Source organism: Erithacus rubecula, assembly GCF_903797595.1.
Source record: "Erithacus rubecula genome assembly, chromosome: 3".
In the NCBI taxonomy this organism is placed as follows: Eukaryota; Metazoa; Chordata; class Aves; order Passeriformes; family Muscicapidae; genus Erithacus; species Erithacus rubecula.
The window spans coordinates 67,635,104-67,707,192 of NC_136689.1; the positions used below are offsets into that span (position 1 = coordinate 67,635,104).

Genomic DNA, 72,089 nt, shown 5'->3' on the forward strand with positions numbered 1-72,089 from the left:
GGCTTGTCTGCTGTCCACAGATTTCCAGGCAGGACACACTTACATCCCTGCAGGATTTAGCTCTTATGCATGCTGTCTTGTGCATTCCTGCTTTGAATTTTGCCCTCTGTTTTTCAAACGCAATCTTAATTTTGGGTTTCTGAGCTGACTAATATTTGGATGTTTTGAGAAAGTTTCAGTGCCCTTAAAATTATTTTTTATTTCCCTGAAGGAAAATTTTTTCCTGTCTTTTTAACTAAACCTATGAAAGAAAAAAAAAAAAACAAAAAAAAAAACCTGCAAAGGAGTAAGTCCCCATTTATGCTATGCTTGTTTAATCTAATGTTTATAAAAATAAACAAACAAATAAATAAATAAAAGTGTGTGTGTGTGTGTGTGTGTGTGTGTGTGTGTGTGTGTGTGTGTGTGTGAATGATATCCGTAGACCAGCCATATGCAGAGTAAATTGGGTCCCAACTTCTTTTGAGGTGTCACAACTGTGGAAAAGACTATTAGTGCAAACAAAAAACAGGCTGTAACAACCAAATTCTTGGGTACTAATTCAGTCTTTGGCAAAAGTCTCCCATTGCCTTCACTGGGAATTTCCATAGATGGGAGCAGAGTGGATACTATATTCCAGTTTACATAACCTTTGTGCATGCTCGTGGTCGCTTGTGGAGATGCTTAGTCACACTGGGATGAATGGGATGAGGGACTGCTCACCTATCCTGCTGTAGGCCTGAGGAAAACCCACAAAGACCTTTAACTCAAAAATAACATTTCCGTGACTGGGGATGCTCAAGGCTTCCCTGAGAAATTTGGTCCTCTATACATAGCTACAGCAGAGCTCTGATTATAGCTGTGTTTGTGTAACTCCTGCAACTAAAATTCACTGAGTCCAAAGTGTCAGTATTATGCTGGCATACCACATGTTAACCCTGTGCTGCAGAGACTCACAGACCCACCAGTGCTAAATAATCACTCCCTTTCCCTCCTTAGACTCCAGTAGAGATGCCTTAGCCAGCACTGAACTCTGCAGGGGAGCAGGAGCCTCAATACCAACATTTGTTTCTGACAGACCTCAGCCAATGCACCTCTCTTTTTCCATCAGGAGGGAAAAAACATACTTTAATGTTTCTAGTTCTGCTCCCTGCTATGCTGCCTTATGAGGTCTTTGCCTGGCCTGTATATTATGTAGCTATCATCCTTATGTAATGGCTCTAATGAAACCAGGGTCAGACGAAGCTAATCCAGGGATTTAGGTTCATTATGGTATGGGATCACCTGGAGCCACTCCTTTCACTTGCAGCAGAGATGGCCAGAAACCTCCCTCACTTCAGTAAAGGTGGGCATCATAGCCAGAGCAACAGCCCTTCTCCAAATGCACACCAAGCACAAAGAGCCTTGCCCATTTGGATCTTGGCCAGTCCAACTGGATTGGTGCAACAGAAAACACAGCCAGGGAAGGTGATGCCCCCTCACCAATTTACCCCAGGGTCTGAAAGGTTAAAGCACTCACTGAGGAGACCTAGGAGACCCTGGTTCAGATCTTTCCTCTGTCTGCAGTAATTTGAACCTGCATAAATAGCCAGTGTGCCAGAAGGAAAGTGAGTGATAGTGTCACAGGCCACACACAAAGCCTCCCCTTGGGATGAATGATGCAGATCTCCGTATTCCCACAAAAATGCTCTGACCTCTAGACTTCACCTTCTCCAGTCTGGTGAAGAGTTATTACCAACAAAGCAAAACAACTTCACTGGTGGGAAAGGCTGGGCCTGGGACACCATGTACAGCCTCCTTGTGACTCAAATACACCTTCATGGGAGGTACATTCAGATCCCCTCAAACAGGAGCAAGAATTAACTTAAGATTTGACACACTCCAGGGTACTCCTCACTCATGACATCTGTACCTCCAGACCATGGCTGGGACACTCATCACAGCTTCTTTTGTCAAGACTGCCCATAGAAGCCCTGGGTTACCAGCCGTTGACTGCCAACATACAGCCACCCTTAGAGATGTAAGAAAATCCTGGCTTAGGCAGCTCTGGTCAGACCTGCAAATCTCAAGCTGAGGAACATGCTTTTCTAGACTGCATGAAACATAAATGTTGCTGTTCTGAACACTATGGCAGGGAAATATTTTTGAAGGACCTTTGGGTGTGCTGAGACCACAAAAGGAAAAGCAATTTCTGGAGGTCCTCATATAGGAGAAGGAGGATGAAGCAAAAAGGTGCAGCCATTTACATTTCTGGTCCTCTTCAAGTTTTCCTCTTTTGTGTGTGTGATCCCAGAGACACTGGTACTCCCATCTGAGTCTTCTGTGCATGCCTATGCACAGGTGCTCACAAAGGTTCATTTTGTGGGAGTATCCAGCTCAGAGGGGCAGATATAAACACAGCTTTAATTTATCTTTATGAGGAAAACCCTGTAGTCAAGTGTGCATAATTGTTTGTGCATAATTTTATGGATGAATGCAAATAACAAATTCCCATGTGAAAAAGGGCAACCTGAGTTAACTTCAACAAACTGAAATGCAAAGGCTTGGGTTTTACTTGGAGTTTTGCTCCTAAAAAATTTTCCTCCTTTTGTGTTTGCTGTTCCTGGTAAGCAAGGTAGCTCTGAGCGAACAGAAAAGGTCCACGGTTTCCCTGAGCAGCTGTGAGTTCCACTCTCAGAATCTTCAATTTTATTCTAATTTAGCTGCAATGACTTCAGAGCAAGAAGACTGCACCAGCAAGTGCAGTCATTTTTAGCCCTTATCTGCTTAGCCACCCTCTAAAGAACCAAATCTTAGGCCAATTCCCTTGGAACATGGTCCCAGAGACTGCAGTCTGTAAAAAACAACAGGATCAAGAAAACACAGAGAACAACCTCCAGAAACAATCCATCAAGTCAGAAGTCACAGATGTATCAGTGACTACATTTGCCCTCTCCAGATGGAAGCTCATTTCTGTGTAACAAGATGTGTGAGCAAGCAAAGGAGCTGGGTCTCATTCCTGGCTTCATACCAGCAGATGATCCTTGAAGACAGTGCCTATGTCAAATATATAGGTAAAACAGCACCCTAATACACAGTTTTGCTGAGGCAGTTCAGAGTCCTGGAAATTAGATTATGGATGAGCAGTAACAGGGTGTTAAACTTCTTGGTCATGGAGAGTTAATCTAATGTCTCTTCAATAATTCATAACTACTTTCTATTCCTGATAATATTCCTGAGACTTCACACACCTTCAGAAGAATGACTTATGGGCCTGACCTATGGGATCTCTTCTGGTTCACCAACAGAATGTCTAGGTTCAGTCAAAAAGATCAAACTGCTCCTCCGTTATTTTTGGAATTGGAGGATGTAACAGAAAACAGAGTGCAGAATTTGATTTTCAGAATCTTTTCTATAAATAGTGTCTCTGACTGTGAGAAACCAGCAAGAATCTACTTTGGTTTTTTTGAATGTAAAGGTGAGGCTAGAGCATATGAACTTCCTATTTGTTCATCAATACACTTACTTCCACATTTATTTCAGTTTTCAGTGTAAAAGCAATGTCTTACTTTTCAGAGTATAATTGTGCAGTCCAAATCCTTAGAAACATGCCTTTTCTTTTACTGTCACCCCAGTGCATTAAGTAACAGTTTTCGGGCAGAGAGCGTGCCATGAAATATAGCATTCTGTTCTGCTAAATATTTTGGTGATTATCTCATATCTAAAAGCAGCTTTAGCTACAGCCTTTGGTTATAGACTGCTCTCTATTGCCTCTGTGTTGTAGAAACATTCGCCCTATTCCCTTGATAAATAGTTTTCTGTAGTTTTGTCCCATTGCATTTTAACATTTGGCTACAGAGTTAGCAGAAATGACTGAGAAAGGAACATTTCTTAATAGCTTCTTATGTGATAGACTTGGAAAATAAGCCTTCATACATTGCCAGGCTAGGAAGGTAAGGAGAGAAAGGGCATGTTTTGGGCAAGCTCCTTCAGCAGGATGGGAATATTTTGTGGTAAACTGTCATTTTAATCTGAGGTATTTTAGGCCAGACAGCTACAGCTGCTGTCAAAGAGAAAAGCTCCTCATTTCTGCTGGTCTTGCAACTTTAGAAAACATGTATTTTCTGCTGCCAGTAAAGCCAAGGGTTCTTCCAGAGGGCACTGCTGATCTGGAGGGCAAAGCTATATATAATATTTTTTTGTATGTCATGATATGTTGGTCCTAAGGGAACCCAAGCATCCAGGAAAGACTGAAGTTAGAAACGTGGGTGGACGCTTTGCAGCCCACAGATATTTCTAAGTCCAAACGACATCCTGAGGAAGTGAGTCTGGAAAGGGGCTTTCTCATGCTGTTCCCTTTCCCAGCTATTAACAGCATTATGTGCTTCACAGTGCCACTCATGCACCAGAAATGCAATCACTTATCAGAGATGAAGGCTATTTAATCTATTAAGGAATGCAGCTTTGGATTAATGCACAGCATGCTGCTGATACTCCTTCTCCAAGTGTAATGTATTGCTGCCATAAATGGTGAAATTGGACAAGACAGATTGTGACTTGCAGCGCAACTCCTGCCAGACGGGTTTGGGGTTTGTGTAGCCACCCACACTGAAAAGACCATCAGATGCTTTAAGTACAGTTGAAGCAGTCAAAACTTGAAAGAAATGGCCTGTTTGCAAGAGGTACTGATCAAATCTGGCACTTAGAATGAGATAGGCAAACGTATACAGAATATGATTTTGTGGTGTCCTGTCCGTGCCATTTATGCACTTGTCTTCTCAGGTTTGACCCAAGCCTATGCTGCTAGAAATTGGGCTGCTCAAAATGCATGTTAACAAGCTGTTTGGAGCAGCAGTCATTTGATTCCTTGGTGGAAATTTCTTTGGGAATCTCTTTCTTTAGTCAACTCCAGTCTGTCCAAATGACAACATCTCTGTCATTGTTCCAGATATCTTAAAAATGGGGCCATTTACAGGTTTTGTATGCTAGTGTCTCATGTCTCTGCTCACCAGGGGGATGAATGAATAGTTGAAAGCAACAAAATGAGGGAAAATGTAAAAATAGCATTTGCAGCAGAACGAGTGGTGAAACACACTCTCGCCCTTTTATTAAAATCACTGTGTTGAGAGGGGTTTTGTAGCTATGCAGCTGGAGTCTGAAGAGGAGTGAAGCTGTCACTATGAGAAAAACATGGAAGACCTGGAATTATTTCAGGTTAAGAGATCCAGAGCCAGTAAACCTGGTGAACTGGGGACAGGTTAGAAGAAAAGGGTTGGGTCTGAGTACCTTACCAGCAACTGTGGTAAGGTGCTCAGACATCTACAAAACTGAGTCCTTTTGGAGCCTAGATAACACCTGTCATAATTAACTGCTGACAGCCTCATTAGAAAGGGGAAGGACTTAAGAAAAATGGAAAATAAACTATCCCTTCTCCATTTTAAAGATCTCCAAAACTGAGATGAAGCCTCTTGGAAGGACAGATGTTTCTAATTCCATGTGTGTTTTAAGATTTTTTCAGTACTTACATTTTTCACAACAGGGATGTATCTTTAAAGAAAGGATCACCAACTATCTGCAAATGACTTAGTAAAAAATTAGCACTTCAGAAACTTACAGGAATAGCACAGATTTTCCTGATATCACAAAGAGAAACTGCATCAGAACAATGTCTTGCCATTACAGACACTGTGTGACAAGTAGCTCACTTGGCTGCTGCAGATTTCAAAAATGTTCTGGCCATTTATTGTCTATCTTTTCAAAGGTTATCCAGCTGGTGCATTAACCCTTTACATTCCTTTGGCTTCACTATTCTCCTGCCTATTGTGGTTATTCTCCATCCTCCTGTTATGCTGTGGTAACATCTGCTGGTGGGAAAGTCTCTACTACAGTAAATGATTCTCAAATACCAAGCAACCACTGAGCAAATTCTAGAGTCAATTTAGCAAGCTACTTTAAAAAATAGTTCTACTAAATGCTTTTAGGTAGTGTAGATTTCAAACAAAAAATTAGTTCAGATCATACAAATAAACAACAGGGTAGGAAGGTCAGTATGTTCCAGCAGAGGAACAGAATTAATTTCCCCAGCTTCAGAGTTACAATAATATTCAGAGTTCCAAAGATTTTTTCTTATCAAATACTAAAACTCTCCTCTCTACAAAGCCTTTTTTTCTTTTTTCTTTTTTCTTTTTTCTTTTTTCTTTTTTCTTTTTTCTTTTTTCTTTTTTCTTTTTTCTTTTTTCTTTTTTCTTTTTTTTAATATGTACAGGAGCAAGGCCAGAGACTTGGGAAGAAAGGAGAGTGCTGCAGTTGGCTGGTTAGGAAGTTTTTATTAGGACACGTGATTTTCTACTTTTTGCAAACTGTTTTAGAAGGCGATGCTCTCAGGAACCACTTTGTGGATATAAGTGCATCAGTATGAAGTCCAGATTTCTTACATCTAAAATTCAGAGATATGTCTGCCTTAAGGCATTAAAGGCTGTGCATTATGGCATGGGGTGGCTGGGCTGCAGACCAGTTTCTCCAACTTGTCTTTGCTCAGGCTTTTCTGGCAGCAAAATTGATGTGACATCAAAGGGTTCCTTCACACATCAGCACCTGCAGCTCTGAATGCAGTGTGGATTATTTCTTTTCCTCCCTCATGGATCAGACCCTCAGTGCCTCTGGTGAATCCCAAAGTCCCCAGGAGATTATTTCCCACTGCCTCCTATAAGTTTTTAATGAGGTGGGAAAAGAAGGAAAGCAGTTTTCTATGTTGCAGAAATGACAAAGGGAGCAGCTCTCACTCGTGCCCAAGGACTTGTATTGCAAAGACTGATTTGGTGCCATCTCCCAGCCACAGGTGTGGGTGGCTTTTTAGCAGAGAGGTGAGGCAGGGGGAACTCAACAAACTCATCTGACTTCCTTTTGTTCCAACATTTCTTGTCAGGACGTACTGAGGGAAAATTAGTATTAAAAGAGCAAAAGCAGGAAAGGGCCATTTGGCTTATCTTGTTCACTTCCTGAAATCCAAACAAACTTTCAAAAAAATCTGTATCACACCCTATCCATTCACCCTGTTTCCCTGCACTGAGGATTGGAGAGTCTAGGCAAATCTGGGCTTTGGAAAACCTTTGCAACTTTTTGGAAAATAGGTTCCAAATGTTTTGTTAAAGGCTGTGAACATGTTGGAAAACACTTGCTGGGGGGTTGAGGGAGGTTTTTTTGGATTATTTATTTGTTTTCACTCCGAGCACCATTGCCAAGAGCACAGGAGAGAGGCTGGGAGGTCTGAGCCGACAAGTGATTACTCACACCAGGCAGTCTCTGTGACTTCCCTGGGACACCATTTGCCAGCAGTGACTCAGACAGTGTCACCAAAACTCAGGAGCCTGCCCCAATTGTTCGTGGTAGCTCTGCTGGCCCTTCCATGTCAGGTGCTTTGCAAGACTCCAATAACTCTCATTCCATTCAGGAGCATGGTGTTCCAGTGTTTACCCACCTGGCTGTGCCCTGTGGCTTCTCATTTACTGTGAAGCTCATCTGTGTGGCTTCACTTTTTTGGCAGGAGATATCTGGTCCCTGGGGTGAGAAGCAGCAGCTCCTATGTCTGGCTTGCACTGCCTGGAAGCCAGGTCTGCAGGTATACACAGGTGCCTCATTTCAAATGAGATTTCTCAAAGCCTGTGTGAACCTGGAATTTACTGTCTGGTGACCCAGGATGCATTGTAATTAGTGGGTGGCAGTTTCTAGACCAGTGAAAGTCCAATTCTTCTTTACAAGTCAGATTAAACAACAACAACAACAACAACAAAAAAAAATGAAAAATAATAAAAGAGCTGTGTCAGAGTTATCCACAGCAATACTGGAGAGGTGAATTTCCTCAGAGTGTATGCCAGGCTCCTCTCCCTGCTCACTCCTCTGGCTCTCTGCTGTGGTTTCCAGCTAATAAATATATTTTCTTGTTCTTGAATACCACCCTTCACAAATATTCTGTTCTTTCTCATGTCCTGAGGGAAGAAATGCTCCAGAATGAGCCAGTCTTGTTGGGTCTCCTGGAAAACTTGTGGCTGCTAACTTTATGCCATAAAATAGAAACAATCAGGACAACAATCACAGACTCTTCAGCGCATGGAGATTTAATTGACAGTTCATGTAGCTTCGTGATGAAAGTTGGGAGTCTTCATCACAGATTTGACGTCTTAATGTCTTAAGCCATTCTATTAAGAGCCAGGGAATAATCATGTTCAATCCTAGCTGGTTTAGGTCCTTTATCTAATCAGTCTTTTTGCTTGAACACAACAAAAGTGAATAGGAGGATTTCAGAGCACTATTATTCCCTGTGTCAACGTTTTAGTTTTATTTTAAACACTTGCAAATTCTTATGCTGTAGAACATTTTTTGACCAGCTCCATAAGGTAATTCACAACTCAAGAAAAACTGTCTTTTTTTTTCCAACAAAAGCTCATGAGGCAATTTATCTGGGAGACCACCAGGATTTAAGAGAAAGTGTCACCAAGAAGGCAGTATGAAGGAAGTTTTGAGTAGCTTCCTGTTAAAATGAAAATCAACAATCATAATGCCACATTGTGAGATCCTGAAGTAGCCCAACTACTTCCTTTTTTTTACATTATTTAGCAGAGGCTAGATGGCTTTGGGGAAAAGTTAGCTTAGGCGTTCCCCTGGAATACTGGCTGGGTTTTGGGAAAGTGTGGGAAACACATGCAAATGTTTTTCACACACCAGCATATTTTACATTTAGAAGTGGAAGAAGAGAGAGTGAAACCACGGTGGGTTTTGCTGGATCTGTACTTCTCAGATATCCAAAACCAAGACATCCTGGGGAACTTACAAGGAATCTCTCTTTCCAATGAAACAAGGCCTAATATCTAGTTTGGCCATACAAAGCAACAATTTTGGCTAATCGCCCAAAAGTTTTGATTAAACTGTTAATAAATTAAGCCCAAAGAGCAGCCAAAAATCACATCTCGCTGCTGAAATTCATATTTGATTGAAAAATCCTGTGGTTTGAAGAGAAAGGAATGTTGTGCCAATTTAATGCTGTTCTTTGGATTGACGCTTAATTGTCTGTTCAGGTGAAGTTCTTCTGAACCTGCCCCTGGCTAGGGCAGAGTGGAAAGGGGCACAGACCTCCCTGTCCTCCCCTCAGCCCCTCACCTGGCTCATGCTCTGCCACTTTGTGCATTAGCAAGCTACAACCCCAAGTGGACTGTGCCTCATTTCAGACAGAAGAAGACAAATCCAAGGCCCTCAGCCAGTTTCTAGGGATTAACAGGCATAAATAGCCCTGGAAATGCCTGAAGCTCAACTGACTCCTAAAAAAGAACGAAAATATGCATTCAGAGCCCCAACCCACCCTGTAAATTGCAGCACTAGCACAGAAATTACTCAAAGTTTCAAATCTGTGGTCCTCGTGTTTAAAAAGAGATCTTCAGCTGAGCAAAAAATATAGGAGATGTTTTTCACATCTTGTAATATATTCTTGACAGGAACAGAGATAGGATTATAGAACAGAGCAGTCCAATACAAACTGTGGTCTTCAAAAAATCAAATCCCCAAACCTTGCAGTGTGGGCCTTTCCTCTTTCCTGGCCAAAATTCCCTTTTGATGGATTAGCTTCTGAATGCCCTTCATCTGGTGACAGAGACTTGGTCAGGTAGAGCTCACTGAATACCACGGAGACAGAGGTGCCTTTTGACAGTTTAAAGAAAGAGAGGGCTGGAGGGGTAAGGGACTAACCCAGTTTTTGAGAGTTGGCAGAGGCAACCTGCCCCCTTCTGCAGACCACCACTTTTCACCTTTGAGCCAATTCTCTTGCACAAATATGACCAACCAAAAAAAGGTCAGGCTGTCAGAGCTTTAACTTTGGGACAAAGGGACACACTGTCGTTATGTTTTGCTGTTTTCTTTGGTTTCTTTTTTGAGAGGGTGGGTTATTTTGTTCCTCCTAGTCTGAGCTCCAGTGATTCATCCATCTCCAAATGTTGACATTTTAACCCGATACAAATCCCCCTGCCTAGCTTTCTGTCTTTTCCATTTTCAGTTCAGATTTCCCTTGTGGACTTGCAATTCACTCTCAGATCATTAATATCCTTTGCTGGCAAATCCCTCTCTACGTACAGAGCAGGAGCTCTTGCTGCCAACTGATCTTCCTTCACCTTTTACTTCCAATGAGGAATGTAACCTCAGCTGCCTTTCAACATTTCCGGCTTCTATTTTTCTACCTATCATTCCTAGTTGCATAATGGCCACTTTACCTCAGTTATCAAGGCTCTTTATTGCTGCTCACTCATTGCTGATGCTTGTCTGTAACCTCACTTTTCTAGAGGGTTGGCAGACAGGAGGCAAGGCAGACTCAGGCCGCTGAGCACAGGCTTTTCTGAGGATCCAGGATGTGGCATAAGCCAAGAAAGCTCCCCCTCCTTCTGAAGAAATACAGACGGAGGAAAAAGAAAAAAAAAATAAAAATGAAGCAGCAAGCAACTCTCAAGACCAATTTAAGCAGAATGAATGGGTCTTTGTTCTCTAGGGCAGGGTTTGCATTTATATTTGCTGTGTTAGCCACGGTTGTGATTTAATTGCACATCTTAATGACTTTTGGTGTTTCCCTTAAAGACCCAGAAGCTGGAATCAAGGGAGTCCATAAGGCCCTTTGCATTCATTCAGAGCAAAAGGTAAACCTTACTTTTACAACAAAGAGGAAGAAAATTCTCCCTAAAAGGCTCCAAAACCCAAAGGAAAATAAAAGGAAATTGACATTTGTTGTTTTTAAGAAGTCTCAGGATCTTTAAGCCACTCTCAGGATTTTGGAAGGCGTGATGCTTTGATGCTCAAAGTTGACAATGCTGCCTTTATATTGAGTGTGCCACCATGCACAAATTTGCTCAGGAAATTAGGAGTAAAGGCTCATTCCATATGCTACACCAGCTCTTTTAAGTTGTTCCTCATTCTCTTGATGCAAGTGGCAGCAGCAAGGAGAAAGGACACTGCCTGTCTCACCTTTGCTGCCTTTGTAAACTTTGCTAGTCAGACTCTCGTGACCTGTCACCCTGTACAAGAGAGCTGATGCAAGCACATGCTGTACAGTGTATTAGTATTTAAATTGAGATGTTTTAGTATTTAAATTGAGATGTTTTAATATTTAAACACATGGCTGAGGTCCATAGGAGAGTGAGGTCAATGGATGATCTTTCACTGTCCCTGGGCGAGGTCCCTCCCTGCAAACCAGTGCAGCCAAAGACCCTAACCCTGTTGAGTCAAATCACTGGTAATGCTGCTGTAACTTCAGTGGTGATCACTGTGGCAGGAAGCAGAGTGTGAGTGGGTGACCTGTGTCCTCCACCTTCTGCATCTAATTTGGCATATTTATAGCTTTCTTCATCCTTTTGTTGTCCTTTACCCATTAATCTTCAACCAGATCCATCCCTGACCCACAGGGTTGGTGGGGCTCACATCCACATTTTCAAGGGAGCTGGCCTCATTTCCTGTCCATGCCACAAACTTATGCTGGTCTGTGTCAGAGTGAGCTGGGTTGGCAGTGACCTACAGCCCAAGATCAGGCTCTGCTCAGAAAAGGCTGTGAAATGCTCACAGTCGTGGTGGAGCAGCACCCCTGGGTGGCAGGGGTTTGTGACAGCATGGATGTGTTGTGGTCACCATCAGGGAATGTAGCTTGTTGAGACAGGACTGGAGAGGAGATGTGTGACCAAATCTGCAAGAGGAGTGGACTCGGGTCAACAACTTTGCACATCTGCTCTCCTGCTGTCTTTGGCTTGTTTGTCTACTTGGACTGCAAACTGTACAGGCAAAGGATTCTGTCTTAGCTATGGCTTGGAAGACCAGAATCAATGACAGCACATGAATTTGGTCTCAGTTCCTTTATGAACTGACTTCTATAAATTCAGCTAAATCCTCAGGACCAATACTATACTGATAGGGTTCTTCACTCATACCCCTTTCAGCATCATGTGTTTCCAGTAAGTTAGATTGCTGACTTTTCTTAAGGCTGAATTATTTCTACATTGTTCCCATACTGCCTGTGGATGCCTACCATCCCTTGACCCTCACAAACAGGGCCTTGCCTGATTTATGACATATTTCCATAAAAAGCCTTCTCTGTTAATACTGATTTTTTTTTTTTTTTTTTTTTTTTTTTTTTTTTTTTTTTTTTTTTTTTTTGTGGATGTGGGTGTGGGTGTGGTGCTGTTGGTTTTTTTCCTTATTTGAACTTTGACTGAAATTTTTTTGGGGACTGAGGTGAAACCTTTGGACTGAGCTGAGACACTGATGTCACACAGGGTCTTCAACTCTTATGTAGAGAGAAGGTAAATGCAAAATGACATTATTTCTGGAGCGTCGTGACTACTACCTGTGTGCCAATGCTGTTAACCAGACACCAAAGAAACACAGGGCCTGATTGTGGGCTGAAAACTTCTGTCCTGGGTAGCAGGGAAAGCCAGGCACTGGTAACCTGCAGGTCATTGCCTAAATTTCGTGACCTAACAACCAGTGAGGCTAATGGTGATCAGGGTATGGGAAGGGACAATTGTTGCTGTTATAGCTGGCACTGAGGTGACAGTTCCTGGTTGGTCATGTTGCATTACAGTGCCTACAGAATAAAAATTGATTTGGAAAACCAGCATATACATAAAAAAAAAAGAGACTTATGAGAACATATTTCATGTTCTGTGGTGAAAGACAGGAAAAGGCAACCCTATATTTTGTAAAGAGAAGGTGGAGTGGAGGCTTGGACAGTCAGTTTAGAAGTACATGGGTGATGTAGCAGGGATCTCTGCAGGAATCCCTGATGCTAGCAGGGATTCGTTCAGTTTGACAAATGTAAAGCAAGAACTAATGGCTAAAAGATGAACAAAATCAGACAAGAAGTAAGATTTTTTTTTTTTTTTTTTTTAATGCACCATAGTGCAATAAGAAATTGATTGGGGGAGGTCTTACATCAGTGAAGATCAGATGAAGCCATCACAAAAATCTCTGACCATGTAATTTCTGGTTCTAATTAATGAATAATCATTCAGTTTCCATATGAGTAAAGAAATTATTACATTATGGAATTTGGGACCTCCATTATTGCTTTCTCAAGACAGAAAGAGGACTTCTGTGCACAGGGGAAAGAAAAAATTAGTGTTTTAGTGTACATAGAACTAACCCTAGTAGTTGCCTAATTCTCTCACACCCCATTCAAGCCAGCAGAGAGGTACCCAAGGTCTCACTTGATGTGTTCAGCTTCTTGCAGGATCTCGTTCTCAACACACAAACCATACCCTATGTAGATTTCTATTTATAGCAGAAGAGTGCAAGTTTCTTCATGTTTTTCTACTCCTGTTAGCTGATTTACAGGCAAATCCTGAATCATATCAATTTTCTGTGTTCTGCAGGTGACCTGAAGCAGCACTATTGCCACAGGGAGAATGATGTCAAATAGCAGCAAGAAGTGAGTACAGCTGCACTGTACATTTGCCCACAGTCTCTCTGGACATCCTCACATGGTGCAAACTCTCCAGCCTTGCTCTGATATCATACCACAGACACTTCCCTGCATCCTTCTGCTTGGTCTGCAGAGGACAGGCTAAGGATGGGGAGAGGTTAAAACCCGTGTTTAGTGCCATTTTTTGCCTGCAAATAAATACTGCTTTATTAGTCAGAGGTACTTTAAAGGTCATGCGCCTCCGCTGGTTGGCACGGGTGGTCCCTAGGTGGGGTTTGGGAGCGCCACTGTGCTGCATGAGGCGGCCGGCGCTGGCAGCCCGGTGTGGAATGTGCCTGCCCAGAGCATCCATCCCCTCCGCAGCCGAGGCAGGGGCTGTGGCACTCCCGAGCAGCAATGCTGGCCTCTGGTGGCCGCGCCTGGTGTCCCCAGCCCCGGCAGGGCTGCGAAGGGAGCAGCACCACACACGCACATCAGCCCTTGAAATGCTGCCCAGCATGGGGACATTGCCCTGCCCCTGGTACCAGCTCCTCCCTGCTGGGACTGACTGACTGACTGACTGACTGACTGACTGACTGACAGACGGACAGCTTTGGCCCCAGCTCAGGAAGGTGTCCATGCTCAGGACAGCAGTCGCTGTTGCTTTTTGCTCTGACTGCAGATGCCTCTGAGACTAAGTCTGACATCTCAGGCCATCTGAGTGGCTCTGGGACAGCACTTTCACAGAGATGAAAAAAAAATCATACTATTAGACCCTGTACTATACAGTATAGTATAAGGATCCATACTATAAGACAGTTTCTCATCTACCAGATCCCAGCCCAGAAGAAAAACTGTAGCAGGAGGAAGGAGTTCCCCTGCCTTTAGTGCCCCGATTCTGCCCCAAAATGTCACACTTGAGCTATAGGTGTATCTGTCTCATGCATCTCCATTTCACCTCTTGGAAACCTGCAGGAAATATTTGAAACCTGCAGCAAAAAAGGATCTCTATCCTTATACTATAATACTACTATTAGAAAGCTTCTTCCAGACCATGGAACATGGGCATCCGCAGGGATTAAGAGCAGAGTAGATGAAAGCTCCTTGCAATGGATATTTTTTAAGTCTGCACAAGTGATCCATAACAAAAAATAAAACTAAAAGCAAAATGAAGGAACTTAGCAAATGCCAGTGCCAGTTAAATATCTCCTTTCAGCAATCAGATGGTTTGACTTCCCTAGTGTTTCCCATGACATGAGCTTTGTCAGGCAGGGATTGGAAGCCCATTATGAACTGCCTGACAAAGCAGATGGGTACAAGTAGCAGGTGACACAGTGATGCAGCAGGAATGCTCAGTTGACACAATGAAACCTTCACATTTTTACAAGGCAAGACCCTGCCACCTGTCTCTAAATTTTCCCTGACCCCTGAGACCACACAGACTGAAGTGGGGTGAACACATTCAAGGTTCAGAGCAGGGGTGTCTTGGTACCCTCTCCATTAATGTATTCATGTTATTAGAGGACTGAAGTCATCCTGAAAGTTTGCCCTGATCTGTTTACATTGGTCAGATGTCACACCTACATAAGTTATGGAGATAGACAAAGGTGAGAGTTCATGAAACAGCAACTGGGCACCTAAAGCAAAGAGGGGATGTGCATGTAGAATTACCTGGTGAGGAGTGGACAGCTCTGGAAAAGAATGGCTCCCACCCTCCCTTCCTCATCTCTGCCCCAGTCACGAGTTTGTGTTCCCAGCAGTATGCTGAGCCCCAGGGACAGATGCTCACCATGCACCCACTGAAGATGGGCACACGGTGGAAGCCTGGGGTGGGCACAGCCCACCCAGCACAGGAGAGGCACTGCTGGGGGTGGTGGCCCTGCTGCTGCACCCAGAAGAGCCTGCACCCCAAACACAAGGTGGCTCAGCTCCTGCATGAATTCCTACTTGCATGCAAGAGATGTGAGTCACCAGATGAAGTGATTTCCCCCTGCCCACTTCTTTATGGATGAGGAGGCTTCAGGAGAGGAATTTTGAAATATCCAGTCCCTTTTCCAAAAGCTTTCATTAAAACAGCCCATAAAGTTTCTCTGGAAAGTTTAGGAGGCCCTTAAAGAAAAAAAAATTAAAATTAAAATTCAGTTTTATTGAATGAATGGGCAGCACTGAAAATATTCAGAAAATTAAAATTAATTTGAAAATAATTAAAAATAAGAGAAGCTTAGTGTATGTTTCCAGGTTCTGGGTAATATTAAAATAGCATTAAAAAACTGCAAAGGAAATTTACTGTGAGCAGGTGTTTGAAATAATTGGGGGAGAAAAAGGGTTGACTATTAATTAATGAAGAATTATGAATGTCCCTTGTTGGATTTTTTCCCTGTAGTCAACATATTTTTAACCACATGAACTTAGGGAACACATTTTAACAGTGTGGAGTTGCTTTACAGACACATACAGGGAGCTGAGCATTATTTTAGCCCCATTTATTTTATTTTTGCCAGCAGCATGCATTTAGCAGGAGCTGTTGAGAGGACCAAGATACTACAGCAAAGCCTCCCTCATCAGTTATAAGGCACAGAAGTTAATATTTTCTGGACAAAACCTCCTACACCAGGGTCAAAGGCACTGAGAACTAAAACACAGCAACAGGTTTCAAGAAAGGCAAATGAAGAGCAAAAAAAAAGTGTAAGGCCTGGTCATGCCTAGGAACTCACTGTGGGCTGCCACCCTGAAAGACTTTCAGACACCTGCTGAACTCTCCAGGGTCCTCTGTGGACAGATGTGGCACAGATGTTTTGCCTGGGCTCACCAGCCAGCCTGGGCTCCTGTTGGGATGGCTGCTGGCCTTGGGGCTGCCATGGACAGCTGTAAAGGGGCAGAATCTGCATGTCCTGTGCTTGGCCACTGCAAAATTGTTCTCCTGTTGATTCCTTCAGCCCCCAAGCTGTGCCAGCCGGATTGCAATGGCTTTGTTCCATGTCAGCCAGGAGCACTGAGCTCTCCAGGGAATGAATGCAACCCTCTGGTTGATTTAACTTGCAGCTTAGTCAGGAGAGTGTACACTTAGATCCTACACCTGCAAACCTCAGGTTTATCAAATACAGGCTGGTGTTGAATGAGAACCTTCCAATGTAAGAAGCCAAAGATGTTTCTCAAGTGTGGTGCATGCCTCAAGAGCTGCAACCAGAGCAGTGGGTAAACCAGGCAGAAAAAGCTCTACTTACTGAATATAGGCCAGAGTCCATCAAAGGTTGCTTCCTGATTTCTTACCCTGTAACCTTTTTCTCAATTTTTACTCTCACTCTTTATTTTTTCACTAGCCAGCCCACTTGAAGTTTGATTTAGCTCTGCAGGAAACAATAATTCTGATTCCAGACTGTTTTGGTAGTCGATGAACTCCTAGATGGTGTAAGGTTAAAGTGCAGCCCCCAGATGTCAATATGAATAGGCCAGTGGTGCAAGTGTGACAAATTAGGGAGAAAAGTACGCCAGGTCTCTTGAGTGACCAAACACCCGAAATTTCAGTAATTTCTAATTTCCTCCTTAGTAACCTGGTCTTAAGGACTTCCAGCGAGGCTGCAGTCAGGAGCACCTCAGGTCCCAGTTACATGCAGAGAGAGCCGAGGTTTTCTTACAAGGAATGAGCACAAACTGTGAGCCTGAGTCAACCTTCGATGTAGGTACATTTGTTTCCATAGAAATTACCTTTAATATATCTAGAGACAGTAGCTGGGAAAAATGCCATGCTTCTTTCTGTCACTAATATAAATGACAGGCACATTAAATACAGCAAACAAAAACCCTGGAGTAAACAAAATCAGCATTTATTCCTCATTCATCTTTTTACAAGATTTCTTCATAGATTTCACAAAAGAACACATACCATGGGTTAATCTACAAAACCAGATATGCAAACCAAAGTGATAAGGTACATGAAAATCCACACATTTCATGATTTAGTTGCCACATGCCTGTCCTCTAAATTCAAGGGAAGTTGCTGTGGGGTACCCAAACATTAGTTCTGCCACACCAAAATGAGATCACTAACTCTACAGCCATAGCTGAACAACATATTTACAAAGCACTATCTCCACCATCTTCATCTGGGTTTGAAACAGGTAGATAGTAGTTCAGCTACCAAGCCTTCATGGAAGGTGAAACAGTCTAGCATTCCTAAACGGATTCATGCAGTGTTTAGTTTTATTCACAGGAGACACAAGAACAAGTATTTATTGGTGATAGTAGTAGTATGTGAAGATGCACCATCCTCCTGGAAGGGGTTTGGAGCATCAGTGCTCATTCATCCATTCATCACTACTCTGGGTGCAAAACTGCATCCATTACCACATATTAAAAGCCCTAAAGCTAAGAATTGCCCTGCTCACTGGATCCAGTGGAACAGAATCCAATATTTCCAGGTCTCCATCAGTGGAGAATAGCTGACAAACTCTTTTCTCACAGACTCTGGTGGGGGTCATTTTGCTGAAAGAGGTTGTCAGTGATTTATAGTCAGCATTAAACTGAAAATGCTAAAATAACTTGATTTTACTGCAGCAATTCAACCACTGCAGAAAACCTATGTCTTCATTGAGATTCCTTCACTGTTAAAAAGATTTGGGGTTTTTTATTTTTACTCATAGGACTGGTGCAAAGCAGATATTTTTGGGAGGAAGGCAGGCTGGTTAAACTGGGGTCTTCTACTACTCTCATCACAAAAGGTGGATCTAGCACTTCCCTTATTTATTTCTGTGAGCTACCCTGTTATTCCTGGTTGGAATCAAGAATTTAGCTTGGCTTTGACTTTATTCAGCTTCTGACATTAGAGGGAATATAAAAATGAAATTACAAACCAGATGCTCTAATAATCTCCCGAGTGGATTATCCAGGTTGCCAACTGCTTATGCTGTGAGGGTACCCAGAGGAGCAACTGGCTGCAGACATTCACAAACATGGGCGTGATAGTATGGAGATCTTTCTGCAGAAGAGGTTTTTACCCATTTCATAATATTCAGAATGTACAACATTAAAAAACAGTGGAAAAACCACTAGTGTCCCACCTTGTGCCAAGTAAATTTGCTTCTAACCCTGATGTCAGTCTTAGACTGCTCTAGTTTATCTGGCATCCAGTGTACCTGCTGCATCTATGGAAGTGGGAATAGCAGTGTCCTGATTCTTATGAATGCCAGGTGATAGTTATCATGTTCTCAGGATTTTATTTTTTAATTTTTACATGTCAGGAAGAATGCACAAAACAAGCAGTGCATCTGGGCACTTCATCCCTCCTACCACAGTTGATGTTTCTATGACTCTTGAGGTACCTGCAGTCATTCCTGTCTGTCTGTGAGTACACAGCTAAATGGAATAGGAGCAGCTAGAACAGTGCCTTTCACACCCAAACCTGTTCACAAGCACAGCCATTCACACTTTCCAAATGCAATCACATAAGCCAACATGTAGCAAAAATTATAAACAAACTCACACAGATGTAGGTGACTTATTAGAACCTAGTATTATTATGACCTAGTAGAAAATAGATGATGTGCCAAACCAATAATTTAGCACAGCAGGCTTTAGCTATTAGTCATTACAGAACATATTTAAATCATAAAATCATAGAATCATAGAATAGTTTGAGTTGGATGGGACCTTTAAAGGTCATCTAGTCCAACCTTCCTGCAATGAGAAATGAGGTCTCCCACTTGATCAGGTTGCTTACAGCTCTGTCCAACTCACCCTAGAATGTTTCCAGAGGCAGGGCAAAGTAAAACAGAACCCAAACCAAACTTGCATATGTGAGCACACACACAAAACAGCATGCTGCTCAAAGTGCAATGAGACACAATTAGGAAGCCACTAAAAAGAATGTGTCTGAAGCTATTATTAACTAAAATTACAATAGCCAGAAAAGATCCCAGAATCACACAATTACAGAATTTTTAGGGTTGAAAGGGATCTCTGGAGATCATTCAGTCCAACCCCACTGCCAAGGTAGGGTCACCTAAAGCAGGTGACACAGGAACACATCAAGGGGGTTTGGAATGTCTCCAGACTCCAGAGATCTCCATAGAGACTCCATGATCTCCCTGGGCAGCCTATTCCAGTGCTCTGCCACCCTCAATGTAAAGAAGCTCTTCCTCATATTGAGATGGATGCAAGACACAAATGAACATCTCTGGGGACTTTTTCTCAGGCACATTGCTATACACAGCAGTGATGATTACACAGCAGTATAATTTTTTTTACTCTTGGTGACAATAAGGCCCTAGGTAATGTACCTCCCTTTTGACTCAGTGCTGCAGATCCAGTGTCTGTGGAGTAAAAAGCAGAAGGGCTCTTGGGATTCCTTCCTCCTCCACTGGATACCTGCAGGCCCACTTGGGTTAACTCTGGGCACCAAATGGCACCTTCAGTCACTGCAGAGACTTGCTCAGTCCAACCTCCTCTGACTGCCCCTCCCTCAAATTCAGCCCCTACTGCTGGAGCTGTTCCAAGGATGAAACAGTGGGACAATTTACAGACAAGACTCTAGAGTGTTACCACCATTATCCATCTTATTAAGAGTGGAAGTTAAGCACTTTGATTGTGTTAGCACACTGCCTGGATGCACAAGCCAGAGGCTGCTGAGGGGTCCCCTCCTGAACTCATGCCTAAATTCTCAAAGTGGGGAAAATCTGTCCAGCTCTTCTATCCTCCTATGCATTTCTATTTCTGACAGAGCACTGTACAGAGGAAGATGATGGATGTGCTCAGCAGAGGTCACATTTTCCTATAGCTCCTGGAGGATTTGTGATTGACTCAGCACAACACACTCCAACACTGGGCTGATCTTCATGGCACTAAGCTCTTAATTACTACTCAGATGTATATATCAACACATAATAAATCCTCTTAATTTAACTGAGCAACAAAGCAGAAAAGACAGTAGTCACACTATTATTTTAGTATAGTTAATAAGATTAAAAATATGTGTAATTTATCCATGTCAAATCTACTAAGGGAAAAACCAAACCTTGATCCAATTCTACAATAATGGCACTAGAGAGCATAATGAGATCCTATAATTCCAAAGTGGTTTGCTGCATTTTAGTCTGATCATTGAGTTGTTTACTGTACAAAAATCTACAATATCTTGAAGACAGTCAGAACAGGAGTGGGAACTCCAGCCCTAACAGAAAGGCAACATTTCTATTCATTTTGACCAGGCAAATGTAAATGGTGTCTTAAAACAAGCAGCCCAGCTTCTACCTAAAAGTCATATGCTCATTTTCTCACTTTGAGACTGCTCAGTCTTTCTCCAAAGAAACTTACATTTCTGCTTGTCAAAGCTGAGTTTAGTTAACACTACAGAGGAGGACTCCAAGGTGGCAGTGCTCTGCATTGTGTAACAGTTACATGGTATGTCAGTGTATGATAGCAGTATTTGCCACCTCTGGTGCAACACATCAGTATTACTAAGAGGTCACAGCTCTAAGAAGCCCAGTTCATTTACAGGAGCAGTGTTAAGGGATGTACTATGATGATTTTAAAATATTGGATCAAACTGGCTGTAGGGAGTGTGATGGCCATGATGTCCCATTAATGGGCCCCTTTTTGTTTCAAAAGGAACACTATCCAGAAAGGACAAAGGTGTGAGAAGCAATTCATTGCATGGTGATGAATAATACTGTTTTGTCCTTATGTTGATCCCTTTTCAAAAAAGACAGAACTTAAATATATAAACATATGAAATGTATAGATAAATATATAGAGATATCTAATATTAATATGTGGTTTGATCAGAACTGGATTAAGCAAAGACCATGTAAAGACACCACAACATCATGATTAAATAAAATACTCGTTACAATTTGCATTTATGTAGTTCTGAAACCAAGCAGTAAGAAAGCCATATACAGCAGTGAGTAAGTCTCATTATTTTAACTTCAGAGCTTTGGCAACTTAGAGTCACTTAATGATAAGCCATAAAAAAAAAAAATTCTGGTGATGAATTCAGCAGTTCTGACTCCAAGTTTTTACCTAGTTAAGAATCCAAAAGGCTTGGGAGCAAGACAAGAAAACTTCAGAAATACAGAGAACTTTCACTTGTTCACCTCTTTGCCATCAGTCCTAATCAGTTAAATTAGCATTAAACAGATTAGCTGGTATAAAATCACCCTCTGTTAAAATTATACTGAATTATACTTGCATTTTGGAGAACGGGGTCTGCATGGATACAAGTGAATAGTGCCTTGTTCTCTTTCTTGTTTAATTAATCCAAGTGTATTTACAGTGAGCAGTAATTCATCAGGGTAAAAAATCCTGAAATGTACCATATCACAGTTGCAGCAAATTCACCCATAGACAAGGAAAGCCTCATTTCTCCCTTCCACTGATGTTACATTAACATGGCTTTAACTCTGGTTGAGCTAATCCTTAACTCATTTTAGTGTGACAGGAAAAACAAACTTCAAACCTTCTACAGAAGGCAGCTTTAAATTTGCTGCAATTTTTTTGGTTTTTTTAAAAATTATTTTACTCCAGTGTCAAATGAACTTTGGCTAGAGATTTAACATAGTGACAGATTTCCTTCTGGGCTCAGATGAGAAACAGTTAATTTTACATAATTTAAATTTTAAGAAGCTTTTGATAAGTAAATGAGGATATAAGACTAGATAAAGAAAAGTTCATTATGAAACCAAGCTAATGTAGCACTTGCAGGAATGGAGATCATGCTGCTCCAGAAGAAAGGCATTCCTGCAACCTGGAGAAATACTTTCCTTCTTTTAACAGCTGAATAGAGAAGAAGCAGCTCCACAATGCTGGGACTTGTCCTGCAACTGAAGTGCTGTTGGTCCATTTAGTAGAAGTCTCAGTCATGGCAGGGGGGTAAAGCACCGAGACTGCTGATATTTTCAAATCTCTTAGCAGCAGTAACCACACAGCAGCTTTTCTGCACAATAAACAAAACAAGAATCCAGTTAATTCAGCAGTATATTTTTTCATTTGGTAAAGTGTTCTGGGATGACCACATGGTGGTTTCTTTGTGAATAAAGAAAGCAGCACTGTAGCTTCTTGCTTACAAAGGATTCTCACAGCCACCTTTTCTATTAAATGTTTTATACAATATTAAAAAGACAAGGCCTCTTTGTTAAGTGGAGAATTGATCCTGGAGGTGTCTCTTTAAATGCAGCTACTCTGCTTTTTTTGCCTCTCTTGTCATACAGATCACAGTATGCAAAGGCATGCTGCAAACCTCTCCATTTATTTGTGTTACCACTGCAAGCATTTATAATGCCAGGTCTAAATCAACTGGCACTTGAGTGCATTATTTTGGGTTAAATGTGGTAACTTGCCTGATAAAAATAGCTAAAGGATTCTTTAAAAATAAAGCACAGCTATGACTCTAGATCCACTCATTAAGCAAACTCAAATAAACTCCAAAAAGAAAAACACACAGAGAGGAAATAACACTGCAAAAGCCAAAACCAGATTTCCCTGCAAGTTAGATCATGGGTAGGTTACTATGTTACAAAGCTATTAAAAGTTTATTTAAAAATAATTTTGACTGCTGTTGGACAGTCAATTTATCTTAAAGTTGACTTTGTTTGTAACAGAAAATTGTGTAATACAGTGCTTCCTGTGTTACAGAGGGAGAATTTTCACCATTATGTTGTTGTGTTTGTTGCCACAAATTAGTGACTTGAAACGGGAAATCCAGATACAAACACTAATCTTGCAACAGGGCTGGAAAACCTGTTTAGAAAACTACTGTGCAGAAGCACAAGTGAGTGTGAGAGGACCAAAGCTTTATGGAATCTGTCTCAGCACCAGTGAAGTGAGGGTGAATACAGAGGATCATAAAGAGCTATAAATTCCCAGTGGATTTCTACTCCAGAAGTTGATGCTCAGATATTCCTGTATCAGGAAGTTATGTGGTTTCAGAAAGCAAGTGGGATGGAATAATGGTACCTTAGTCCCTACTGGCTTCCACTGTATCATGGAAAGGCATCTTCATGTCTCTGAAAAAGCTCATGTAAAGATCATTACCTTCTGTGTTACTACACTACACTGTATAAAATCTGCTCTAATCTTACTTAGTCAGAACACAAATTTCAACCTCCCACAATACTCTGTTTTCCACATGTTCCTGGAAAAAACTTGTTGCAAAAAAAAAATCCCCAATATAGCACTTGTCCTACCAAGCAGATGATGGATGATGGCACCATTAAAAACTTGCCTTTTGGCAAGTGGTGAAAGGTGGACTACTTTTATTTTGGCATCCTGTTGTTACTGGTGACGCACTACTAAAAGGAAGTGGTTTTACAGTGTATGTGTGTGTTCTCAGCCTAATTCACATCTTGACCCTCCACCAAGTGCTGCCCAGAGATGGCCTCCAGAACCTTTGAGCAGTTCCCCTGGCCCCAAGCAGGCCAGTTTTTGTGGTAGGTAGTGAAAGTGGCTGTGGGAATTTGAGTACTGGTTTATGGAGACACTGCACCGCCCGAGGCAGCGCGATTTCAAAGTGACTCAGCGAGTACACGCTGGTCCAGGACCAGGGACAGAAAAAGAGAACAAACTTAAGTCTCCCTGATCCCCAGGGAAGGCAACCAAGCCAGCCTGAGAACCACTAATGAACTGTTTGTTAATGACAGGGCAAAGACAAGGAGCCAGGGAAAAATGGACAGAGAGATGCTCTGTCAAACTTGTTTGGGTTGCTAAAGGGAAGATAAGTGCTCTGTCAGAACTGGTTCCTTGGACATTTGGAGCAACTTCTTTTAGGGGTCACCTTGCTTTGATTTTGTTGCAGTTAGTCAAGCTGCCCTGAGGGTCTGGCCCGTGCCTCTCCTAAAAAGTTATTATTTTTCATATTTCTACCCTTTTTAAACCGTACTTCTAACCACAGCATGAAAACCTGAAAGCTTTCAACACTGAAAAATTATTGGGTGAAATCCTGCCCCATGAGAGCCAGTGGGAGCATAACCATTCCCTCTAAAATGGCCAGGGTTTGCAGCACATATGGCTCCATACCCATTAATTATTTTGCACATTGCTGTTACTTGGTATATGTAATAGAGGCAGTTTACATTTTGAATGTTTTCCAGACAGCAGCAGGGGTGGTGGTGGTGAATACAGTTTGGACCGTGCACTTTGGACTACACAAGGTTTTCAGCTGTCCCCTGATCCCTTCCACAGGGGCTAAAGCTTTTACATCTGAAGGAATATTTGGGACCTAAAACAAACCTTCTGTTTGGCAGCTCTTTCAGAGAGGTTATTGAGCCAGGGGTGCTTGAGACACACAGACACCTTTTGCCTTTTTCTAAGGGAAAAAAAAAAAAAGATACCATTATTGGAGCACTAATTGAAGATCAATCATATCTTACTTCGACTTAAAGTAATGGCAGAAGAACACTACAACATCAACATGTTTAGTGAAGCTATTTTGCAAAGCACAAGTATGAATAAAAAATTTTGGGGGAGAAGATGCAAGAGACAACATGAGATGTAAGGTTTGCATTAGGGTAGGGTTTCCTGAGATAAAAACTGGTGATAGGAAGGACAACAGTTTGTGTTCTTGCAGCATTTGGAAAAGACTGTCTGTTCCCCAGATTGCAGAAATCGGAACTTCACTGGAGCCCAACTAAAGGAGTCAAATTATATCTTACAAAAACTTCTGAAGATATATTAACCATGACAAACTCTCCTATTTTTACTGTGCACACACACTTAAAATCTTCTAATAATCTTATGGGCATTGCTGTTCTAGGACCTTACAACAAAAACTAAATTTAAGCCAAAATTCGAGTAATTTATTTTATTTTTTATATTAAATTTTTTATATCCTATTTTATAGTAATTATATTTATCCTTAGTCTGTAACAACAACATCTTGCAAGGACAAATCTGTCAAGGCACTATTCAGTCCATCCCACTACCTTATCAGTAGGGCTTACCTCTGCTCTTTATCACCATAATCTTTGCTCTTATTTTAATAAACTTATTTTGTTAATTAATAATATAATCTATTAATTCTCAATGATGGCTGTGAAAATGCACCTTGACATATACATCCTAGGCAATACAGCAGTCATCTTATTTAACACAGATGTACTTTGCCTGCAAAGGAAGAAGTGAATATTGCACTTCAAATGCTGTAAAAATTCTGAAACCTGCTTAAAATTATTCCCTTGTGAACCAGTGAACCACATAGGGGACTCATTTAGAAACAGTCAATGGAGGTGTCACCAGCAGCGTGGATCTCCAAAAATTACTGACACAGGAATAACCAAAGTGCTTTAAAATCTTGTTGCTCCTCCAGCTAAGCCCAGCTGAATTGTTTGCATGAGCAAACAGCTTCTGTGTTGGCCACTAAGCTGGTTACCATTGAAGGCAAGAAGGTGCTTAAGTACAAAGGTATGCACCAAGTGAAGCTCCAAGCTCTGGTACTTTCTTGGAAAGGTAACTCTTTCCAAGAGGAAAAGGTAGGATGAAACAGCACTCAGGAGAGCCTAAAAGGGCTTTCACAAGGGGAGTAAGAATCATCCCTAGCTGGAAAATCCTTTTCATATGGCAATTCAGTGCTCATTTTGCAAATAATTTCATTTTGTTAAGAAATTGATCCACTCAGAACACACAGCATTGCAGGATCTTATATTTCTTTCCAGACATGCAAGAACTGATGAGCAAGTGTGAGCATGCAAATTCTAACAGCTAAAAAATGCAGTGGGACACAAGTGGCTCACAGTGGCAAGAAATGAATCAGCAACAAAGACTCAAAGTGAAGAAAAATGTCAAAGCAAAATGATGTGGCAACACAAGAGGGCAACAGCAGATGCATGAGGATATTTAAATGTAGAGACCTGGAGTCTGAAGTGGAGCTTGTGGTCTGTTAACCATGGGTGTTTTAAGGCAGCAGTTGCACTTAATCTCCAGCTAGAGGAAAACCAGAATGCTATTAAGAGTTTTTCCCAGAATCTTACAACTCAGCAGTTATTTGTAACAGGTCATGTGTTCTACCATCATGCAATGTTGTCATTTCAGAACAGTGTGACAGATGGCAGATTAATTTTTGTTTCTCAGCAAAAATATATTCAGGTAATTTCAGAACATTTGATGGATGTAGTGAACAACACCAATGAAGAGTCATTATAATACTGTATGTGGGCATAAGAAACTTATAAGTCAAATTAGTTCTGCAATGAAGCAGAACAAGTGACACAATTGTGTCATGACACCATGGAATACACATTTCAAATATACAGGATTATATACCATTTTTCCTTGATGAGAAGCTTTGATATGAAGTCTTTGGCCTCATCAGAAACATCTCGAAATTCCTCATCTTCAAAATCCCAGTTACAGGCCAGGATATTGTTGAGGGTCTCATTGTCATCATCACCCAAGAAAGGAGACAATCCAGTGAGGCTGAAGTAAAAAGGAATGTGTTTAGTCCTCTTGTCTTTCCCTCTTCCTGTTCATGGTTTCCAATCTGCCAACTAAGATTGTTCTGTCACTCTGGCCTATCTTACTCTCTAAGAAGGTCTCCAGACCATTCCCATTTTCTCATCTACTTAAACGTTTAAATAATTACCCCTCTTCTCTTAACACACCAAGCATTACTGCCTTTCATGATAGGTCACATTTTCTAGCCCTCTGACCACTTTTGTACTAACCATTGGGAATTTAGCAAGCAGCTTACATTATTCTGGAAGTGTGATGCTCAAACACTCCTAAGATAGGTGCAAAAAACCAAAGATGGAAAGTTCATGGCAATTGGAAAAGAGGAGAGGTTTCTCAATACAGAACTTGGAAAGAAGTTTACATTTCCTATTTTGGGTACACAGTTTTTCACTCTTCCAGTATAACAGCAAATTTGGATGACTGACACAGTTCAACCTGGAAACAGCTTACAAAGCAGATACATAATCCTACTTACAGCATATAAGCAATGACTCCTAAACTCCACATGTCTGTAGGAAAAGAGACAAACTCATAATTCACAACTTCGGGAGCAAGGAATTCTGGAGTCCCAAAGTTAACTCGAAGTTTTTCCCTGGGTTTATATCTAGGAAATGGAAACATGAACAAAGGACATCAATTACAGTTCTTATTAAAGTTGCATCCCCAATTGTCTAGCACTTGGACGAATTTCAGAAGTATACAGAAAATTCAGTAGGAAAACAAGGACAGACAGAGGCACAAACTAAAAAGAAATATACCCATATATAGAATTAAAAGTATTTTCAAGCTTTGTATCATACTAAGACAAAATGCAATTACTACAAAAAGGAAGAAATTCATAATTCAAGGACTTCTCAGAGCAGCTCTTACCATCCTTTTGGGACTTCTCCATATCATAGGCATGGAATTTTTAACTAGTAAATCCTTCACAGAGGTTATAGCACCTAATTAAACTAGAAAGGGATATATCATGGGATATATTTTAAGAGCCCATAGTGGTATCTTAGACTCTCTTTTGAAGAATCTCTTAATACTGGAGACAAGAGACTAGACAAGATGTACCACTGACTTTGTCCATTTTAGCTTTTTCAAGATACTTATGAGTATTATTAGTGAGAATCAGCCTTCTTTCAACCTTCTACCTGAAAATAAGGTTTCAGGACAAATTTTTTTCACTCAGCTCCAAACATTCCATATTAAAAGATATCCCTGGTTAAAAGAAACAAAATTGTCCTAAGAACAGTAGAAGACCATTATGTATCAAAGACATCATTGCAGGGATGCAATACTTTTTTTCATTGTTTCCTAATTAATTTATGATTAGGGAGAACACAAGCATGTACCTTCTTGCCAATCCAAAATCAATAATTTTTATTTGATTTGCCTCTCGGTTCACGCACAGGATATTCTCAGGCTGCCAAGAGAAACAAAAAGAAAAAACAACAACAACAAAAAAAAACTTGAATAAGAAACAAGTATGAAAAACTGAGCTCCAGTAAACTGGAGGGAGAGTAACACTAATAACAGTGCAAATGTCCCATGAGAACCTTTTGCTTCCCTCCTTGTTCAGATCTCTCTGCATGGATAACCCCCTTGCTGACACAACAATCAGAACCCTGCATTTTGTGCCTTCCAACTGCTTTTTCTTCTCCATGGCTTTTCAATTTGACATAAGGCAGCAGTTCAGATAAAGAACTCATTAGGGGGAGGGCAACAGGGAATGCAGACTTCCAAGGAGGGGTTTCAGCATGCTTTCACTGTGATTTTACAGACCTTAGTAAGCTCACACTGATTCAAATAAATAAATAAATAAATAAATAAATAAATAAATAAATAAATAAATAAATAAAATTGGGCTTTGAAATTTGTCTTACAGCTTTACATTTCTGAGTTCTCAAATGTTCTGTCAGATTGAACATTAATATATTAAGCCAGTCACACCAACTTCATGTTTTTTTCAGGTGTTTTAGCAAAAGATAGGATTCACAGGTTAAATACCTCTGGATTTTCATAGGGCCAAATGCTACTCTTCACTTTCCTGGCAGGAATCCATTAACTTCCAAGAACTACTCCAAATTCTTACAGAAGGAACTGAGAGAAGGATTTGGCCAATTGTCTTTGAAATGTAAATACCTAAAGCACAGTCCCATATTCACTGCCAGCACTTTTACAGCCACTCTGTCTTACTGCTCAGTGAGTCCTCTTTGAAACAAAACAGCCCTCAACACTTAAAACATTAGTTAACCTTTGTCACCATTACTAATTCATTTTACATGCAGGACTTTTAAACACCATATGTCCATAGTTTCTGAGGTCCTGTATGATTATGGTCAAGATGATTTTTTTTCAATTTCAAACTTTCTTTCCCAAACTCATTTGTTACTGACAGCAATCTATGAACAAGCAAAACAGAAGGGAGAAGCCATAGCTGGCGAGAACATAAAAAGAGGTCTCTGGGATTAATTTCTTGGATTGTATATATGTCTTTTTGTCAGCAGTTTGACCTCATATTAAAACTGAGCCATCTCAAGATCATAATTAATGTGTCCCAAAGACTGTGTGAACTTCTGTTTGACAGGTTTCTAGGTAACTGGATGTTTATAGAGAAAGAGAAAAGTTGGTCTGGTCATCAATCGGCTACTGAAGCAGGTCCCAACAAGCATCTGCTCATTTCCTTAACCACTGCAATAATATGTATGCTAACAACATTAAAGATGTACTATATTAACTCAGTTATTACAAGCCAAAACCAGCAGCTGTTATAAAAATCTCACCAAAGAGAAAACCATCTTGTGCACTCCTTGTTTCTTTTTATTGTATTGTAAAGCTCAGGGATCACTAGGAAACTTTCTAGCCAGTCATAAAACTAAAGTCATCACCCCATTTTCTTCTTACACTAAATAGAGGTAAGAAACAAGTCCATTATCTAATTTTAAAAAATGGGCTAAGGGAAAAAGAGCCAGCTCAAGTGTACAGTTTAACGAAAAATAATAAGTGTTTTCTAAGGGGTGGCAGTTGGCCATTTGCAGTTGAGCAGTGTAAGAATGTGCAAGTACATGGTAGAGTACTTGTACATGTGTTAGCACATGGTAGAGAATCTGCCACCTTTCTCTGGGCTTTCAGCTACATAGCTGTATTGGTTACATTAACCACTGATTATTCCTTTAATTTTAGAAAGTATTTTTTAATGTACTTCCCCTTAATCTGGCTATTGATGTTTTTTCTATGACAACAGCAGTTCAATGTAGTCCTCAGAAAATTGTGCAGGCTTACACTGATCCTAAATGATCCTTGAATTTAGTTCCAGTCACTCATGCCTTTCTGCATAGCAAAAAACAGGGATAATTACCACCCTATGGCTGCTGTATAAAACATGTATCTTGTGCACTTGAATTAAACAATACTTTTTCAATATCTTGAGATCGAAATATTGAAATTAAAAATAGCAACTTATTTGTAGTCAGCTGCTGGCTTTCTGTAAAATCAGTCTGTGGAAAATTTAAGCACCATGAAGCTTGATGACATATGACCACAATTTTCATCTAATTTACTTAGTCCTGTAGTAATTTAACTGATCGCAACGTGGTTAAAATAAATATGCATTGAAATAAGGAAAGTAGAATAAGGCTCTTTGTTGTTTCTGCCACAGGAATCTGCTAAGCTTTATGGCCTACCATTAAGAATGGAATTTCCACATCTGTCATTGCACAAAACATACATCTCAAAACTCTACCTTGAGATCCAAATGAAGAATGTACATTTGGTGCATGTACTGAATTCCCTTGCAGATCTGTTTGATGAATGAGATAGTATCCATCTCTGTCAAATTGTAGTTTTCATCAATAATTCGGTCAAACAACTCTCCTCCTTCCACACTGAGGAGAAAAAGACAATAAAGCAGTGACCAAGTTCAAATCCAATCCCATGCAGTAAGACTAATGCAGAAAATATGCTCTTGACCATTTTTATCCTTCACAGTCAAGTTCAGTAAGATGAGCTTCTACTCTGATCTGGACTTTCTAAAATCTGAGTTCTGATACATACTGGTCTGAATTCTCAAGGCCTGAGTCTAGCCTCCCAACCATTGAAAAGCATTAATATCTTGAAATTTGGATATTATGTGGTCTTGAGTCATAATTTTCTACCAGTGAAATTAATGAAGTTCCATGGAAAGCCAAAACAACATGATGGAGAATCTGCATTTAAATCTGTGGTCTCTTCATACTCCCTCTGAGTTCAAGATGGACAGGATCCAAAATGTCAATCTCAAACTACCTAAAGTCAACAAAAATTACATAATTTCTATTCACATTTCAGTATGCCTCCAGTTTATCTTTCATAGGTACACAGATACTTCTCTTTTGTGGTATGTTAATCATATAGACCAAATTCAGAGGACTGTCTGAGAATGCCCAGGATAGTCAAATTCACCTAACTTTGAACTTTCTGCCACACATTTCAGTGTTTTAGTTTTAACCTTTTTGGCTTACTTAAGTCAGTATCTGTTTAACTTGACTTTTAGGCAGGTATTTTGTGCCTAATTTGCCTGACAACCCAGCATAAAAAGCAGGTTTATCCTTTCAGGCACCCGGTATAAGGATTAGCCACAAAACCCACATCTGGCTCCTCTTTAGTGTTAGATGACTTCTTGTTTGCCACACAGAATAGGAGGTAGTCTGAGAGGTTTATTTCCTGCCTGACACAAATTAGAGTTAAATTAAAGATAAGATATATACCACAGCTCTATGTTATATTGGAGCAGTTGTTTTACAGTACCAGGAATATGGCACACTACTGGAAAAAATGCATAAATGGCTGCATAAGAAAACTTTTATCCTGAATTCCTTTTTTGTCTGTTGCTCATGAGAACATATTTCATACGTGTTTTCCACCTGTATGAAGCTTCATCTCTAATTTCAGGAGAAAGCAAAATGTCAATTGACAATTCTAGCAAATAAACACAGAAAGGAAAAGAAAAGAACATACTTACTATTCCATGACAAGTACAATGTCATTTTTAGATTCAAAGGCATCATATAGCTGGATAAGGTTCACATGATTCAGCTGGTTCATGACATTGATTTCATTTTTTACTTCATCCTGTAAAGAACCATGAGTACTGCTTTAGTTGCCTTTTTTGCTAAAAAAGCTACATTTGAAGTAAATCTACATTATCTTCATGCTTTCTCTTGTTGCAATCAAACCCAGGGCTCCTGCAGTGGTAGATGTCAAAGCTATAGGAACTAACAGACTGAACTCGGAGCTTGAGTGGGGTGTTTCAGTAATAAGATATTTACTGGAAAAGGAAGAGAGGAGCCTATCTGGACAAGTGGAAAGCTCCCAGGGATGTAAAGGAAAAAGAGAAGCAGAGGAGGATTTTGTTCAAACAGCTGTAGGTGTACAAAATAAAGCTAAGTCCAGTTCTCAAAACCTAACTTTCCAGTCAGAGAGGAGAGACTGGTACCTCCATTCAGCCCAACTATTTTAGACATGCTGAATCATTCTCTGATGGTGTCAGTGTCTCTCCATTTACTATAAAGGGGTTCTTGGTGATCAGCTTTTTCACAGTTATTGCTTAGAAACCCCAGTTACCTGAGATAAATCCCACTCTTGAATGTCTTTAATGACACCCATGTCACCCATGTCACCCATGTCGTGCATGTCTTTCCAGTAAAAGCCAGTCCCAGATGTCCAAGAGGTTTGCAAAATAGACCAGATTAATTCCTCTCATCTGTATTTGTGTTGATATCAGGTGCCCAGATCATGTCTGCTATCAGCATCTCCACCACTGACATCAAGTAATTTCAGCAAAGGCTACAGCGTGCTTGGGAGGGAATACACTCTGTCACAGGCCTGACAAATGTTTTTACCATTAAACACTAACATAATTAGCAACAGAAAGAAAAAAACAAATATAATATTTAAAAGAAGCAGAAAACACCCCAAAATAGTATGTTGATGAGCTACTAGAAGTTTTAGGGGAGAAGTGAAACAGAACTGCAATTAATGGTATTCCAGCAGGTCTTATGAATGTAACAGCTTGTGAAACACTTGGTCATGGCCTGTTGTGTAGCTGAACAACAGTGTGTGATCCATTGGGGAACAAAAGACTAGTACCATGCTCTACCAACCTTCTGTTTTGGACCTTGTGCTTTTATAATTTTGGCTGCCAGCTTGAGACCTGTTGCTTTCTCTTCACATTTGTGCACTTGCCCAAATCGCCCTCTAGAAAAAGGAGCAAAACAAAATCATCCAGTGGTACAGGTGTCATCTCTGAATGCAAACTACACTATTAGCAACCATCAATTATCCTCTCCCTACTGACTTTCATTTCAATGTCTCTGTTGTTGCTATTTTTTATGTAGATTGTACTTGCTACTAGTCACTTAGGCACACCAACATCACACATTGTTCTATCTGGTACTACCCCACTTGTGTGATCCAGTATACTCACCTCACAGCATGCAATGACTAATCCCATGGAAGTCAAGGTTATACTGTAAGGATAAATAAGGATAATGGCTCTGTTCTGTGCATCATCTGTCCCCCTCCATCACATCATTTTCCTCCATGGGAAGGTTGTGTTTTTTAGACGAAACAAAGTCTTACCCAAGAGTATGCTGCCATGAAAATTACAATATCCCACTCTCCTAAATAATGTCAACATGAGAGGTAAGTAACTCCATGGCCTGTCAGATCGCCTATCTGTAATATCTTGTAATGTCTTGCAATCTACCTGAAAACAAGCATGTGTTTTCAGGGGTGAGACTATGAAGAGAAAGAAGACTACAATATGTCTCTACACACTGCTGGCTGTAATTTGAGGTAAAGTATTTCAGCATCCTAGGAGCCCTGTCATAGACCCTGAGGGCATCTGGCTGGCCTAGAACAATTCCAAACACAAGACAAGTCTACTGGTGCCAAATAGTAAGACAAAATTCACTCACACTATAAAACCAGCCTCCGTTTTTCATCCCTCTTTAAAGCATTATAAGAGCTCAGACTTTCATGACTTCAGCTCTAGTGGGGAATGCTGCCTCCATTCACCTCCCAAGATACTTGGCTGTAAATCTGTGCCTTGCTTTCCAAGTTGGTTTACTACACCTGACTTACCCTCCCAGAATTTCATCCTCGTTGACATTATAGTAATTGCTGATCCCCACCCTTTTGGCTGAGACAATCCGGTGATCAAATGGTGCTGGTGGAGTAGGAGTATCATCTAAAAAAGATGAAACAGATAGAGCGTATGAGTGGCCACATGCAATGTTTGATTATCCTATATTTTAGTTCCTCCTTTCCCCAGATAAGCCCATTTAAGAACTGAATACACTTACTGTAAGCTTTATAGATAGGTCTTTCTCTACTATTGAACAAGAGTTTTATTTCAGAAGCTCTGGCTCAGAAAAAGAGGTTGTTGTTGGGGAGCTGCACTACCAAGACAAGGACTCCTTTTTTAAGTTATCATCTTTCATACAAAAGTTGGGAGAGGCAAAATGAAGACTACTAGACTATACCAACGTAGCTTCATATTCACAAGGGGCCCCTGCAATTCAGCCTAATCTCTGATTTTTTAAAATATTTTTTCCTCCTTAGGGACTGCTAATAGGTGAGTATGTACTCTAACTCTTCAGTGGGGTAGGTAGAGAAACAACTCTCCTGCAGGCCCAGCTAAGAGAAGCTATTTCCCAGCTTTTCTTGTTGACAGTGAAGAATCCCCTTCTCAACAGATTGACAAAATTTGTCCTTTTGCACAGTATGGTCATCACCTTTAAAGATCACATTTAGAGCTTGTGCACATGAGGGAGTTTCACCCTGGCAGACAGCACTTGGGGTTTCCAGCATGGCTCAGGACACATGGTAACTGTCATATGCTGCTCTGAAGAATTTCTGTCCTTAAAAAGAGATGGCAGATAACAGGTAAAGAGGGGCACAGAGGAGGGATGGTTCCCAACATTGCACTGCAGCAGTTATGGAGTTCTGGCAGGTCTTGGGTGTTATTTTTTGAACCTCCACATGCTGGACCTTTCTGCCATCCTGATGTCAAAATCCCTGCTGGAGACCAGCCCTCCATGCCTAATTTGGACTTTTTGCAGGCTTTTGTGACTTCAATTTCATACCCACGTTGTTTTTAATTTGATTGATACTCCCGAGAGTGACCTTTGGCTGACCAAAGTGACAAATACTTCTTCAACCATTTGGGAGGGCTACAGCCCCAGTGTTTCAATATGAGCTCTCTGGTTTGGAATGCCAGCTCCTTTTTGTGTGAGGCTTGTTGAGCAATTTTAAAACCATTCATTTCTCCAGTGAAAATGATCAAAAACACAAACAAGAAACCCCATGACAGCATGTAGCTGGCAGGAACAGTTTGGTCATTAATGTGGCAGTAGATTGTCCTTATTCACAGTCAATGTCCATTTTTCCAGGACACCAGCTGTGTACCTAGATTTTTTTTTGACAGTGTTAATAACTTACATGGTCAGGAAGTTAGTTCATGGACAAGGAATTATGAAAAGCTGGGGCTTCTGGAAGTTTGCCACCTACTTGGGATTCTGCAGAGTTTGAATTGCACGACTGTAAGTATGGGTCTTTGCATGTTACTGAGACCCACAAAATGCCAAGAAAACCTCTAACCTAAGGCAAAATTTGACTCTAACAACACAAACTCCATCAGCACCAGCGTGTAAGTGACAGAAGAAAAGGTCTTTCTGAAAGCTCAGCTAAAAACATTACCAAACTTTGGGCAAGGAAATATTCTTTTAAAGACACCAGACTGCTTTTCAAAACTATGTTTAAATTTTTGCTGTCAAGATGTTCCCCATGACAGACCCTCTATTTTCCTTTTCCTGCAAACCAAAGGAGATTTCTCCCTATTCAAGAAAAATTTACCATTACAGATCAAAGATGCTCCAAAAGAGACACTATAATCTTAACATCATCCATAACAATCACCCAGAGCTCACAACACCTTATGGATTTTAGATTTAGTGTGCTATCTCCTGCTTTCTGCTACAAAAACTTAGCAAAAACCTGTAATAAATGTTTTCCTCCCACACTCTCCCCCCTTTCCCAAAGCAGATAAATTCATCCTGAGTCCTGTGTATGCACATGCACACGCATATATTCCCAAGTCTTTCAGACCATCTCTTCACATGCCATACAGGAATAGGCACTGAAATTCTCAAGATGAAGGTTTAATATTAGAAATTTCTGCTTCACCATGGTAAGCACGGCTTCAGAGTTTGGTGCCTGAGCACCATCTATCTGACTGTTCAACAGCATCACTCAGGCTTCCACACAAAGCTCTGTATTTCTTTACTTTGTAGTCTGCAGTTGTTCTCACTTCCAATTACAATGGGATGAATATGAACAAGCTGTTTTTACAGCTACATCCACAGAACTGCAGATTCCCTGTTAACACATTCTCAACATTTCCACAGGTCGACCAAGTTTGCTGCACCTGATATAATTTCTCCCTCCACTCTATACTTAAGGATTTTAGCTCTTTTGTTAAAAGAAAAGGGAGAGAGGTTATTGTTAGTGGAGTAGTTGTAGCAGAAGCAAATTAATTTTGAATCATTTCTAACAGAGCAGAAGCATCTAATATGAAAGCAAGCAGAATTGTGTTATTTCTCATCAGCTTAAGATGCAGTCCATGAAAAGCTGTTTCCCATCACAGCTATCATGCACACCTTTTCCCCCTACTAGTTAGAATCATGAAATCATTTTCTTCTACAGATCTCTGTTTCTGCTCATCACTGTAATACTCGCTTGCTGCAACTACTCTGATCTTTTTCTTGTCATCTTTGACTAGACCTTCATCATGCACTTGATGCTCACTGCTACCACTATGCTCAAACTGGCAGGTCTGCCCAGGGATTGAACTAGAATTTCCTGTACCTTTTTCGCAGCTTTTACACCTGCAAGGATAAAACATGGTATTAGTGCAGAGTACACTTAAAGCAGAGCAACTTTAGAAACATAGGTGAAAAATGCCTACATGGATATTGCATTCAAATAACATTAAGCTATTTTGTTTCATGGTGTAAAAATTACTTGTTTAATATTCCTGTTGAGAAATAAAAATGGCCCATAAATTATGACAGCAAAGTGTTTCTCAGTTACTGAAAATCTCACCTGAGTTCTTCTAAACTTGATATTAGGCTATGAATCTAGCCTTTAAAGCAAGTGGAGAGCATTGGATTTCCCCTTTGTTCATAGAGGTTCCTGAGAGATTAAACCTCTTTATCCCTGAAAGGCTATATATTAAACCCAGCCAAGAAAGAATTGAAGTAAACAAATTTATTAGGCCAATTGCTGGGCAAGTGTTCACAGTTTTATGTTGTCCTTTAAGTTACTAAATTTTCAGTAAGTTAATTCCTATTTGGCAGATGGCCTAATCTCTTTTGCTAATGTTATATGCCATTGCAGGGTATAAATATAACTATGGGAGAATTCTCCTCAGAGATAAAGAATAGTGTAACATAATTCCCATGTTCCTAACATAGTTCCCAAGCAAACAACCACAGCACGTGGCTAATACCATGTGTGGTGGATTGTTTGCCTTTCTTTTTCTAAGAATATATTTTCACTTAGATCATAGACAAACATATTTTTCACTTTTGTACTGGGCTAATTTTTCACCAATACTTATACTAATCAATCACTTTGACTTGAAGCTTGAACTACACATTTTTCTGAAGCAAGAATCTTTACCTTCCATCTGATATCTCTTCATCATGACTTTCTTCTGCCTTATCTTCCTTTTGGGAAGGAGTTGGTGGTTCCTCAGCACTTTTTACACTCTTATCAGCATTTTCCTCTCCTTCATTCTCTTTCTCCTTTTGTTGTTCCTCCAGTGCATCTTCAGGCACCTGATGTTCCTTCTTCTTCTCCTCATCTGCTGGGGACTCACTCTCTATCTCCTGCACAGTGAGTTTCTGACAAGCATCATCAACAGCACCTTCTTCCTGCTTCTTTTCTGGAGTGAAGGATTCCTGAAAAGAGTTTCTCCTATATTCATAATGGCTTTCTAAAGACAAACTTTCTTCTTTCTTCTCTGACTCTTCAATATGAAATGTGGGAGGATCCACTTCAAGCAGAACAGAACTTTCTCTCTTGGAATTTTCCTGGTTGAGTTTATCAACTTCTTCTTTCTGAGAGCAGGACTGACTCTGCTGGATGTCCCCATCTATAAGAGATTACAAAGTAATCTGTCAGTGGTCTTCTGATAGTCAGTAACAGTATTAAAGTAGGCTGCACACTTAGCACAACTTCTGTTGAATTGCGAACTAGGTATTTGCTTTACTCTCCCACTTTCAAGGTCATTATAAGTGTCTCCTAAGCAAGAGCTGACTACTTATTTAAAATTGGAATTTCATGGGTCAAAAATGCTTTCTTTGAGACACAGCACGAGAAAATGTTTTTCTCACTCAAAGTTATTGCCAGCCAAGTCAAAGTTAATAAACTCCTCATGCAAAGCACCTTATTGAGCAGTTGCATACCCTGCACTCACTCATGCTGATGAGCACATATCTAACCAGCAACTTCACTGGAGCTGCTCAGGAAAATCATGGCTATTTCTGTGTTATTTCTTAGGAACTAGAAGTTGATTAGAGAAAATAATAGTCTAACCTGTTGAATCTGGTGGCTTCTTTTCTTTTGTTTCTATTTCACTGAACTGTGACTTTTCTTTGATGACCTGTGAAGAAGGCAATTGACAGATTAGTCAATTTATACAGTGCACATGTTGTATGGTCTTCATGAAATTGAAGCCCGATTATTTTTTTTTTCCCAAGTACTCTGTGTTCTAACTCACACATTTCCTGTAAATGATGGTCCTTACTTTAATAACTACAAGCTGATTGAATTGATACCAGTGCAAAGCAAGAGAAATTAGCATGGTTGTAGTCAGCATCAGTGTTGGCATAAAAACAGCCTAGAAAAGATCAGGACTGACTCTCAGAGACTAAGCCAAATCAGCTTAATCAGGAATCAGCTGCTTCCCTTCCCTAACTTTTACTGTTAAAAAACTAGGTTTAACCAAATTTCGGAGTATTTAATATTCTAGTAAGAGGTTCATTAACAGTCTTACTGACACTTATCAAAAAATTCCTCACCGTTTAATCAACATTTGGCAATGACTTCTTTGATGATGCAATGATTTATTAAGGGCTAAGTGAGATGGTAACCAGGAATTTGAGTGTTCAAGCCGTAGCTTCAGCTCTGTACCCTTCTTTTACCTACATTTTACAATGTTGCAGTGACATCTAGAGGTGCTTCCTACCAATCTGGTTCCTCATAAAACCTCTGCACTTACTGTTACCTTTGTGGATATTAACTCATGTTTCTACGCTGTGTGTTCGGCTGTTTTTTCCTGCCCACTCCTAAACTTGTCAGTAGGTGACCACAGTACAACATGGTATCTGCTGTTGCTCTGTGCTTCTCTTTTTCACCTTCTTCCTCTCACAATGTATGAAACTGGCACTGTCATTATTAGATCCACATGGTATGAAAAAAGTTTTCACCTCAAAATATTTTCCAGAGGGGCCACCAGATTTTTTGGGGTTTTTTTGGTTTTTTTTTTTTGTGCATATCCCAACAAAATATACAGGTTCAGGCACTTAATTTTGAGTGCCAATGAGATAGTCCCAGAGTTCTGGGCACCAACCAGTCAGTCCTATTACTAAACATTTGTTCTGGTAAGCCCTCCACATTTTTTTTATGCTTTTTTATTTTAATTTCATCAGGCTATATAGAAAATAGGCATGAAATCAAAGCAATATGTATTTGCTATAAACAGAGTTCAAGGGGAAGGAAATTCCATGAGAAGCCAAAGGAGTTGAAACAAACTGGATGTAACTGCATGGAGGGATTTCAACAGGACTTGTTCAGAAAATCTTGATCTACGAGGGACAAGGAAACTAACACAAGCATAGGACCTGAGACTGACAATTATTTTGGATGCAGTTTGTCCCAGGAAGTTGCAGGCCACAAAAAGAAAAAGGTCACAATACAACAAGGTGAATACCTTCGAAATATAAATCGGAGTCTTGTTCCTACAGAACTTAAATATAATGTAATGTTGCCAGATGGAACACAGGGAACCAACTAATGCTCTAAAAAGCACTGAAAAAAAAAAAAAAATAGAACAGGGAAAAGCCGCAGACTTATTTATTCTGCAGTGTGCTGGCAATTAGTAATGCACTCGCATTCCTGTAAGTATGTCAGCCTCTCTGTACCACTGAGGACATCAGCTCTGATCAAACACAGTCAGCTGAGCAAATAACCAGAGAAATGGCCTCCAAGCTCTTTGATGCATGAGGCCAGATTTCACTTCTGCATTCAGAATTAATTGCAGACACACGGCACTTCCAACTAAATATTGCTGTAGTTTGCAGGTGTGAAATACAGAAGCCAGCTTTTAAAAATCTGTCTAGTGGAAGGAACACTGGACAGTGCTGAATACCTGAGACTGCCAGGGAATTATATGAATTACTACTGTGTTTATTCAAACACCATTTCTGGTCCCTGACATTTCACCAGCAGATGAGGAGTTCATAATAATTTGAATAAGAAAATCATACAAATTAAATATTTACTGATATTCTTCAGAATCAATTTGCTATAAATAAAGGAGCAAGAGTGCACTAGAGTAAGAAATACAAGGACTAGATATTGAAATGCTTGTAAATAAATGAGCAGCCTATACATGAACAACCTAGCTTTTTCCACATTTTGCTGTTTTGTAGCAACATGTGACTTCAACTTGTCAAATCTTGACCTGGCAATAAAAACAAGAACTTTTGCCCATTATTTCTTCCCTCTAAAGGGTGGGGGCTCACCAGGTTCTCTGGAGCTCACAGAAATAAATGTATCCTTCCTATCCCAGCCACAGGCAGTACAAAGACCTCCTTGTAGTTGGTCAGGGGCATGCACAACCTCCAGCCCCAGGCAGCTGAGCAGCTGCTCTGAGAGCCCACAATTCCCAAAAGCCATCACACTCTGTGAAAATCTCATCTGAAAGGTGTGGTGGTTTGTTAAAGACATCTATCCCACCTAATTACTCTTCATACCACTCCTCTTCCCTCTGTTAGAACTTTCTTAAGGGTCTTTATAACTTAATCACCAATAATATTTTATTTATTTATGTATTATTCTTCCCAGACTTATGTAACATGATTTTCTCCAGTCTGTATTTTCTAATTACAGTAAAAATATTTCTTAGCAGAAAACATTTTTCCCCTTTCTTTAACGACTTGAATATGTAAAATCAGGTAAATGGCACTATAGTAATTTTTCCAAGTTCATACAAGCCAAAAGCTTCCAAAGAATTTTACATTTTCATTTCACAAAAGCTTAAATATAAAAGTTTCTGGTGTGACCCTATAAAGTACACTGCAGCAAAAATGTGTCTGTATCAACAATTTTGTAGCATGTCTTCAAAAATGCATTTTCTAGACTTAAACATATTCTTTCATGGAGTATTGTCAGACCCTAAGTAAGAAAGACACAATAAAAGTCCAGGTGATGATACAGAATAATGTGAGATAGTCCAGAGGCTGAAACTTCAGTATAGACCAAGGGGGTGAAAAAAAAATAAATTTGAAATTATTTAAATTGACTTTAGAAACCTGTAGAAATCAAGGAAAAAGCAATATGTATAAATGCAATATATTCTAATTGAAATTTCAAATGCAGCAAGAAATGAATGTCTTTTATAGACATCTGACTCCTTTTTAATGAGCTCTACATGGTTAAATTCCTTCTTTATACTGCAGCAGTCCTACCTTTGGAATGTTTTCTTAGCTAACTTTCAGATTTTTTTATTCACCTAATAAAATTCTTTGATTCTTTTTTTCCTACTGCAAAAATTTTTTGTAATGAATGGCCTCATGAAGTAACCCCAAGCATTCAGTTAGAAGTCCTTTATCACCCCATCACATCTCATTTGATACGAAGACATTATCCTCAGCTTTCATCTGCCAATATCCAGACAAAAACCTTTGCATGTGCCTAAACTAAATTTTAACTCTGTTTCACTTTCTCATATTCTTGATAATTTGCAGAGCTGTATTATGGCAAGATAACCTGGTTTTGTGTTAAGATCTGATCACATTCATTTATCAAAATTATTAGTTACTTGATATTTGCAATTAATGAGTTTTCTTAACAGCCAGAATTCAGCCATGAGCTTTGCCACTGAGGGTGCACCCAGGATCTCCTCACCAGTTCCCAGGAGAGTGCAGAACATAACAGAGACCTTGGGACAACCACATGCATGGTGTGGCCTCCTGTGCCATCCATCAAAGCTGGAATCCATCCCCACCTGCCCTTTCGTGTTCCTCTTCAATGTATATACCTTCCTCCAACCAGCAGTGTAAAACATTCAGTGAGAGTATTTTTGATACAAACTTATAAATGCTAAAACCACACACATGGGAATTCTGCTTTTATTGGCAGGTGATGGATCTGCTTCCAAGTCATTATTTTTTTGGTACACTATAACAACTGCTGGCACCTTCACTCAAAGATTTTGACTCTTGCATGATTTTTATAGACCTCCTTGAACTGGATAAAGAAATCATTATTTTGTAAAATCCAAACTCAATCCACAAACATCTTCTAATCCCACACAAAAAGTAAACTGAACAATGAGAATCATGATTCCCCCAATACAAAATACAAGAGTTCTATGTGACCTGCTGCTTTGAAAATACATAGTAATGAGGTAACAACCTCTGCATGAAAAAAATACCTCAGAGCAACATCATCCTAAGGCAGAAGATGAAAATCAGCAAAGACAAACAAAAGTTTTGACCATTCCCCACTAAAGTTTGCTGACTTCCCACCCACTGTGCAGGGGAAGCTGTGGCTGTCCTGTTGCAAATGGGTGCTTCCTGCTCCCAGCCATTCTTCTCAAAACAGAGAATCTCACACAGAGGAGTAGAAAAGGCTTTCACACAACCAGGCTCCTGACAAAGCCCATGGCCTGGCTGAAGGTGCAATAGCTTGCACTAACAGTGAAGGCTTGAATCTAAACATCTTTACTTTTGTCTCTAGGTTTAGTCACTTTCACTTAACAGAGTCATTACCAGGACTAAGAAGGGTTTTGGAGGTAGACAGTTTAACTCCAATTGACTGGTTTTATTTTAACATCTCTGGAATATATGGAGACCTGTAATAATCACCAGCAAATCTGAGGTTACCAAGACACCTGCTAGGACCAGCACTCAGCATTATCTGGCTTTGATACATCCTTTCACTGCATCTGGGAAATCAAATCAACCAGTCACTGCTGCTTTTGAGTTTTTCATCTGAACATATCAGGGACAATGTCAGGCAAGCACAAGCACTCAAGAATTCAGCTGCTCACCAACACTATGGACAGCCTCACATCTCTCCATTCTCTATACTGCTCAATTTCCTTACACGTGTGATGACTGACAGGGTGCATGTGTGCCTCATATGCACCTGTTCCATAATCCCAAAATTTTCCAGGTGCTGCTCTTCACATTTTTGCCATTTCCATTAAATGGGTCATCCTCCTAAGTGGGTTCTACTATTGTCACAGTGTGACACAGGAGAAAAAAAATACATCTTGAAAGCTAAATCACTGGTAGATCTTTTAAGCTGTGGGGATAAACTACCCACTTGTTAAACTACTCAGACTTTTTTTTTTTTATTATTACAGTATCAGTTAATTATCCTCACTGTAAAGAAGGGCAATGGTATGGATGGCAACTATCTCCAGACTTCATGAACTGTCCTTCCTAGGCTTTTCTCCAAAATCACACAGCTAGATTTCCATCCAAAGGGTTACTAAACTTAAATAGTCTCCTACAGCTTTGATGACTCACTTTGAATTGAACCCCAGAAATGCAGGTTTCCTAACAATTCATTTAACAAGAAGGGAATTTGGGTTGAGCCAAAAGACCTGTTTGGGGTTTTTTTTTGTTTTCCCTTTATAGACAGACTGTGGTCCTGTGACACCTCACCATGCAGAAACCAGTGAATGGAATGTGGTGGGGCTCATTCCAGGCTCTGTTGGGGCTGCTGCCCAACCACCCATCTCTGCTGCTTCTCACTGCTTCATGTGTGTGCAAAACCCAGGGTACAGCCAGGATGGCACCAAATTAGTTGTTTTTCAGAGCAATCACCCTTGCCATTAAAACTCAGTATGCTGGAGACCTCACATTTAATTGCAATGGCACTCTCCTACCAGAGGAAATAATCAGGCATGGTATCCCTACTTTTTGATAGGGGCTGAGAGGAGTCATTAGCAGAAAACTGCCTAAATGCCAGGATATCTGATGTCAGAAGTTGAATTTCAGATGTCTGCAGCAGACAAAGACTTCCTTCCTGAGCAAATCTTTCCTCCTGCTGTCTCATTTCTTTGAGTAACTTTCTGTTTTTCCAGGGTTGCTCTCTGATGAACTGCCTTGCTTTGCTTTCCTGCATATACCAGTTATTTCTTTATCTTCATCATGAGGTCTCTTTAGTTTTGTTAATGAATTGAAATGGATTCCTGCAATGGTTGCTCTAACACATCAACGTTCATGTCATGCCCCAAGAGCTATCTCATGTGGCATGTAGTTATTTAAAAATTAGCTGTGTCTACTTTGATTTCACGTATTTTCAGAGTTGAAGAAACAGCAAAATCCCAACAGTGCTCAAGAAGGGATCCTATGCAGGGAACATTGTACAGCAGACAGCAAGTTCTGGGGGGTAAATGGAAACAAAGTTAAACAGCATTATGAATTGAAAAGGCATGAAACAACTCCTATGACTGTCACAGGGAGAGAACAGGGCAAAGATGAAACAAAGATGAAAACAGTGTCCAAAGAAAACACACCAGCTTTATGACTGGTAGACAGAGAGAGAATATTAACTCTGATATACTACAGCTCACTCAGAAGCTGAAATTTGTCTACCAAGAACATATTTAAGTAGACATCAGTCCTGAGGGAAAGAAGAGCATTCCCAAGTATAATGGCACTTGTGGATGCTGACCAACTTCATTGTCCAAGCAAAAGACAACACATCTGCTGAGATTCTGCAGAAATCTATGCTCTTGAAACCACCAAGCCCAGCAGAAACTCTTGCAAATAGATGTTAAAAAAATTTAAAAAAAACATTTCCCACCTATTTGGCTGAAAGATAAAAAATACACAGAACATGGCCATTTTGGAAAGAATTTAAGTAATACATAAGGGATCTGTTAGCATTTGTAGGCAAAATGAAGGAATCAGAACAATTATAGACTGAGGCTGAATGGATCTTAAAACACATGTGGCAAACAGCAGTTTCATTGTGGGCTCCTACTAAAGCAGCCAGTGACCTGCAATTGCAGTGTGATACCTGCACAGGATGTACAGATGGCTCAAACAGAAAACACAGCTCCAACTGCTGTAGTGTCCTTAGTGTGAGAAACAGCCCCAAACTGCTAATAGTTGTTATTCCTACAGCAAAGCCTGTAGAAATGTCAGGAAATCAAAGTTACAGACACCTGCAGGCAACTGCATGAAGTCCAAGACTACTTTATAATGGCAACAAAATGGACTTTCTGACTCTCCAGATGAGTATTTGCAGGTTAATAGTATAGAATCTCTAAACTCTTAATTTGGAGGAAATGAGTGAAGTATTATTTTACCCTCTTTCTTTATAAGTGGAAGAAGTAGGACTGAAAATGGAGTTATAGACAGGAACATTTTGCAACAGGATTATCACAGACTACTTAAAAAGGTGAATTTGAGGAAAACCTCAAGGCTATTAAAGACATTTACTGTAGAACCGCTGATTTCCCTGAGTGGCAATAGTGACAAAATAACTTAAATGACAAGTAATACACACTACTGCTCTCAGCCATGTGGTGATAAGGTCATGCTGCACTCAATGGAAAACGGCTGGGACACATTTGGCAGCATCAACAAAGCATGAAGTGTCTCCAAGCTACACCATATTACAACTTCGACCCAAACCAGAAATAAACTAAGCCCCTGTATGAGGCAGTGGAGGTATTTCAGGATGGCAGTAAAAGGCAGGAAAGCAGAAATTTGCTTCAGAAAAGAGCAATCTCTATATTTTGCAAGAGCACAAAATATGCCTGTGGAGCCTGTGATTAGGAAACTTACAACTGCTGCTGATGCTGGGAGAGAGATTACACACCCCAGATGCTTCTACCCCTTCTTTCTCTCTCATTCCCCCTCTCACGTCTCTGTTCTGCCTCTTTCACAGGTCTGTACATAATATGGTTCTGTAAAAACAGTTAGGAAAAATTTTAAAAACAGTACTACGTTAAGAGCAGCACCTCCCTAGAGAAGGATGGATGGAAAGGCAGATGAGCAGTATGTCAACACTGTTCATTGCCTTATCCAGTTGTACCCACAGCCACCTACTGCACCACCTACTAGTAATTCATTCATAAATTATAGTTGGATAATTTTGCAGAAGCAGACAAACATTTTGCCGACAGCTTAGCTATTAGAACCAAGGGATGGCATTTACTCATAGCAGCAGGGTGGATGACAAACAGGAACATCATCCAAAACATCTGATCATCTCCAGTACTGCATAGAAGTGGGCACTGTCCTTCTGAACTAACTGCAATGAATGGGTTGTCTTGTTCATGGCCATACAGAAACAGAATGGAACTGTACATGTCTAACAGGATTGAAGGGTAGCTCAGTGCTGCCACAAAAAGTCCGCCTATGACACGAGAGTTGTTCTTGCTGGCTGGCAGGTTGCACTTCTGTGGGGTCAGCACTGTTCAAAATTATGATGTGGGACCAGAGACGGGAATGAGGATTCTGTTAAGAGAAGCAAGGATTGGTATCTGCACATTTGGGTAAATTTGTTCAGTGCTATGTCACCAGATATTATTGGTGCATTTCAGGTGTAAAACTCTGCAAGAGTGAAATACCCTATTTTTCTATTCCTTTTCTTTTAACTTTAATCACAACCATATAAAACATATAGAAAAAATATGTAGATGTAATTCAAATACGGAGGCACAAGCAACCAGCTTTGCAGTGTCTCATGGACCAGTACTTTGACTAACTTCCCCAGAGATCCTGTTCTTTCCCCCTCACCCAGAGGAGAGTCTGTTTGCCCTAAACGCTGGTACACACTATCTCCTACTAAGCTGATAGCCAGGCTCAGCAGTCTCTGCTGAAGTATATCATTCCTTGTTCTGTTACTCCTAATGCAAGGCTGACTTCAAGTCTGTTTTTACTTAAACCTAAGATGACTAAGTGTTTACCAAAGCCAGCTGTTGTTCACAGGATAGCTTGGTAATTTTATGATGGCCCTTTTCTAATAAATCAAAGACACAGAGAGGAGGTAATGACAAGCTAACATATGTATGCTATCTCATAAAACAAACAAAATATAAACAACATAATAATACCATCAGCATGATTCCAGACATGCTCATGCTGCCTTTCCTAAGCCCACATGCTAGACAAGTTCCTACCGAGTCCACTCAAAATCGCCAAGAGTCTGCAGAAACAAAAATGAGTCAGTGAGGGAATTACAAATATAGCTGCTGTTGGAAAAAGACAGACTCCACTTGCTCATCTCTTTATTGTGTCTTTGTCAGTAGGCTGCCTCTGTTTCCATCATGTTCAAGGTCCCTTGCCTCTACTTCCAGGTGTTTTAAAGCTCTGAACTCTCCTTGGGGGGTATCTGCATCTCTGCTCCCTGGCTCCCCTCTGACCTGTCAGCAGCACAGGCTCATCCTGCTCTGCTACATCCATTGGTTCTCACAAACTCACTAGCAAAGCCTGCAAGGTCCTCCCCTTTCTCCAACCCTGTGCTTTTATTGCAGTGAGCCTTGCACCTACTCTGGTCTCCAGGAGGTGCAAGTTCATTAACATGCCAGGCCTGATTCAGTTTACATTTATAAATAATTTAGATGAATATGTACTTTCACCAGGGTAAGAAGGTCTCTACCACAAACTGCACTGATGGCAGCATTACAGAGGTGATCTGTGGCTCTCACTCCAATGGGGCTTTTACAACAGATGTTTTCATTAATGTTTTGAAAAGTAAAAGAAACTTTAAACTCAGATGCTCAAAATAAATAACCTTTTCTTATCAAAGTAATTGTGTAAAACAAGAAAACTTCTCTCCGGTTGAAATTTCTTTTTTTTTTTTTTTTTAATCCAGTCCAGCCTGGTGTACAAGAGGGGCCTGTAATGACAATTTTTGTTGTCAGTCTTCTTTGGCAAGGAAGCTATTTTTCTCTTCAGTTAATGATGCTCTGGAAACAAGGCTGTACAATTTATATCCTTACATAGTGACAAATCAGTCAGTTCAGCTGACAGAGCTTTACAAGATGCTCCTCTGCTGCTACTCAGCACTGACTGATATTTTTATAGTTTCCTTTGAAGGCTCAAATGTTTTTTTTGTCTATCTAAGAAGATAGGTTGCCTTAGGGTAACCAAGCTGAAAAGCACGTGGTTTGCTGACCAGGCCATTCTGAGTAATGTTGGGTGCAGTGCTTCTTTTCTTCAAGGTATGCTGTTTCCAGTAATACCTTCACATGATGTTTTTCCTGCTCAAAAACTTTAGAAAAACAAACTCAAGAACTATTCTTTAATTGAACCAAAGAGTAAAGCCTGCCCATGACTTTTTGGGAGAAAAAAATTAAGCAAAATGAAACAAAATATGAAAAGCAACCTTTTTGGTTCACAGTGGGATAATTAAATACCAATATACTTTGTCAGAAGAAATTCCTTAATTTTCTTTACCAAAAAAGAATACTCAAACTACCTTACAAGAACTTATTAGAGTCAAGAGAGTCTTTCAAGAGATTTTTTGATGTCTTTTAGTCTGAACTTAAAAGAACATGATGAAACTCTCATTATGGTAACAGAGGCATTTTTTACTCAGGGAAGTTTACACAAGCCACAGCTCCAGTTACAGTAACCCTACCTCAGATCCCAGTTTAGAAGTCCCCTAGTCCTCACCAATGGAGAGAAATACCAGATTGGAACAGCACACTTAAGATGTTCTCTGAAATAAAGGACAAACATATGTACATGCCCTGACCCAAGGAGGCTTTTTACCAGTTCCACTAATCTCTAGACCCTGGTGCTCATAACATGACTGCTGCAACTTGATTCCCCCAGATAATTATAATCCAGAAAAGATCATCGTAAAATTCATGGACAGGACCCAAGACTACTCATGTTTGTCAATCTTTTTTATGTTCTTTGTTGTTATATTTTACAGCTGCAAAGGAATAATTAGAGAAAAATGAAGGTCTGTATAACAAGTAGATTTTTCCATATTTTTTCCACTGAAACTTGCTCAGCTTGTTCTTATATTTTTCACTTTTAGAGCACATTGGTTGTTCTTGCTTAAATGTCAACAAAACAAAAAAGCTGAGCATGTAGCAGAACATTTCCGTAGCTTGCAATGATTCCTGCCAAGATGAAACACAAACCTGGGCTCACCTTTTCATTCTTCTCCTTGAGCAGATCACCAGCTGTTGTCTCCGAGAAAACGTGCATCCTAAAGGGATGTCCAGCTCCTGCCTTGCAAGCTTTACGCTTTTTAACATGATGTTTTACACTTGAATTATGAATTACTAATGTTTTCACCCTCTCTACCAGAGGTCCTACAAGTTTCTGTAGTCCAGAAACACTTTGTTCAAGTCCATCTAGCCTTTTAACCTGCTGCTCTGCTTTCTTGTTTATATCAGAAAGAGATTTTTTCATTTTAAGGCAAAGTCTCTTCACTTCATTATTTCTCACTTTTTTGTTTCTTTCCATCCTTGATCCAGGTTCAGATGTTTCTGCCTTTACCATCTCCATGTCTTTTTCAATGCAACAGATTTCTTGGGAAACACTGTTAAGCTTCTTAAGGACATTCTCTTGCAGAGTCAACAATTTATCAATTTTCTCTTCAAGGGAGGCAAACTTCACATCCATGATGTTGACACTTTCAGATGTGCTGACATCACTTCTCTCAGCATGAAGAGTTTGAGGAGGTTCCATTCCATTATCTGGCCCTTGGTTTTGCAAAGTGTTTGGATCAAATATTTTGGCCAGGTTGTTGACCATAGTCGCAGAAGAGCTCTGCCTGCTGGATGTGGTCATTTTGCTGGTTTGGATATGGGAAGGAAATGCTCTGATGATCAGCTGCTTGAGGACAATATCAGTTGCAAAGGCTTTCCATCCAGGCTGCTCAGATATACAGCCAAGTTTGGCAACTCCAGCACAACTAATTTCTAAACTACTCTCATGTATTTGACTAAAACAGAGAAAAGAGCAAATTATTTAGCAGAAAAATGCCTTTCATCCATTCTTTTCTTTACATATGTATATGTCTATCTATGTCCAAATGAAGTGAATATAGAGATGCATATCCTAAATGCACTCGGTTCAGTGACATGCAGGTCACTGCCCTAGCAAGGTCCATGCCCTAGCAAGGACCAAACTATTTGCACTCCAATGGCATTTGACAGCAAAAAGGCTACACGACACATGAGAAGTCATTAAGGGGAGAGAGACTTTGGCAGTGCTGCTGTTGCTTTTCAAAAGCCTAGTATGTAATGTGATCCCCTCTCTGAAGAGAATAAGGGTCTTTACAGGGAACTTGAATGTGGCTGTTTGAAATTGCTATGTTTTAAGATAAACTTTTCAGATGAAAACTTCTATGCCTCAAAAAGCCTATTATGCCAGGCAGGAAGTCAATAGAGTGGTTAAAAAATAAATACATTAAAGAAATAAAACAAGAAGGAGATGCTGGAATGCAAGAATTTTGGGGAAAAAAAATCAGAGCCTTTTTATCTCTCCTGTGTCTCAGCTACCACACAGCCAGCTCTATATGCACAAGTAATTAGCTCCATAGCTTATATCTTCATTTAGTTCTGCATTTATCAAGGCTGTTCTAATTTGCCACAAATTAAGAAACTTATGTTTTGCTATGATCTGTTAATCCAAATACCAAAATAGAACATTTGATAGAGACTCAGCTCTTTTGTTTGTTTGCCTGAGAGTAAATATCTGATGAGCAGTGATTAACATTTCTGATTAAACATCTGATTAAAGTCAGACACTATATTTAAGTTTTGCTTTTGCAAAAGACCTTTGTTTCTTTCAGAAAGATGACATTGGACAAAAAAGAAATTTCATTACTGGTAATAGGCTTCCCCTAAGGGTAGGTCTGAATTGTTGAACACCTTTTGTGTTGGCTATAAAAATGAAAACAGAATATAAAGAAAGAATAAAACCAGAATTTCTCATCTCAAGTCAGCTATACTCCACAGGAGGAAGAAGCAAATCAGTATTGATCAGCTTGATGGAGACAGGCTGCCTCTGAAACATAAAGAAACAGCTACCTTAGACAAATGACTGTCATAGATTGACCACACATAGGTCAGTCTGCACTGTTGCCACGGGTTTTATAAAAATAAGCACATAAAATTGGCAAGCTGGTTGATAAACAGCCAGACTGTTGCCCTGCTCAAAGGATTAAGAGATTCTTTTGGGATCCTTGTGAACCATTTCTCTTGCCAACCTCAGTTTCTCCATCCTTTAAACAGGGAGTATGAGCGATAATTTGGCAAGGGACAGAATGAGTTCTGAACACCTAACACACTAAATAGTCTTTCAAAATTACATGGTGTTCTCTTCAATTTTAGGTGCCAAACATGTCTTTTAGAGTCAATCACAGCTGAAGTTTCCAAAAGCTTCCAAAGGCGTTCTCCCACAATCATTTGTGACTCAACATGTAGCCAGTGTTGATAAGGATAAGCTAATTCAGGAGCGTGTTCTCCGGTTACTGCAGGTTCATAAGTACATTTGTCACCTCCTGGGATCAGCATGTTACTGCAAGTGAAAGTGAACTTTGTTCATGCATGACCCGAAAATATGGATTGAAATCTCTTCTTTAAATAACAGACATTACCAAGAGGTAATCATGTGTTATTACCATGCATAGCATATTCACTGAGAAGGTTAATTGTTTTTTTATTTAAATAGGAAACAGGATTAAAAAAAAACCTAAAAGTGTAAAGATCTCTATTTCATGAAAAGAAAAATATACAGGACAGCAGTTAAAAAAGAGGAAGTAATAACAAAGCAAAGAATATCACATCAGTTCCAGCAAAGTAGTTTTGTTTGAAGCCCTTTTTCTTATATGCTAGAAACATGAACTAAACTGTCCTGACAGTTTCATATCCATAGAAGCCCCTGCTGGACACAAACTTCCAGAAGATGCATTTGTATGTCAGTTAACTGGACAGCTTTGAAAAGCCATTTAATCTTGGATGAAACATCCCTGCAGGAGCTCACAGTCAGCTTCCCCCTCTCCTCTGCCCTCCCTGCACACACAAAAAAAAGGTTAAAGGTTTATTAGGTCTTGCCACCCATTCAGCTAGGACTCCTGGTCTGGGGAGTTTTACAGGCAAAGATTGTTAAGCAAAAGGTTCCTATTCAAAAGGAACAATTTGCTTAATCAACAAATTATTAAAAGAAAAAAGAAAAGGACATACAGATAGCAATGGTAAAATCCTGTGTTGTATTACTGTGCACAGCCACATATGTTAAACATTTAAATCTCTCCTAACAGTTGCCCAGGGAAATACTATGTGAAATACCTCAAACCAGTACTATAAACACTAATAAAAATTTTAAGCTCTGTGAGGTAAGATCCTATTATCAAGTATCATCCATAAAGTCCTACAGATTTAATATTTTACCATGACATACACTTGAAAGGGTAGAAAGCAAACTATAAAAATGCTTCATTAAAAGCTCATCAGTATGTTAACAGTTCTGTCTGAAGCTGAAGTGAACTGGAAGAGAGAACTGCTATGTAGGGTCTTGAAAATAGGAATAAATGAAAGAAAACTAACATCAGTTTGCTTGGTAGAAAGCTCTCAGAAAGCTCTTGCCAGTAATTTATTCACAGCTGGGAATCTGTGATCCCTGCCTCTTGGTCTGTAAACCAGAAATAACCTTACATATCCAGATGCTTTTCAGGATTTCAGTGAAAATTAATTACTTAAGGGAAATTGTTCTGTAAAAAATAGTGTGATTTAAAGTATTTGAAAATTTCCTTTTTAGTGCTGTTATTACTGCTACATTATGAAATTCAATAATACTATATGCAAATATTTTGAGCCATTTATAATAAACAAAAAGCTGAATTCAGTTTTTCTAGTGACTAAGATAATCTCTTGGCACCTGTACCTATCATTAATGCACAAAATCAGTTCATGTAACAGCATTCTTGTTTTCATCTCACAAATTTTAGTGATGACTGATCACTGGATTTGCATAGCACCAAAGATGCTTAAAAGTCTGTTGGAAACTAGGGGTGTGAGCTGCAGGAATGATTACTTTATATGAATTGAAAACATAGAAACACAACTGATTGAGATACATTAGAAAGAAAGCAATTCCACTAGTTTTAAAGATGACATGATTCCCCATGTTCCCAATATTGCATAATACTACAATTCAGAATATTAACACTAGGCTGCTGCACCATGGGAGTGGCAATGTCAGTTCATAAGCTGACATTGAATCCTGGGAACTTTTGCACACAGGTGTAACACCTGCTAATCAACTGAGAAAATGTTTGGTATTTGATAATCTGCCATACAGCTTAATTTCTTTTATACAGTTGATGATGAATTCTTTTGAGCAGCTTTTACATAAAAGAAAATCAACCTGTTGTTCTCTTTTATTTCAAGGTCAGTTGGAAAAAGCCTTAAAGCAGCATATACAATTTTCCAAGTGGCATGGCACTGAAAATTTGGAAGAAATATCAATGAAGCACCAATGGATACATTGCTCCTACTGTGACTTTCACATTTTTAACTTATCTGCAGACATGATACAGTGAGCCTGTAAGAGATGCCATAAAACTTTGTACCTTATATATAGATATAGTTAAAAGGGCTATAGGTGAAGATTGGACAGACTGGAGAAGTAAATTTTCCTTCTGATTTCTCTCTAGAACTCCAATTTCAGCCAGTGTTATTTTCTCTGCACACACAAATATGGAAAGCTGGCTAGCATTAGGAAATTATCCCAGCATAGCTATTTGCTCCCTAGCTCTATTAGCTGCCTGCTTCTGAACTGTGATCCTCCAGCTCAGAGATGCCCAGACCAAGCTTTTAGCACATTCTGCCCCAAAGCCTGTAAAAGGCAGGAAGACCTCAGTTCCACGGTGTTTGGATCTCAGTCACACAGACATTAGAGAAAAAAAAAAAAAAAAAAAGAAAACAAATCATAGCCCAAAATATCCAAACAGTTTCTAATTAGTAAAAGTTGTAAAAATATGTAATATTTGTGGTTCTTTTAATTTCACATGACAATTTATCAGTTAAAAGAATGTCTGCTTTCTGCTTAAAAAAGTTGTTCACTGAATTTTCATCAATTCTTGGTCCTCTGATCATACAGCTGAGCTGTTAACTACCCTGCCTTACCTTGTCTTGTTCTACTGGACCCATGTTATCAGGAGTTACTCTCTTCCTCCATGCTTTTTTAGACTGAGTCTTCTCAATTTAGTTCAGCTCAGTTCCTTACTTTTCCTAACAATTAAAGGTCCAGACAGTGTACCTCATAAATTTATGTCTGCTGGCATCAAACATTATAATCAATATCACAAGTGGAAATGTTTCACTTGTAAAGTCTTATTCCAACTTTTTGGAAGCTGTAAGCCATGTATCAGGATATGCCATATTTTGTGGACAACTGCTACAACTGAACTTTATCTGGAGAATATGGTACACATGTTGAGTTGTAGAGTGTTGAGTTGTTCTAAACAAGGTATCTCCAAAACTCCCATGTCCAGTTTAATATTTAACTGCAATGGAGGACTGGGGTGTTTTTCCCTCAGAAATAACATGGGGCCACCTGCCATGCAGGAGTTTGCAGCACATGTGAGCTGCACATTCCACCTTCCAGCCATTCCTCACTCATGTTCTCCTGACATTTCTGTACCTGTGTCCTGACAAAGATTGGGTTTACACAGGGAATATATGAAGGGGAGTGGGCTGCAGGTATGTGAACAATTAGCTTTGACTGACTTTCTGAGTTTTCCAAAAATACTATCTAAATTTCTCTTGGTGCAATTGAAGTTGATTTCTTCCTGTACCATCTATGGATAACTAGAAAAATCTGTTCTCTTCTCTTCTCTTTTGTAAATACATTTAATGTATTTGAAGTTTATTATTGCATCTCCCTCTCAGTGTTCTCTAGAATATATAGTTACATTGCACACAAAAACATTTTATCATTTCCTAGAAATGATCAGTATTGAGAAAAATGGGGGGATTTTTTCTTGAGTATTTTTCTTCCTAGATGAAAAGAAAACAATATATTCTGTGTTTGTGGATTTGTAATAAATTAATTGTGAAAATGGTACACGCTTACATGTCATGCTGTATCTCCCAGAGAACAATTTCAGATTTTGCTTTCCTTAGAATATATGAATCTTCTTTTCTATTAAAATTAATTGCTTATATATTTAAAATAAAACTTCAGGACCGAGAAAAGAAAAGATTAATAAACATACAGCAGCATGCTTTTCAGGAGCCCACATAAAAAATTACTATTCGTTGTTTTATATTTGAATGAGTTAAAACAATTGCAGAAAATTGTAGAAAAATTGTAGATAAACTTTCTTTGGAAGATTATCTACAATTATATTACTTTTCTGCTGACTTCGCATTTATTTTTATTCTTTTAAATGCCTAATTCATGTCTTATATATCCTTGCCCTACATATCTGGAACTTCCATATTCTTCCTTCCTTAAAATTAATTCTCTCCTGCCATCCTGACTACTGTTTCATCTTCAGCTTTTATCCTGGTTGATCTGAATTCACGTAATGAAAACTCATTCATAAATTAAGAAAGGTCAGGTAATATTTGTCACCTTACTTTTATGAAGTTCTAATTCAAATTAACTATTCTAATTATCTATCTTCTACAAATTAAAAAGAAAATACCAAACACAACCAAGAAACCACTCCTTTTTCTGAAACTCTGATCAAGAGAAATGAAGACTTTGTTCTCAGATTTTTCCCTGCAATGCATATTTTGTGATTGGACTGGCTACAGCACACAGCAGAGAAGTTCCAATAGTATCTTTTATTTCTGAATCACCAATTGTGTTTTAGACATAAATAATATATTTGTATTTTTCCCTATTGTGAAGGTGGTCATAAACTGTAGACATCCATTGCAAGACAGTCTGTCTCCTTTAATCCTTTGCAAATAAGGTGTTTTGAAGAAGACCTTTATATCATGTACAGAATATTTACGTAGAAGTCTCAATAAGATCCGTATCTCAATAAGCCTCAAAGAAGGAACAACTTGAGACTTTGGGAAGGAGGAAAGTCACTATCCAAAATACTCAAAGATTTCCTTGTGCTGTCACAAAGCTGAGAATGTCTATACACAGAAATGCATGTGAGAGCTAAAGCACTTCTGCTCTTTCTCTAGTGCACAAAAACATCTCCCTGAGAAACAGTATAAGCTTACAGCTGCCCAGCTCTGAAACAGATTAGAAAGCAAGCATGAAAGCTGTGAACCAGATTCAGAAATTCATGCTGTTTACTGAAAGATCACAGATGTCCCTGATGGTAGAACAGACAAACCATTCTCTTCCCTCTGCCCCCATTCCTCCCACCCTTCCCAATCAAAAAAGATCCATCAGGATAGATGAGGAAATTGATCTGAAAGGATCTATTTCTACAATCAGCAGTCATGTTGGACTCCTTCACCATGGGGGCTGAAATAACTGCATGCCTAAGATTAAGTGACATACAGTATCATAAGTGATATACCTTTATGGCTCCTCTGAGGTCTGCCCAAAACACTTGTCTGCAGCTCTGCTTAGGGTCAGAAAAGGAAACACCTTCATACAGTGCAGGAGCACACAGCAAGAAAAGTCTGGCACTGAACTTCATGAGGTAGGACTAGGGAATTTACTGCTCCACAGGGCTCTCTGCACACAACTACTCCACGACCTGTTAATTAATTAGGAATTCTGACTTCCTTTACTGTAACGACTCTGGTAACTAAGTACCCTGGAATATCCTAGGGATAAATGATGAGAGAAAGCTCCTGAAACAAACTACAGAGAGATCCCAACACAGTTCATTGATCAATCTACAGATGTCTGGTACTGGTCTTTTAGATATACTACCACCTTCAAATTTCAAACCTCTCTGTGAGCATTTATGTGACCACCATTTGCAGAAAAATAAATGTTAATTGACCAGTATAGCCTTCTGTAGAAAATATCTTTGAAGATGAAAATAACAGAAGGCACTTTCCATGTTCTGGGGGGGAAATCTCTTGTACTCTGGAACTCTGCAGATCTCCTTCATATGAAAAAGCACTTGTACAGAAAATATTGTGTAGCTGCAGGTTGCATGGTGCAGCATTTATCCAGGTCAAGAACAACTAACTCATACATGGCATCCCAGTGTTAAGGGGTTTCTTTGGATGAATAAGAACTGCACAGCACATAAAAAAAAGCCACCAAAATCAGCATCTATCTGCTTAACAGCCAAAGTTCAAAGCATTTTGCCATCAAAGTGCACAGTGTTCTTTCACTGAGGGTTGGTCTCCACTATCATCTCCTGCTGTCAAGATATCACATCAAGAGTCTCACCTTTGCTTAGCTGTCCCCAATTAACTACACTAAAAACAAAACAAACCTCAAAACCCAGAGTTTCTTGAGGCTGAAAAATACTGTGTGATAAATTACCCATTAATAGCCTAAAACTCTATTTCCAGGAAGACTGTTTAAAGGAAAATTCCTGACTTTCTGAGGCTAAAGCAGAGGTGTCATAACTCTGAAACAGAGCAATGAAAGAAGTACTGTCTCCAGGTGCAGCAGGAGCTATACCTCATTTCATCTAGTGGGTAGGCTGGTTAAAATCTTTGGTTTCAATCCAAAACTTTCTGGCAGCTAGCATCCTGTATTAAAATTTATAAACTACAAAAGGCCTTTTCTTACAAAATAGTTAATTCAGAATGGATAGGCTGAAAAGACTTGAAAGGGACAGTCATCAGAAGTGGTTATATGGAAAATTGGATGTAAGTAACACCTTTTGCTCTACCAGAACATACTAAAAATACAGTAAATGCAATTTCAGTGAGACAGGGAAACTGTACTGATTAAAAGATCTTTAAAGAGCTGCAGAGAAGAGCCCCAGAGCTGCCTCTCCTGTTGGGAGGTAAAAGTTTAAAAACGTATGTATTATCCTCTCCTGAAGAAACACATTGATAACTCAGCTTTCTTCAAGCTGCAAAACTTACCTACTGTCCAGCACAAAATTGCAGGGCCCTGGTCAGAAACCGTGGGCATCCTCTGGGTGACTGCCCACTCAACAGGCAGAGCAGACAAGACCCATGTGTGCCTCGGGCTCTGTGATCAGCTGGCTTTACAAACTAACCTAACAATGCAAAGGCAATCATCTTCTGATACCCTCAGGGTAAACCCACATTCTCTGCTATAAGAACACCCCAAAAGATAACACCACCAGGCTAGCAAAGACCCCAGTGAGGCAAAGAGGGGAATGCAGTGTTCTGATGAATGACTACTGATTATTTTTCACTTGTGGTGATTTGTTCCCCGCTGCCTTCTACTGTGAGATCAGCTATGGCACTGCAGAAGTGGGAAGGAAATTTTATGGAATTATGCCTGTTTTCTTCTCTAGAATAACAGTAAATACTGCCCACAGCTACTACTAGCCCAATTCTGTATCATACACTTACTGAACCAAAAAAAAAAGGGAATTCTCTCCCTCTGTAAGCAAGCCAGGGCTCACTAGTTATTTATCCAGGCAGACTCTGCTGAAGCAAACATTTTTTTACCAGTATGACTGCAACCAGATTTGGAATTAAACAGACTTCAACTAAGTAAATGAGCATAAAAAGCTGCTTGCAGAAAACGCCTCGAATAATCTCTTGAAAATCTAGCATCAGAAAAAGGGAAATAAATGGCACATTCATATTAGGCATGGATGTCCGAATCCAGGACTGTGTAGAAGCAAAAAGAAAAAGCACCATAAGATGCATATAGTGGCAACCAGTGTTTTCAGAAAAGGGGAAATTCGAGCTTATTTTATCATAGGGTTGATTAATTCTGGTAAATGTTCATATTTTAACAGATTGTAACCTGACTCTGGCAGGTTTCCATAGCATTACTTTATGGTTTAGGGATGAAGAATTCAAAGGAAGGGTGTTGCCTAAAATTTAGCTTCTGATCTATATTAAAAAGCCCTAAAATAAGGAATCTAAGCATTAAAGTATTTCTCTCCTTTGATCTATTTGTTTTATATCAATACAAGTTGCCCACTCTGCTCAATTTCATGACAGGCTAAATGGACATGAGGTAAATAAAGGTTACAGAAATCTTTTACCTTGTCTAGCTGTCCTGCCCAGGTTGCACATGCTAATACTATTTTGCACTAGTGGATATTTTCAGCAACAGAAATGCCTTTTAGCTACATGTCTTCTCTTTTAGCTATTTTCACCCCTAAAGTGTTTCATTCCAAAATGAAACATGGCAAGTTCCCAGCCTTACAGCTGAACTTTGAAAGCCATCAAAATCATCACCTATTTTTGTCTCCTTTAAACCCCACATATTTCAACTAAATGATCATTCCAGATGCCCAGCCACCTGGCTGCAAAGATTAGCCACATTCAGTGCCCAACCAAAGACATTCAACAAATTAGGAATATCAACAGCTGTTACAGAGACCCTGAGTGTCACTTCTTTTTGCATTACATGGTGAGTTCTTAAAAGTTCTCTGGTAGCTGGCAGGACACTTATATAGAAAACAAGATGAGATTCACCAAATATCTTCTATAATAAAGCTTTTTGTTTTAGTTTGTCAGGTTTTGTTCAGCTTGAAAACTTTCGACATCAGTCTTGGCCTTTTTGTTGTGAGAAATTTAAAATTAAATTATTTTCAAGAAAAAACAAAATTTTAAAGATGCTTACTAAATGTGTAGATGTGTACTAGAAGTGTACTAAATATATTCTTATGATCATTTACACAAGATCTGGAGAGAGGACTCTTGCTGCCAAGTAGTTGCCTTTGCTAGTGAATGAGGATCTCCCTGGCAGACTCAGGGAGTTTGAGCAGGATTTACCTTGCAGATGCTTCTTTCACTTTCAAGAACCCACAGTGGACCTGGCAAATGCATCCCTGATATCTTTTCTTCCCATGCTTTCACTTCTGTCTATGACACCCTTCAGCCATTCTAGAGTAAGTCAAGAATTGTTTAAATGGAGCAGAGTGAGTATCACAAGGAAGAATGTACTAAATAAGAAGAAACAAAAGTTCTGAAAGTCAGACTGTTGTAAACAGGCTTCTATTTACCATCCAGGAAGGTCCCAAAAAATGTAGTAGGCATCCAGATGTTAAGACAATCCATAAGAATTGGGGGAGAAACTCTGAAGCTGCACCTTTGCCATTTTTCAACTTCAAGTGCTTTTCTTGGGAAGCAGTGTTCCTTAAGGAAGGCCAGCAATAAAATAACAGATGTGTCATTCAGGAAAGAAGAACTAAGATTTTATTTTGTGGCAATCTGCAGGAAATCTGCTTTCAAAGGTCAGTATGGGCATCTCATGAGCACAGTGACTTAAAGAACACAGAGTTGGATCATAGTGCCCACAACTGAAACACTATTTCCCCACCTTAATGCACAGGTTAAGTAAAATCATAAAAGATTTAAAGTGCTTGCCCTTTGGGCAAACTAGCTAAGCAAAAACTGCACTTCTCTTGGCCAGCTGTAGCTTTTCCCAAACAGAAGTTTCTTTTCACAGAAATTTTATCAACATGTAACACTGCATAAATCTGCAGTTTGAGTAAATAATAATGTACACCAGTGTTAAAGAAGTTGGTTAATTAAACAGAGGATGGTATTACTCATTAACATTCTTGAATGTTAATGTATTTCAGCCTGTAAATACTGAGGAAATGCTGCTTTTTTTCTTTTTAGGAAAAAAGATTTTATTAGTTCTATGCCTGCTGAGAAGCCTCACCTTAACACATTGCATCACTTCCACACTTGCAGTTCTACCTCTTAAATCCCTGATTTCATACAATTATCAAAGTCTAGTCTTTCTTTTTTCTTCCATAAAGTCCGATGCAGTCTTGCATTAGACTTTAAAGAACTCAGTAGTCAGGATTATTAAGTTGGAGTCCAGAATAAAAGCCTTGTGTTAACAGAACGGCTTAAGCTAGATCACAAGTGCCAAAGGCCAGATATTCTCTCTCAGTGAGTACAGAAGAACCAAACCAATGAACTCAGTCTGTCTACTGAAGCTCAGCAGTTGTATCACTTCTTTGCCAAAATGCACACATTGTGCTTTCCTGTTGTCACCTGCTCCAAATTTAAACTCTGCTACAGTGCACACCTGCAGGCCACCAAAGTGGAGGCTTTAAGCCTTTGCTTGGTCCTTGCTGTGAGATTCAGTATTAGTTTTATGAGGACAATTTTAACACCAGGACTGAAGTATGAACCATTTAGGAGGGCCCATCCACACAGGTGGCCAGAACAGGTGCAAGGCAACATTTGCTGACAATATCCATGTTTCAGTGTTTCACCATCTGATGTCACCAGGTGCATCCAGAAGCATTTCTGACTGCTATTTGAAAACCCTTTGGGGAGAAGCTATGCCTGCTGGTCATACTTACTTGTATGAACTACAGAACTCTAAAGCCTTCTGGAGTGTGAGAGCTGAGAACAACACTGTGCTGCTGTGTGATAGGAGTGGGAACCCTTCAGAAGCTGAAGAAAAGAGCACTCTGAATGAACAATTAATGCAGGATGCCAGCTACATGCCCTGGTAAACAGACCTAGATTCTTAGTTGAAGTGGATGGTCAGAGCAGTGCTCTCCTAGAAACTTGTCCAGCAAAAAGAAAGACAGGTGAGGAGTTTGTACCCACTTTTCCCCACTTGCTTCATGTAGTTGGCCCAATCACTATCTGGATTTCTTACCCTATCTGAGAACAGAAAAGGGGATGATGATATTTAGGCAGCATAGTTTTCTTGCACCTGTAACTTGTCTACTTCTGCGTAAGAGAGGCTATAGGCTCTCTATATTTGAATGGTTAAAATACAAAGAAACAGTAACCAGAAAAGTTAGGGCTCTTGTTGCATTGCACAACTGATCATAGTGAACATCCTATGCTATGCAGAAGTATAATATTTAATAAACTTCACAAATAGGAAACTCTGACTTGAAAATACAGCAGAAGTAAGAAAAACATTATACCTATGCAATACAAGAAAATTAACATTTCCTAGAAGCCAGACCTTTTGCATTTATTGAAGTGTTTTCAGGCTGAATTGTTACGTATTTTTTGTATTGGAAAAAGGAAACATAAGATTGCTTAGAATAGGTTAGTTGTATTTATGTTAATGAAAGATCAGATCTGGATTCCTGAGTGTCTAGTGACTGCTTCTGGGACAGGGAAACACGAGAAGAGCAGTCATGTTATGAAACAAACTCTCCTCTTACCTCAAAGTCACTTTCCTCTCTTCTCTTGACCTATCCTCATCTGTTCCCTGTTTCTATTTACAGAACTCCATTAACGTTACACACTCTAATTTGATCACAAGTTTTTGGGTTCCATACAGAAACCCCCTGGCCAATTTCCATGGCCTCTACACCATGGAAGGGCAGACTGAAAGATAATAATGGCCCCTTCTCATTTCATGCAACTGATGAAAGCCTATGTTATAGGCCTTTTTACCTTTTAAACTGTAATATTTTTTGGGATCACAGATACAAGTAGCATCCTCTTTCTCTCTCCTATTTGAAGGGAAAGCAGAGATAGATAAAACCTTACTGATACCCCTGTCTGGCTTTCCTCTTCTCCTCAGCAGGACAGCCAGCTATTTCACCAGTTAAAGCAGAGTATAAACACAGGGAAAATGAAGACACAGAACCTCTAGAGCCTGTAATATAACTCTAGTAATTTACAGATGTTTAGCCTAAAGCTGTCATTCTGTATAGTCAAGGGAGAAAAAAAGAGCAATGTCTGCAGGACAGTTCAATCCCAAATTATGAGATTATGATAGTGGACAAATGGAAAGAAGTGTCCTAAGTGGTATTGGTCTCCTTCCTCACTAAAGGAGACATGCTACTGTTTCAAGGACTGGGGCGAAGAAGACTAATCTCACCTTTTGCCCTCGCTACAACAAAGCTTAGAAAAAAGTCTGTCATCACAGAAACCTGAATCGTGGCTCTCAGCATTGTTTATGTCTGTCCCTATCCTGTGCAAGAGCCAGCCTTGTAACCTTCCTTCTACTGCACTGTTGGGTTAGGCTCTAATGAGAGAGCACAAAGAAACAGAAGAGTTTAATTTAATTCTGAGTTCTCATCTCAGAACATCATATAGTGGGGGTTTGATTTTGTGAGATGCGGCAGATGGCATTTCCATCATGACTTCTATCATGTAAGTCATGAATATTGCTTGGAAAAATGTCATCAGCAGAAATCATGGATTAAATCTTGTTCTAAGGGTAGGAAATATATGAGAACTGATCAGAAACCAAAAATTGTTTAATCACTCTGCTATACAACACAGATAATCAAAAGGGATTGTTCTTCTCAAAATACCTGATTTTCACTCTTTGGAAAGGCAATTTTCCGAACCTGGAAAAAATCCAGTCTTTGGAAAGGTGGGGCAATTTCACAGAGCAATCTCCCTTCACAATTAGGCTATGCTGTTCAGTTTTTTATTAGTCTGCTTAGCTGGTTTAATGGTTTCATAAAATAGTTCATTCCTCTCTCAGTTCTGGTTCTTCCCCCCCCCCCCTTCTTTTAAAACAAATTTACAGTTTCTAAGTAATCCTTATGCTTACTGAAGAGTCATACATACACCTGTAAGCAGTACCACAGCTCTAGAAAACCATGACTGCTATGACTAGATGAATAGGGAATGACTGACTGCCATTTCTCCCAGTGCAAGAGGATACAGACAATCAAAACAAAATACTGCACATCAGTTTCAAATCAGAAACAGTAGATTCTCACACTAATTACTAGTGGAGGAGATTACTGACACAGGAGATTGATGGGGTGGTGGAATAAGGGAAGATAAAAAGGCATTGGACAAAATTAGGACAGTTGCATTAGAGGCAATAGCAAGGAATAACTTCTGGCCATGCTCTGATGTCTGACTGAAGCTCAGAAGGTCTCCCTGGATAGGAATCCATCTCATCTTATGTACCCCAGTTTTAGATACTGCTACTAGTCACCTGCAGCTGGGATGCTAGCCAAGCTCTAAATCAAAAATACTCACATGGAAAGCCCTGCTTTATTGCTTGTAAGCCTTTCTTTCTGCCACTAGAACATAGTGCTTGCACCTGGAAACATTTGGAAGCCTTGCCATGACCTCACTCACCTTTCTGCCTCTGGGATTCAATTTCATGACTGATGCATTTTTTTAACCTAAAGTTTTCATCTGACACTATGGAAAATGAACTGTGATTACCCAGAGCACAAGCCTCTATTCCCTGACCAATTCATATGATCCAACATGAGAATTAAAAATAGTTGTCACTGGAGCTAACCAAAGAGTTTTGAAACAAAACACTGGAATGTGCTGGAAAATGATGGCTCATGAAAACAGAAGACTGATCAACACATGATGTGCTCTTCCAATTAAAATTAACCAGGGAAGAAGGCAGAGCAATACTTGCAACCCTACTGGAATGAAGCATGTCTATTTTTCACTTCAGTGCAGTTTTTCTTTTGCAGCCCTCTCTTGAAGGGTGTGAAATTATTACAATGAAATTCAAAACCTTATGAAATGAGCCAGATTATAAATTTCTTTGCAAGCTAATTTCAGTTAGCTTGCTTAGTCAAATGCTTTTTCTATCTTCTGGAAACCCACTGACAGAACTGAAATGTACTTACTGTGAAATAGACTCAACTAAGTTTGTCATAAAAAGAGAATTTTACATAAAGCTAAAGGAAGCTAATTTTGGTTTTAGATGTTAGTCTGTGTAGAATACACCATACAGAGTTAAGGCAGAGCATGAAACTTTAACAACAGGTAGAAGTGCTGAGATCTGCACTTTTTTTATATATTTCCTGTTTATTTTCTCTTTTTAACCCTGCATCACTACTTTCTGCTATTTTCCTTAAAAGATGGTATTTTTTAACATCAATATCCACATTCATTCATCCACAGTATCTGCAGAGCACAGCAAAATTCTTCAATTCTTTGGTTCTGCTGTACTAGCTGTTTCAAGTTTACTTTCAGTGGTAAACATGCCAGTATGGAGAACATCACCATATATCAAGTAGCTGTAATCAGGCAGATCAGGTACCAGTAATTTTCCTAATAGAGACCCAGTGTCAGAGATCAAGTATGAAGGCTCAGATGTCTGCATTGCCACTATCCAGAATCAAGTGTCAGGGATCAGCACTGTAACCGCCAGGAATGAAGAGTCATGTGTGGCAGAGCAGGGAGCAGATCCCACCCCAAACTTCAGTGGGGAGGCTGTGTCTCCACAGCTTCACCACTGGGAGTGGCCAAACATTGATTTGTTCATGCAGGTGTGTCCCTGGGCAGGCAGCACCTGCAACCCTGTGTGTGCAGCTAATCTTTTCAGACACTGGTAGTCATTCCTTCAGCTTCCTGCTCAATGTATAAATACTTGTATGCTTTCTTAAGGAATACACCCTGAATGCATGTAATGACAGGAAAACATCCCAAACTAGCATAGCAGGGCTCCTGAAGGGAGCTGAAGGGGCATGATTTCTTGAAAAGTTCCAGTTTCCCGGACCAAATTTCAAGGACCTGTCAGTGCACTCCTGCTCATACTATCAGTATGCCCAGTGCTGTAAGACTTAGATGAAACTGTAGTAGAACATGAAGCAAAAAAGAAAAATAGGGAGAAAAAATAAACTAGGATATTTTTTTTTCATATACAAAAAATTAAATATTTCCTCTTATTTGTATCTTGTTTCAGGTTCAGATTTTTGAGATCATGGGAAAATAACAGGGAACTAAAATCAGTATTTCTTGCTGTGCATCCCCCTAAGAAAGTTGTGTAGTACCTTTCTGATTCAGTTTCTCTTTTTCTTTCAAACAGGGATAATAATACAGACACATCATTCAGAGGATTCATAACATGTTGAGAGCTTTGAGATTGGAAGGAAGCATCCAGCCATGAAAATGCACAGACTGTTACTCTGAAAACTCTCCACAGGAGCAACTTTAACTGTCATGGACATAATCAGAGCTGGTGTAGAGTGGACAAGCATCACACCAACAGAAAGAATAATTATGCCTCTTTTGAGTAATGATAGTTAAAGTAGCAATCTCTTTTAACCTTTCCACTTTGTGAAGAAGTGTTCATATGATTGCCCACTGCTGTGGACACAAAGCCATGAGTAACATATGAAGGGACACGATTCTTTGAAATATCAATACATGATTCTAACTTAAATATCAAGGACCAGTCAGCCATCTGCACCTCTCAAACACATTATCACTGTGATCATGTTGCTGTTCAGAAGTATTTTGTGTAAATCTGTTGAATCTTGTAACTTAGGTGTTTGGACATGACAGAACACCCACCATGAGCATGATCCCTGCCTCTCACTAACTCCATGCAGCAACCCTTAGGCTCTCAAAGTAAGAAGAAACATTCAAAGAATCATTGACTTAATCCATGTGCTAATACTAAATATGGGAAGGCTAATATATGATGTAGAGAGATCCTGGTAGGCTCTAAATCCACACCATTTCAGTGCACTAACACACATCCACCTGCTTGAACACACTAATCCAAACAGAGGAAAAATTTCACTGGGCAGGGGCACTGAGGGAGGATTACATGCAAGAAACAATTTACATGAACCTTCAATACCCTACTCCACTGTGAGGTACAATAATTTACACATGTCCCAAACAGAGACTTAGAGGTGTGTTTTAATATGAACAAACAATGCAATTCGTTTCTTAGGGTTTCAGAACTCATTAGAAACTGCACAGACAGAGTTAAACCTGATAGCAAAGTAAAAGTTTCAGATGCTTCATTTGTTCTGCAGTCTCTCTCATAGCACTGTAAGTTAGTCTGCCTAAGTTCGGGACAGGTTTTTTAAAAAATATTTAACAAAAGAATCTGAGGCAACAACATACAAGGAAGAAAGACAGATAGAATGAAAAAAAAAAATTAATCAATTCCCTCTTTCCTCTCTCCCCACCTTGCCTCCCCAAACTAAGGGCACATATAATTGTCATTTGAAGCATGAAACCCTGCAAATGCCTTTACATTGCAAAGAGCTTCAGTGGCTTGCATCCCAGCTTTCCTTCATCCAAGGTGGGATAGACTGAAGTTCCTAAGGAATGCATGAGAAATTCTGTTTATAGTGATATCATTCATTCTTTATCTGAAAACACAAATCTTGTTTCTGCCCTGCTTCATCTTGAGCTGGGAAGTAAAGTTGGTGCATGCAAGCAGCTTTACATTTTTTTTCTTAAGCTAATACACAAAGTCACAGATCTGTAGATTTTAAGATAGGATGAGCAGCTTATAATCATGCATTCTAATTCATTTGCATTGGTCCCTAAAGATTATCTTGTGATCCTCAAGAACCATTCAGAAAGCAATTCATTGTCAAGATGCCTACCACTGCTGAACCAAAAAAGGAAACACCATTGTCCTCAGGAAGCACTTCTGGAAAGAACTGGCACAAGTAGATTCATGGAGAATATCCAAAACTATGGTTTGAAGCTCTGACACCTTTTCATAGTGCTTGGTATTAAGTCCTTGGCATATGAGCCATCTGTAAATCCCATCTATTATTAACACGGATAAAGAAATATGACTGGAGCCATTTAAGGAGCAGAAACAACTGGGGAGAGGTGGACTCATTATAGTTAGTATTCATATCACTGAACATCACAATTAGAAGGTCTCATAAGCCCACAGGACTCATCATTATCTGCAGGTGCTTCAGTTCCCAGTTAGCTTTGATGTAAATGATTTACAAGCCAGAAGAGCAGAGCCAGCTACAGCCATTGCACCACTACATTTCATGTCATAGGTCTGAACCTTTGTCACTACAACACCTGCTGTTCTGCTGACAACTACAGTCTTCTAACTTTTCAAGCTGCTCTGACACCATCAGCATCTCTTCAGCAGTCCATGGTCTCTCAGAAAGGCATGAAACCTGATGTCTGTGTTCCTCTATCCAGAGATTACCAGTGAAACCTTACAGGGAGAGCAGCACATGCCTGCCACAGCAGAACTATCCATGGTTATGTCTATCGCCAGTTCTTCACCTCAACTCCAATCTAAGCCTTGCTTTTTTGCCAGCCTGAACAATGAGATGCATGGACAATTTTTATACATTTACTCCACAGCTATGAGAAATATGCATTCAAATTCTAGGCATTTACAGGGTTCATAAGGAGCAGGCTACAGGGAGATTCCCAGGAAGGTAGGAAGCACCTTGCCAGCATGACACCCAGCCTCCCTCCCTACAGGATTTGAATATTCCCATTTACAAGCATAGCTGCTCCTTGCAGCCCAGAGTAAGGACTGCAGAAATGTGGTAAGCACACCCTTTTCTTTTACAATGACAACAGGATCTTTCATATCAGTCACTGGGGTTGTGTCAAAGGTACAGCAAATCTATGTAAAAGAACTACAACATCACCCAACTGAACTGTTTGGGAAAGATTTAGAGAAGAGCCAGCTCAAGTACAGTTAGTAGTAGAATATTTTGTGCTCTGTCTTTTCAGTGAGCTGCTCTGCAGTGTTCAGTTTGATTTCCAAATTGTAGCCTATCCGGAGGAAGACAAGGCACTCCAACAACCTCTCAAATACCATCTCAGAGGTCCAAAGAGAGTCCATGAAAATGAAAGATCCATAATAATCAGCAAAACTTCGTTCAGAAAATCAGCAAATAAGGCTGTGCAAATTCTGAAACCTGATCTTCATGCCTGTTTCAGTTTTATTCTGTTTATCTAGATATTCCCAGGAAAAGGTAACTCCCAGTACAACCATATTGGCAGCTCAGAAAACGTCCACTCAAGTAATGCACATGTAGATTTACATTCACAGCAGGTGTCTTAGGCCTGCTGATTTTTGATCCCTTGCATGTCTAGCACAGAGCACATTTACTTGGTATATGAAGTGCAAAAGAATGGAAATCATCTGGGAAAGGCAAGTGATTCCTGTGTCATACTAATCCCCAAAAATTTCCTCCCCACCCCTGTAAAACCACAAATTACCTTGACTGCTCTTTGTAGAATCCAGCTCCGTTTTCATTCCTGAAGATAGCTGTCTGTTTTCTACAGGGAAAGGTCAGTAATGTTGAGAAGCAGAAGTAAAGAATGCAAGTTATTCCATGCTGCCCATAGTGCAGAAGCCAGTGCAGGCACAGACAAACATTCCTCTATTAAAATTGCTATAAAGGACTCAAAAGCAAAAAAGTATATTCTGCCTTGAAGAATATGGATGCATTTTCCCTTCACTCTCAATGGCACATTCCAGCATTATCAATTCAAAAAATTCACTCTTTCATACTATTTGTGGGATCTAAGCTATCCAGATGGCTAAACCTTTGCAGAGTCAACTCTCCACACAGACCACTGAAGAAACCATCTTAAGGGAAATAGAAAAAGTTCTCAATGAACAACATATGTAAATACATTGAAAAGACAGAAAGAAAGATGTAGAAGATGCTTTAAGGAAATTATGAACATCAAACCAACTATAAAAAAATCAAGATTTCTCAGGGAAAGAAGAACAGAACTGATCTCATGCCATTATACCAGGAGACACCTAATCAAGCAATGCTTCATAGTTCATATACAGTATGGCTCCAGTGGGATCGTTGTCAACTATTGTCAACCCAAAAAGTAAAAAGATTATGCAACAAGAAAGAGCAGAAAGAAGAAAAATCCAATATTATTTTTTTAAAAGCAACAACAGAAACATAGCACGAAACACGATAAATCGGAATGCATTATGCTATGTAGAAGTGAAGCTGCATCACATAAACCCTCTGATGAATGACTTTCAGACAGAATTGGCTAGTAGCTCTGTTCTTCTTCCAGAAGAGGGTTTTCACCACTGGAGGTCACTGTGAACTGCTCAGTTGAAGTTGCTCTTCATCAGCCTCTCAAAAGAAAAGAACAAAATATTGCAGGCAAGTTACCTAAGATGCAGGACCTGAGGTGAGACAGAAATTAAATATCACTTATTTGAAAAACACCCATAGCTAAGTGCTGAGGACTAGTCTCTGCTGGAGAAAAACTTAGTCTTGTTTCACCTCATTCCAAGCAGAGTAACCGGCAGACTGCTGAGGGTTTAGATGTGCCTGCCTATGCACAAGAGCCTCATTTTGCAGGTCAGCTTGCTTCTCTTCCTGGTCTTGCAGAAACTCTCCCTGAACACCATAAGCTAACACAGCTATGGTGATGGGCACTCAGTGGGACACCCATTACTGCAACTCATGCAAACCACAGGTTTTTCTTAGAAAACAAGAGTAGGACTACCTCCATTAGGATCAGGAACTGTTAAAAAAGACAAAGGTTTGGCAACAGTTCCTAATAAAAACAAAAGCCTCTAGGTTTGAAGGTTTACATCCTATGTAATCCATAAATCACAGCTCATCTGAATGTCATTTTCTTTTCTCCTTTCATTGCATTCAGAGAAACATTAGTGGGAACAATCTTTCAAACATTTTCTATCTCACTACATTCAATCAGATAGCAGTGCATACATACTGTATTCATTGCTGATTTTAAACTGATGCTCAGACACTGGAGGAATGTTTGTCTGAGTTCCTGTCTCCCATACTGTCCTATTGATATGAATATCAGAAGGAACACCAAAGTTCACAAAACAGAGGTGGTGGGCCACTTTTAGGGGAAATGAGTATGAAAGCATTGGAAAAGAATAAAGATAAATGAGTTCAGCTAATGTATTTTAAAAATTTGCAGCTTCATAAACCAAAGAATTTACATTTCAGGTAAACATCTGAAACTCTCACTTGACCACAATTTTGACAATGAATCAGTGACAGCTGGGCAAGTTTTATCTGAAATACACCATTTTATACACTCAAGTTATGATTTTTGATATGGAAGGGGAATCATCCCAATGCAGGTTTCTGCATTTTCTGGTCAGTAAAACACAGCAGACCAATTCTTGGCTTGTGTCAACCAGAATAACACCAAAGGAGTTTGTCCTTGTTTGACTCAAATTAAGAACTTCTGTAAAAGACAAGTAATATAAGTATCTGAAAAATTGAAAATAAATTGAAAAGGGACCAGTTTTTCTTCACTCCTCTCATTTATTTTTTTACTTTTCTCATCATTCTATGCTTTAATCTATTTCAAGGAATCAGCAGCTGAAGACTTATCACACAATCCATCATACAGCAAAATCCTAACAAAGACCAAACCCTGCAGAACACTGAAAAAGTCCTCTGCTGTGATCAAAGCATCACCCTTGTCAAGCACAGGCTAGCTACAAAAGCAAGTTCACTGAACAATAATGTTGCTGCTTTGTTGTGTCATTCTCCTTTCATTTACCTTTGCATACAGAATATGAGCTCCTTGAAAATGCAACTTTCCACTGGATGTATGCTCAGACAACCTCAATGTAAGTGAATACATGATGCCCAACAACCCTGATTTAACAAAGCATTTCAGCACATGCTTAACTTCAAGTATGTGAAGAGACTCTCTGTAAATAATGTGTTATCTGAGACTACCCACTTGATGAAGCATCTCTGGCCATATCCTTTAGCATGTCCTTTTGGCTTCCTGGAAGGTAGAAAATTCCATCTTTCCATTGGAACAATCAGTACTTGCTTATTTGCAATTATAATTGACAAAGAGAGAGCAGGACATTAAATGTCTTACATAATTCAGAAAGCTGTGTTTTAATTTCAGTTATTTTTTCCTGATATTGAAGGAATCTTTTGAGCTATATGGAGTACCACAATGACCAAACAATGCTTTTAAAAGTTGAAAAAAAAATAAACTAGGACAGATATTGAACAATGGATAAACAGATGCTCCAAAGCAATGATTTTTGTAGGGGCTTTTTCTGCAGAAAGCATTTGCAGAAAACACTACAGAATTGCCTTTCTCTTCTTCTTGACTTCCCTTGCATTGACAGCTCTTTATAAATTATTATGATTTCCAACATAAAAGAAAAAATGCAGTTTCTGAAGTCAAATGTTATTGAAAGATAATGCTGAGGGGAGATTATTCTTAAGAGTCCGATTTTTTTCT

At 39.6% G+C, this 72,089-nt stretch overlaps 1 protein-coding gene across 1 annotated transcript; it reads right to left on the reverse strand.

Annotated features, from left to right (window-relative positions):
* Nucleotides 1-17,186: 17,186 nt before the first annotated feature.
* On the reverse strand, nt 17,187-50,305 carry MYLK4 (myosin light chain kinase family member 4). The gene is made up of 14 exons (XM_079301641.1): nt 49,273-50,305; nt 38,447-38,513; nt 37,529-38,003; nt 36,713-36,732; nt 33,929-34,034; nt 32,947-33,040; nt 31,806-31,915; nt 30,549-30,690; nt 28,159-28,229; nt 27,291-27,419; nt 26,627-26,779; nt 26,215-26,287; nt 24,599-24,674; nt 17,187-22,307 (listed from the first exon to the last, which is right to left on the reverse strand). Exons 1-13 carry the CDS (start codon nt 49,915-49,917, stop codon nt 24,627-24,629), a joined length of 2,133 nt encoding a protein of 710 aa, XP_079157767.1. The 5' UTR covers nt 49,918-50,305; the 3' UTR covers nt 17,187-22,307; nt 24,599-24,626.
* Between the last annotated feature and the right edge of the window lie 21,784 nt (nt 50,306-72,089).

Excerpts from the sequence above, each read along its gene's own strand:
- MYLK4 (XM_079301641.1), bottom strand. The coding sequence starts at position 49,917 with ATGACCACATCCAGCAGGCAGAGCTCTTCTGCGACTATGGTCAACAAC. Across the intron at positions 38,004-38,446 it reads GAAGCCACCAGATTCAACAG|ATGGGGACATCCAGCAGAGT; the intron begins GTTAGACTATTA and ends AATCTCTTATAG. Across the intron at positions 26,288-26,626 it reads CTTCTCATCAAGGAAAAATG|CTGGAGATTAAGTGCAACTG; the intron begins GTATATAATCCT and ends GTTTTCCTCTAG.